The sequence below is a fragment of the Ambystoma mexicanum genome, chromosome 5q, assembly GCF_040938575.1.
Source record: "Ambystoma mexicanum isolate Mex_15411 chromosome 5q, UKY_AmexF1_1, whole genome shotgun sequence".
NCBI classification, from domain to species: Eukaryota; Metazoa; Chordata; class Amphibia; order Caudata; family Ambystomatidae; genus Ambystoma; species Ambystoma mexicanum.
The window spans coordinates 408,800,397-408,872,485 of record NC_090933.1 but is presented as its reverse complement, the minus strand read 5'-3'; the positions used below and the strand labels follow the sequence as shown (position 1 = coordinate 408,872,485).

The following is a 72,089-nucleotide window of genomic DNA, read 5'->3' as shown; positions in this document are numbered from 1 at the left end:
ATGCGCCACGGCGTGCTCCTAGTCCTCGCTCCTAAGGCAGCGTGCGCATATGCAGCCCAAAATCGCTCTCCTGCCCCCAAACCGGGACTGGATCCAATGGCGAGGCAGAATTTACAGCCGCTCCTCTCCGGCATCGCAGCCAGGTGCTGGCCCACTGCTATCTCCTGTGGGCACTTCCCCACTGCGGCAACGCCTTTGACAGCGTGACGGCCGCTCCTCTGCTTGGGGCAACTCCTTCTACGGTGTCACGGCAGCTCCTCAGCTTGCCGGCAGCTCAGCGTGGTGGGTCAGACAATGCTGCTGTGCTCCTGGGAACGATGAGATGATGATACGAAGCTTGGCACTGGAAGCCACTGCTAGGGTCAGGGATTTGCTGGGGGTTGCTGTTCAAAGGTTCTTGACCTCGTCGCCAGTGAAATGACGGGGACACCACTCTCCAAAAGCAGGTTGACAGCAATAGTTTATTAGAATAAGTCCTTACAGCAAACTGCAGCAAACCCCCAGCACTGTCAGCCACATACTTTCATCTCCACCATCTGACCTTTTTGCAACCATAACATTCCAGTCTGGATTATACTGCTGTGTTCCACTAAGGAGGTTCTATTGGAACACAGCAGCTTCACCCAGGAAGAAGCACATTATAACACATTCCAATATTAATCACACTCGATCATAATCTTGCCAAACACTTCTCCCTTATCAACGCACTGGTATAATATTTTCAATGACTTTTGGTTTGGTTTGGGTTTTGGGCTGGCAGGTTCAACATGGTGTAAATTAAAGTACAAGTCAACGTGTTCTTGCGTCTATCAACAATTGTCCACCTACGACCTGGTGTCTCCATACCCTTTAAAGACCCCGTTCCAGCAATCAACATATCTGTGTGTCCTTTGACACAGTGCCAAGCCTATTGTGCTGGCTATGTCCAGATTCATTCCCTTCCCCTATCAAAGGCAGTTCTCACTTGGGTCATACGCTTGCAATGGGACTGGGTTGATGGGCACGCCACGGTGCCGAATACCATGTACAACTCAAAGGGGTCTTGCCCCTAGGTACCAATGGCCACATGGCCACCCAATGCCCGGTGTCTCCACACTCCCCTTTGAAGACCCTGCCTCTGCAATCAAGATAGGTATGTGACCATTCAAAAGGCTCTGGGCTTTTCCACTTGCTTCATCCTTATCCACTGCCGCCCTTATCAAAAGGCAGTTCTCGCTTGAACCATGAGCTCTTAACAGTTGTTTGTATGACCAAATTCTTTTAATGAAATTTGTAGTCATCAATCCTTCACCTCCATCAGTCTTTACACATACACAAATATGACTATGTACCGTTACTATTGCACTCCCCTAAAGAAAAACTGACCAACAAAATGTAAGGGCAGTCCTTGTAAGAGACAAATTCACATACACACCCAAGTGTTTATAAACAAATTCAAATACTTAGCAAGAAAACATCTCTGCAGTCTACTACGGTTTTCATCGTCACACAGCTTGTTATCTTCATTGCTGAATCTTCTCATAGATTTTCTCAATTACAGGCAATTGAACTCTTGGTTATTACATTTTTCTTGTTTTCAACTTGATACATTTATAGTGCGTTTTACTCCATTTACATCGGCATTTTGTTTTCATATATCTCAATTACTTCTCCATTATCAACCTTTCAATGCATTATTATATCTTGAATTCCTTGTGACGATTCTGAACTATGCGCCCCTTCTCCCCAGAAGAGAGCCAACCCCTTTGAGGCTGGTGAGGTGAGCCTGCTCAGGAAGACCCTCCCTAAAGGTCTGGGTAAATGGGACCTATCTTGGAGCGACTCGACTCTTGTGGACAAGGGCTACCACTCCTACAAGTAATCCCCTGTTCAGAACACCTTATCTGCCTACATGAGAATCAAAAAGACTGTTGTTGCTTCTGTTTTGGACTCACCAAATAGTGACATTTCTTCAGTCTCTTTGGCTTCAGGTAATGCTGGATCTCACCGGAACTTCACAGTCAAAGACCAGTGACACACCCCTTTTTTGTTTCTGATGATGTACATGAAACCACGAGGAATGTTGAATCGGGAAGAAAGAATCCTACGCACATGAGGTGACGTCCGGGATGGACGGAGCCATGCTAGATCACGAAGCCAGCAGTGGCCTTGAGAGCGAGAAAATCGCTAGCAGCGACAAGCCAAGTTCGGGAAAGAGTTGGAGACAGAAAAGCAACTGGCACAACTACTCCGAAGCTGTTGTGGGCCTGGGGTCCAGTAACCGGCGCCAACACCAGACTGCAGAGGAGAGCCTGGATCCCCGAGCTCCGCACAAGAAGTGCATTAGCTGCAGAGCTGAGCAGCAGAAGGGAATTGAATGCTCCTGAGAAGGTAACGCTGTTGAGAGGCACAAGGAGTGACAATCGAGGTTACAGGAGCTGAGAAAACCCGACCGGGCGGATGCCCTACTGAGGCAAGCCTAGCAGAGGGCCAGAGAACTTTGCAGAGTCCTGAGAAATTGAGAGACATTTGAGGTTGGGAAAGCCACAAAGGTTTACAGAGCCTGGTAAACCCAAGCAGGCTGACGCCCTATCTAAGTCGAGTGGAAACAAGCCTATCAGAGGGCACGAGGGCATTGGGGTGCCCTGAGAAACAGAGAGACATTAATCATCGAGGCTGGCATAGCCTCAAGGGTTACGGGGGCCAAGAAAACCGGAACGGGCAGACGCCCCTCCGTGATCAAGATAATGTAAGCCTGCCAGAAGACTAGAGGGCCTTGGGGTGTCCAAGACACATGAAGTTTAATGAAGAAAACTGGAAAGAGAGAACCTGAAGGGTTCCAGTCCTAAAATATAAAACAGGAACATTGTCCAGAACCAAGTCGAAATTCGAGAAATTGTATTTAAAAAACCTTGTTTTTCTTAAGGAAAAGGAAACTGTATGGAAGAAATTAACATTTGACAAACAGAACCTGCAGAGAGGTTGTGAACACTGTCGGCTGTTTATTTAGGTTGGAGGGGCACCACCCCCCGGCTCAGAGATTGAGAAAAGGAAAACAGTGTGCATTTATTTAAGTCTTTCTTTAATTTACAACCCTGCAGCGTTGTTGTGCAAAGCTGATTAAAATAAATAATGTGTTCACTTGAATACTGCATGAAGCTTGTAGAACTCTGTGCAGTTAGCATAATAATGTCTAATCCTATTATGTTAAGAGGCTGGTGGGGTGTTGGAGCTGTCACCCTACCAGCCAGTAATGTATGCGCTAACAGCACAGTTTAAGCAAAGAGCAAACACAGGATCTGCTCTGCATAGTAACAGAACTCAAGTGAAATGGGTTTAACATTTCATTGGCCGTTTGTCAGCCAATTAAATTTGGTTAGACTGAGTGTGGGTGGGGTCAGATCACGTGGGCGCAGAAGAGGCAGAGCTGCGTCACCTTTTCACTTGTTGCGGAAGCAGCAGAGGCAGAGCCGCATGCGGGTGCGAGCGCGGGGGCCTTGACTGCCTTGCCGATTGCAAGTACTAAGTAGTAGTAGTTTATTTTTATTTATTTATTTGTATTTACTTTACATTTATAGTAGCGCACAAAGCCCATGGGTATCTAGGCACTGTTACAAAGTGAGTAGACAAGATAGGTCCATTATGCTTAGTTCTCAGTGTTCCAGTAATGCTGGTCAACAAATAAGTACAATGTGGTTAGTTAAACCGGTGTGTTTTGAGAATTTTCCTGAACAGGTGGAAGGAATGCTCCTCACACAGCAGAGGATGGACGTAGTATGAACTGGTGCCGCCTGCTCTTTTCCACTTAGATCTCAGTATGCTGAGGCAGTGGTTGTGTGTAGATTGGAGGGATATGGTGGGCATATGTCTATTAATCCTCAGGATCAGGTACTATGGTGCACTGTTTGATAGACAACAGTGGCTGATAGCAGGTTTAAAATTATTCTTTGTTTGTTTTATTCTATTGATTAATAGAGCGCACCATACCCTGAGGTATCTGGGCGCATTACACAAAGCTTAGTTAGTTTCAAATACATACAAAAATAGGTAGCAGGTGGTGCAACAATACAATAACATATTCGGCATAACTGGAGTGCTTACATTATGGAATTGAGGCAGAAAAGCATGTTTTACAGAATGTAAAATAAATACAATACATGGACATGAAACAGGTGTGGCAGCAGTAACATAAGAGATGAAAGAAAAACGAGTTACATATCATTCATGACTAACCACTTTTTTGTCTTTTTTCTGAAGCTTTGGAAAATCTGATTAATTCGCAGATGGCGGGGGAGGGCATTCCAGAATAGGGCGGCCTGCAGAGGGAAACTGTTGCCACCTGCCTTTTTCAGGTTGAATCTAGGAGCTATGATACAATAGGAATTGGCCAACCTGGTGGGCCGTAGTGACGCTTTTCTGATGCGGAGCAGCATTGTTACGGTATTTATGCGTAATGGAGACAATTTTGAAATTAATCCTGTCTTTAACGGATAGCCATTTGTATTTTCTTCTAGCCTCTGAGATATGTTCTCTCCTTGGAATGCTAAATGCTGTTCTGAGAGCATTGTTTTGTAATATTTGGAGTTTGCTTGTGATTTGTTTGCTGGCACCTGCATAAAGGGTGTTGCAATAATCGAGTTTAGAAAGGATCTATGCTCTCGATAGTATGAAGCAACTTTCTGTAGATAGGTACGGTTTGCCAGCATGAATCAGATTGCAAGTGTAAGCTGTTGCAGAGGCTGTCGCATTGACTTGGTTACGCATGTTTAATGTAGAGTCCAGGTAGAATCCCAGAGTTTTAGTTTCCTTGGCAACTTTAATGACAATACCATCTATGTTGAATGAAGAGTATTGCTCATCAAGTTGTCAAGGTTGGTCTGAGATCCTAAGATCATGATCTCCGTTTTATCATCTTTCAGGCAGAGGCTATGGGCTGCCATCCATGCCTGAATGATTAAGTGCATTTTGTTGACTAGGGCTAGATCGGTGTTGAAGTTGCCAGACAGAGGTATACGTATCTGAGTGTCATCTGCATAGTTAGTGTAGATGACACCCAGGTGATCCAAATAATCAAACAGAGGCTTTGTAAATATGTTATACATGGTTGGTGAGACGCAGGAGCCTTGCAGTACTCCACATGTAATAGGTGACGGGTTGGCCGCTGCCGATGGAGAGAAGACTCTCATTGATCTGTTGCTGAGAAAGGATTGGATCCAGGCTGAGGCTTCTTGGGAGAAGTTAGCCGCAGATGACAGGCGTTTGCAAAGGGTTTTTGTGGTCCACCAAGTCAAAAGCAGCTGACACGTCCAGAAGTAGAAGTAAGGCACATTGCCTATTATGTTTGAGTTAGTCAATTTGCAGTTTCAGATCTATCAAGGCAGTTTCTGTGCCATGAAGTGGTCTGAAACCAGATTGTCTTAAACCTAGAAGATTATTTGTCTCTAGGTATCGCTGGATATGGATGTATGCCACTTTATCTAATATTTTGAGTAAGAATGGGACTTTAGTGATAGGCCTATAGTTAGTTGAGATGGATGGGTCCAATGTCAATTTCTTTAGCAGAGGCAGAACCACACATCTTTTAGGTTTGTGGGTACCTTACATGTATTGAAGGAGGTATTTATTAGTTTAGTGATAAATGGGGCCAGGTCTCTGGCAGCTTCCTTAATTATTTGAGCAGGGCACATATCACCTTGGCATCTTGAGGGTTTAAGCAATGATATGATCTTTTCAACCTCTAGAGTGGTGACCTGGGCAAATTTGAATTCCTGGGGCAGGTTAAGTGAGAGTTTTTGAGGTCTCTGGTGAGTTTGTGTTTTAGAGAGGTTAAGCCTTTTTTCTGCTATTTTATTTTGGAGAGTGGCAATTTTTTTTTTGTTTTTTATTGTGTTCGGTTTATACAAACCTTTACAATCATAAAAAGAGTACAAAAATAAGCAAAGGAATGACCACATTTCAACATTTGAACAATTAAAAAGAACAAACAAATTATAAAAACTCACATTTCTATACAGCAGAATATTATTCCCAATTCTGTTTTTTTTCTTTTCTTCACAATAAACGAATGGAAAGTTCATTTAAGTTTGTTTCGATATTCGACAGTAATTCGATCAATTTCAGATTAAAGGAGAGGCTAGTACTACTCATGCAACGATTCCAGAGTGATTCCATACAATTTCCAGTTTGGTTCTGAGCATTAAGATCAAGGATTTTGTTCCGAAATGATGAAAAAAAGGGACAATAGATGACCATATGTTTGAGTGTTTCATCTATTTCGTCATCCTCGCAAAAACAACATGAAATTGAGCAGTTTATTTGTGGTGATCTGTTTCAATTTTTAGTTTTGGACAGAGTATGAAATTGGTTTAGACGGAATCGAATCAAAAGATTTCTACCAATTGCAGAAGGAAATTGAATTAAATAAAATGAGCGATCACCCCATTTCCTTCGAAATTTGTTATATTCCCAGTAAGTACCCATTTTGTCCGTCAAAATGCACCAAAAATAAAGCTCGTATTTTTTTTTTTGAGCAGGAAGCTGCATGGTCATACTGTTTGGCGTTTCATTGATAGCATTTAGAATTGTGTTAGGTTTGTTGGTAGCAGCTTTCAGAGATTGAATACTCGGGTTGTCTATCAGTTTATGTAGCTCAGAATATAAAGTGTTTGTCGGGGGATCCACCATCTTGATGTAATTGTTTATATTGCGCCAGTTTCTTTTTACGGAAAGAGGTAATAGATTCAATTCATGACAGATGAATACATTTGGGATGGAATAAGCAAGTCCCAAAGCAGATATCCACATTTTTCCCTGAAGTATATCAAGAAAGGAATCAATCTCATGCAAACATATGTCCAATGGATATAACAAGCAGGGTTCAACTTTAAGTAAATAAAAATGCATAAGAGGTAACAAAGAAAATAAACAATATTTGTGAAAAATGATTTTCATCTGCGATGCTAATGTTTTTGCTTTATTGTTAAGAAATGTTTGCCACATACTTAGGGAATAGGAGTCGGCCAGCGGATAACCTAAGTAACGAATAGATGAGGAATAAGGAAGTGCAACACCCTGTAGAAACCATGAGAATTTATTCACTTTGCATCGCCCTTCATAGAAGGTAAGAATAGAGGATTTGGTTGGGTTGACTGTAAAATTGCGTTTTTGAGCAAAATCTGCAAATAGGTCAAGTTTTTTCTGGAGGCCAAATGGGGTGCGATCAAATATTAGCAGATCGTCTGCAAAGCCAATCCAATTGAGCCTGATTGTCCCTAGTTTAGCTGGAAATACAATTTGCTCTTCCCAAAGTGAATCTATCCCATGTAAATACAGGTTAAAAAGGACTGCCGCCATATTGCAGCCTTGTTTAACCCCCGTTTCAGTAATGATAGAATTCATTAATGCACCATTTTGATTTAGTCTAATTCGATATGACGTCTTAAGGTGCAACATGGCAATCAAGGCGACCAAAGAATGAGGGATTCCTATCTCAATCATTTTGGCCCATAGAATTTCTCGGATAACACTGTCGAATGCAGCCGTCAAGTCCAAGCTAGCCATATACACGGGCCCCATATGTGCATTGGTGATTTGAGCCTGAAGATGTGCTAAGATGGTTGCATTCAATGGGCAGTCAATTTGCTTTCTGAAGCCCACCTAGGAAATTGAGAGTAAATTATTTTGTGCAATATAAGTTTGAAGCTCCTGCAAAAGTAGGAGAGAAAATATCTTAGATGAAGCATCAGTAAGAGCGATGGGACGATAATTACAAGGTAACTCAGGAGGGCCCTTTTTGTAAATGGGAATAATGTGTGCTGAAGGCCATGAAGATGGAATTATCCCGTTTGTAAAATCAGATCAAATCGGATCTTCAAAAGATGTGCCCAGAAAAGAGGATCGGATTTATATATACACGGGGGAAGCCCATCCGGGCCTGGCACCTTAGAATTGTTGAGTTTATTGATTGCATCTATGATGTCATTAATCGTCCATCTGGAATTTGTATAACATATAAATGTTGGGTGGTGATTTTTAATAGAAAAGAAACGATCGGGCAATTTAAATTTAAATTTTATGAAATGAGTCCACTCGTCAGCAGAAATTACACATTGAGGATCAACTTGTGTGCCTGATTTTATAGAGCGCAATAGCGACCAAGAATGCCTATTTTGATTATCAGCAATATACATAGAGATTTTAAGGAATTTCATTCTGTTTTTAAAGGTTTGCTTGATTCGATTTAGCATTATTGATCTAGATAAACAGTAAGGCATAGATCTTGTCATCTCCCTGATTAGTTGGTTCTTCTCTCTCTTTGCTTTAGCAACAGATGTATTGTATTTATGAACATGACTTACATTTGGTTGGAAAATGGGCGGTTTAATCAAAGCAATTTCTAATAAATGAAATTGGATACGCTTCATATTATTTACCTCAACTTCACATAGAGAGAGGGAAGAGCCACTGAGGTCAGTAATGACGAATGGGTCTGCCGCGATCATTTGCAACAACTTACGGCAAACATTCGGATTCCAGCGAACTGATAGTAAATGATGATCTGATTCAATTAAAGTTAGGCTCGGAACAGCTTCAAATCTGATAAAAGGTAGATTGATGGATAAACAAATTAACATATGATCACCAAGCCAGGGTCTGAAATAATAACCGGCTTAATGGAGGAGTACAAGCATGAAGAGACAAAAAAAAATCAATAAAAGATTTAGATTTTCCTCTGTGCCAAGAGTAGTTATATGGGTTTAGTGTTACAGGTGCTGGTTGAATTTCCCATTCCAAAAAGAATTTGAGCCAGAGTTGCCCGTTACGTGCAGACGAAATAGAATGGCTAGGGATCAGATTCTTTTTGCATTGTAATACATCATAGCATAATGCATTAAAGTCACCCCCCACAATTATGCGAAGAGATGGATTACGTGCAAAAGCTGCTACCAGAAGTGAGTTCAACTCATCAATGATAGTATCAAGAGTAGAGGACAATTTGTTCCAATAGATACAGATTAACAACAGAACAGTATTAGGCAAATTCCCTGGGGTTAACTCAACAGCCAATAATCCTTGCGTACTGCATATGTATTTGGCGACACCTTTGGTTAAGGTATTAATTAAAATAGCAATCCCTCCAGAGGGTTGCCCCAAAGAACCATGCGAAGCCACATGTGAGAAAACATGGAAACCCTCGATTGTGAATGGTAGTCGACACATGGTTTCCTGTAAAAAAACAACGTCCGGCTGAGGACGATTCTCTTTATTCGTCCAAGTCCGGAAGTTATTAAGGCCGCATGAGTTCCAGGACAGGACTAGTAAATTCCCAGAGCTAAGAATGTCCTAACAACCCATTGTTTGGGCTCGAGACAGCTGCAGTGGTACCTATTGATTGAATACTCTTAAGAGCAGATACAATTGCTAACAATTGCGTAAGGGTATTAGTATCAAGGTCCAGAGCTCCTCCTTGGTTTTTCAGTGCAGAAGGGCTTTGAACTACTGGGACCTGGGTATTAACAAAACTTTCTGCATCATCAATGGAGGAAAATAGTGTCGGTACTAAGCCTATGGAAAGTAAATCCACCTTTTGTTTCCAGATCAACTTCAAAATCAGAGGGGAATTTTATATGCAGATCATTTTGTTGTTATTCGTAAGTGCAGATTTAACCCAATCAATGTCATTAGATCTTATCATTCTTAAGGCTGGAAACGCTTGCAGGGTTGAAATAAAATATGAACGATTCAGCCTAGCTTTGCCATGGAGTTCAATGTCACTTTCCCAACCCATCACGACAGCTGATTTTAATTCATCAGCTATGTTGTTCGTAGCTCTAGATTCGGTACTGACTCGTACCGGAGAGAAATGAGCAGCTGTAAGAGTCAGAGTTGGGTTGGCATTTGATATAACCTGACTCAACTCCAAAGGCAATGTTTTGGGCACTTTTTTTTCTGGAATTGCAACATTATTGCACAAATTTGTAGTAGGAGTAGGAGCAGCCGCTTTTATTATTTGTGCTTGTAGAATTGGCTGGCTTTTTGTGGGCGCATCATTGCATAGACCACGAATAACTCTGTCGGTTTTTTTTGTGGCTAACAGTGGATCAAAGTTTAATAGCATCGCTTGTTTGGCAGCCAATTGTCCTACATTGAATGTGGGTAATGCAATTATGGATTCAGTTTCCACACACGAGTTCCTCTTTGCAGCTGTTGTTTTTTTTTTTTAAGAGGCTGGTTACACATTGATATGTCACCTCTTAAACGTTCATCTTTTGAGCACAGTTCTATTGAAGTAGCGATAGATGGAAGTGGAACAGAAAGGTTGAGCACTGCTTTGGATTCTGCATTTAGTTGATTCAAATCAATGGTACCCTCCCCACCGGACAGATTACAAATCTCTTTTATGTTAGAATTGTGACGATCAAGTTTGGGAGCACTCTGGTTCTTAGATTTTTTTTCCGCTTTTTGTTTCAATTTTTTATCTGCCCCTTTCCGCTTTTCAACCCTTAATTGTGCTCTTTTTTGTTTTCTCGTAAGCACAATAGGTGGAGCTTCACAAGGAAGGGTTGCAGCAATAGATTTGTCGCAAGCTGGGTTCAAATTAGAGACAATATCTGAGATTTCAAGCAGATTAATGAGAGCAGTAGGGCTGTCAGGGGTAGATAGCATTGGGCATTCCATTGAGGTAAGCTCCCGATCATGGTTTGGCATAGTCGCAAGCATTATTGTTGACTGAATTTCTTTAAATGCAGACAACAATTTCTCAATATTTGCGGCATTGGATGCTACTAGTTGTTCTATTTTGCCATTCGGGGAATCAGAAGAAGAAAGCAGTAGTGGCGGAGTATCAGAGACAATTTCTGCAAAAGTTTTCGTCTGAGTACCTTTGTCACTGACATTGACAAGAATAGTAGGTTTTGAACTAAGGACAGAAATTGCATTGCACGCGAATAGCAGGCCTTCAATCTTGTTAATTTTTGAGGATATTTCAGTATTTTGCAGATGAAGAAACCTAACTTCTTCATGCGTGCGTTCGTGTCCTTTATCAAGTAGATTCAGAATTCGCGTGATAATAGGAAATGCCTCTGGATTGAATGGTAAGTCCTTTTGAGGTTCTAAATTCTGAGTATGAGTGGAGTCATAAGCATGACCAACATCCCCTATTGGATGTAAGTGAAAATCCTCATGCAAGAAAGTAGCATGGGGTGTTTCCGATTGTGGTTTTGTCACCATAGGGGGCTTAGTCAGTTGTTCCGGACAGAACAAGTTCAAGGGACCAGATACAGAAGACATACCTCTATTTGCAACCCTCCCTTGTGATACAGATACTTGAGAGGGAGCAGACAGAGGATAGAATGGGTCCTGAGTGGGAAAGTGTAACGGGCCCCCCTTAAAGCTTCTTTGCGAGATTGGTGAGGGAGGTTCATGTGATAATCTGATTCGCCTACCCAAATCAGTTTCAATCATAGAGGGTAGAGTGGAAAAATCAGTCAGGTGATGGTGAAAACTCTCAATCCCCATTTTCTTTTTAATAGCAGCACGCACAATACTATCCTCCAAATTTGCACTATCGTCCATCCAGCAATTTGGTGAGCTGGAATTAATAGCATTGAGATCAGAGGTCACACCCGCCAGGGCTGTTGTGGATACCGCACTCAATTTTACTGAGCTCTCTGTCAGAGCCGGTAACGGAGCAAGCTCCTGTTTTTTGTTTTGGAGTACAGGCTCTCTTTGCTTCAGCTCAGAGTTAGTATCCTGATCGCCAGACTGGTTGCCCAAATCAGGTTGGGTGACTCCTAGTGTATTTAATTCAACAGTGTGCTTTGAGGTAGGAAGTGAAGCACTAGAATCGCCAGACACCATATTGTCAAGCATCTCCTTACAAATCTCCTGTGGGGTTAGGTTCACAGGAGGTTTAAACTCCATAACGTCAAGAGGAGTCAACTCAGTATCAGGCTTAATTTTAGACAAGATGTCTATAGCCTCCATGACAGAGGAATCAATCACAATACCCCTCTTAACGTTGGACAGCAAGGAGCGATTTCTTTTTGAGAGTTTTTGCTGGAGCAGGAGAATGTAATTTGGCTCCACTGCGTAGTCCACTAGACATTACCTTAATGGGAATAATCGTATGGACTCAAAGGTGCATGATGTTATATAAAAAAAGAAAAAGCAACTTAGACCTACCCACAGACCGCAGCACCGCGAACAGTGAACAGCAAACAGTACTTTTTCGGTACTTCTGCGGTGCGCGGTCAACTGGGTTGAAATAGGCAGTGGAGAGCACGTCAACCAGGAGGGGAGGAGCTCCAAAAAGAGGAAGTGCCCTGGAAGCAGAGAAAAAAATGCTTAAGGATGCCGTATGGTGAGGAAAAATAAAAATAAAATTAAAATTCCCCGCCCGCACAATGCTAATCAGTCTATATGACAAGATAGTGCTAGAGCAAGTGGGCACACCATACAGGTTTGGGCACACAGCGTAGGGCACACAGCGTTGGGCACACAGGATATAAGTTGTAAGAAAGGACACCAACGCTACGTGTGCGATTGAAAGTGGAGGGGAGGGAGGGCAAAGAGTAACAGTCACCTCAATGAGGGGGAAGTCAGGCAAAGGTCCGTGCAGCAGGCAAAGACGTCCTCCAGAAGTGCGGACGAAGTAAAGGCACAGTTCACAATTCCAATTCCAGGAAACGTTGTAGCAGCACAGCGCGGTCAGGATAACCAGCAAACAGTACTTTTTCGGTACTTCTGCGGTAGGTGGTCAATTGGGTTGAAATAGGCAGTGGAGAGCACGTCACAACCAGGAGGGGAGGAACTCCAAAAAGAGGAAGTGCCCTCAATGAAGGGGAAGTCAGGCAAATGTCCGTGCAGCAGGCAAGGACGTCCTCCACAAGTGCGGACGAAGTAAAGGCACAGTTCACAATTCCAATTCCAGGAAACGTTGTAGCAGCGCGGCACGGTCAGGATAACCAGCAAACAGTACTTTTTCGGTACTTCTGCGGTGGCAATTTTGTTAGATAGTTCATTTTGGATGTTTCTGCACCATGTTTTGTCTTTAGGGCAGGAGTCATCAGGGGGAATAGGAGATTCCTTTTCCCTCAGCATCACAAAAAGTTCCTTTGTACTAGAACTAGCTTTTTGAATCCTATCATTATAGGTTTCACATTTAGTTCGGAGTATTTCCGCTTTATATTTGGAGGATATTTCATTCACATTGTCTTTGTTTTCTTTGGTTGGTAGATATTTCCACGTGGCTTCCAGTTTTCTTTTCTCTGTTCTCAGAGCTTTTAACTGGGGGGTAAAACAGGTATTAAGGTGGGCTTTAGGTTTGCTTTTCCACAATTTAAGTGGTGCAATAGTGTCTAATGCTTGGGTAATGGTAGTGTTATATGGGTCTACTAGTTCCGTTGGGTCTAATGTCTTGGACGAGCAGCTCAGGACAGGGAGCAGGAGGGGCATAAGCTTGTCAGTGGTAATGTTCTGTTTGTCAGTGGTAATGTTCTGTTTGTTCCTGGTGAGTAAAGACGGAGCTATCAAATTATCTCAAAATCGTCTCGGAAAGGGACCCAGTAAGCGGATCTTCTGGCATCAGAGATGTGGTCATGCCTACTAAGGTCTAGCACAGCACGGAGTGTGTTATTTTGAATAGCTTGTTGTTTATTTACGCTTCTCTCAAAAGGTGTCTTGCAGTAGTCAAGGTTTGGAAGAAAGAGGTTGCCAGCATCCATGGCATCGTCAAGTCGGTTTTTAAGGTCTAAGAGGGATGTTTCGGTACTGTGTTTGGGGCATAAGTAGGATTGCTATGGGCTCAAGATGTGGTGAGATTCAAGGAAATCTTGAATTTGGAGGTAGGCAACTCTGTTGATCCTTTTCTAGAGGAAAGGGACAGTGTTTATGGGCTGGTAGTTGGTAGGGGAATCAGGGTCTAGTGAGGGTTTTTTGAGCAAAGAGGAGACCCAGGACTCTTTGAGGGAGTCGGTACTGCACAGGAGGCGAAGGAAGAGCTGATAATGGCAGTGATAAGAGGAAGTAGAGGCTCTGCACATTCCTTTACAAGGGAAGTTGGGCAGCTGGAGGGTTTGAGCCCTTTGATTATGGGGGCCAGGTCAGGGACCGAGGTTGGTTGGAACTTGAAAGTGGGGATGTGCACTACCGAGCCGGGCTGGGTGTTAGGTAGCTGGGTTTCAGATACGACGGTGCGTTTACTGCTGATTTGGGATTGTAGTTGTGTGATTTGGTTTATAGTGATATAATTGAAAAAAAAAGTCAATTTTTTTTATGACGTTTTTTTTTTAAATGGGGGTGTTCCCCCGCACCCCCCCTAATCCCCTTTTTAAAAAATGTTTTGTTTGTTTTACCCATTTATTTTATACCCGGACCCCAAAATAAATATATAATTAAAAAAGAGGAATTTGGTTTTTTTTCGACATTTATTTTTCGACATTTTTGTCTTTCGACCTTTTTTTTCGATATTTTGACTGCACACCGTGTGATTTTCCTAATGAGGGCAGCATGGACATTGGTGTACCAGAGGTTGTCTTTAACTGCAATGTATGGGGTGGCGGCAGGGGCTTCTAGCTCCCAGAGGATTACGAGCAGTTCTCGGGAACTCGAGGAAGAATGAGCTATTCTGTCATTGTAGGTAGAAGCTTTGGTGGAATTAATGGTGTGCTTGTACTGGAGGGCTATATCTAAGAAATTGGCTTTATTAGCTATTGTGGGATCTTTCTGCCAGGCGGCCTCGGAGGTTGGTGGTGAACCAGGTGTTGCAGTGACTGGTATTTTTAGCTTTACGAGCTTTGAGGTGGGCTAAGGATTCAACTGAGTTTTCTAGCAATGAGTTGTAGTGGTTCACCAGGGCAGTGGTATCGTGGAGAGGGGGAAGGGGATGGCTAAGTAGGGGAAGGAGGCAAGCACTGGTGAGGTTATGTGAGGGGTCAGAAATGAGAGGCAGACACAAAGTGGTAACTTTCTCAACATAATCCATTTTATCAACAGAATGGGGTTTGGATAAAGGCCTAACTTTCCTGATTTCTGTGATGAACATGACTTCTTCCCCCCGGAATCCTCCTCTCAGGGGGCCAGGGAAAGGCCATCGCTTTTGGATCCCGGCCCCGGCAGTGGATATGCGAGGGAGGATCACCTGGTTGGAGGGAACGTGGGGAGTGGGGAGAGGGCGTTCTTAGGTGAGACAGCGTATCCCTATTCTCTTTTCAAAATCAGCCATCTGTGCCAACAGCTTTTGTAGGTTATTGTCAGCCTGTCCCCTTTTCCACCCTTCAAAATGTCCCCAGGAAATACAATTTTTACACTGGGACGAGGAAGAGACCAACTAGGAGCACACATCCTCATTTTGGTGAGATAAACATATATCCACTTCATATTCCTAATGCTGACACGTATCGCCTCATCTTGTTAATGCAGACAAATATCAGCCAAATACTTAAGTCAGGAGGAGACAACACAGAGTTGTGAACACTTTGTTTAATGTAAACTTCCCAAAACACCACTCTGGTACTGAGACAAGGAAGAGGGCTATCGAGGAGTTCAGATGGAACAGCCAGTCATGTCCCGTTAACTATGGTCAGGCGATTGGGCCAAATTACCTCCACCTGTGGTCACTTAACAAGCCTAACGGATATAAAAATACAGGCTATCCACGAGAAGAGTTGAGAAACAGCAGGCTGGAGTGTGGAGCCGGCTGGAGCTGGAGAGAGGCAGACCGGAGAGACATGAGCAGGAGACACGGGTGCTGCAAGCATTGTCAAGCAGTGACAATAGACGCCGGGCCGAGGGAGGCACAGAGAAGGTCTGGAAGGCCTGGACATCCTCTGTGTCGGGCGCAAGCAGAAGGGCCTTTGGGGTTCCGGTGGCCATGGACCTCCAGCAGAGCGAGCAGTGCTATTTATGACCTCCGTGTGAGAACATCAGAGTCAGTGGAAGCTGAATGCAGAACGAATAAGGGAACAAAGCCAATGGGAGCTGTCGCATGAAGCCGGTGAGTGTAAACAGGGAACACTCATACCTGGGCGCTCCAGGAACCCGAAGCAAACATTTCTTGAATATCGAACAAACTGGAAATTGTTGTATGCACTTTTGAATGCTGAAACAAGTGCCTTTAAATCTCGAATGAACTGAAAGTAGTTTCAAGGCTTAAACAGATGATTTCTGAATCCTGAATCAACTGAAAGACATTATAAACATTTATGAATGCCGTACCAAACCAAATGAAGTTATGAATCTTTCTGAGTTTAATCAGGCATTTCTGAAAGGCGCACAGAGCTAAAGCAAGTAATGAGCATGATTGTATGGAATGAAAGCAAGGTGGCACAATTGGCAAATACCAGTGAGTGAACTGGTTGAAATACAAGGTTTGGAAAAGCAAATAGAATCCCAAGAAGGGGACAAGAAGAGAAACAAGTATTGACACCAGCAAAGTGTTGAAGGAACTGCAGGTTAAGAAGAGACCTGTATGGGCAAGAGCCAAAAGAGTACAGAAAATGTCACCATGTGAATGGTGGGCAAATTAGCCACAGCAATGTGTCGTGTGAGAATCCAAAGGGCGTCTCACCTACTAGTCCCCGGTTATCTCTCTCTCAGGTGACCAGGGCACGGCCATCACCTTTGGATACAAACCCTGGGGGTGGACCAGTGCGGGAGGATCCCCGGGGTGAGGGGTCTTCGTGGAGTGTGGGTGAGGCGACCGATGGTGAGACATGGTATTCACCCCTTTCCCCTTTCCCGATTCCCCCCTTTCCCGTACACATGGCCCATCCCATTTTAAGGTGGGATTTCCCTACCTGAATGAAACTAAGGACAGTCTGCGTCAAAGAGTTCAACTTAAATATCTGTCTGCATCCAAAACCTATCCTTGGCCTCAGATCTAAAGCTAAACAATGTATAGGGATGTCAATAATCAAACTAATGCTGATTAAAACACAGTTCCGAGCTTCTTCCAGCTCTTTGCTTCCTTATAAGCTCCCCTTCCCCAGGTCCAAGGCAATATAGTTCCACACAATTCTCGAGGTTCCCTTCCAAAAGTTAAATGCAACACAGTTGAAATGAAAGGGGGTCTTGAGGCTCCATCCTCAAGACAGTATTTGCAGTTCATCCAGTCTCAGGGTTCCCTTCCCAAGACTTCAAAATAGCAACTTGTCCTGGTTTCAATCTTTCAAAGTTCAACACAAATCTAGGACAACTTGAATCTCCTTCTGGATTGCATTACAAGTTTACTCGCAGTGCTCCTTCCTGGCTTATTTCACAATGTCTTTGGCTTTTACAATTCAGGGCTCCCTGATCTAGGCGCAGTTGTCAGACCACACGGTCCTCCCATCACAGGTTGCGCAACCAGGAACGCTAGGCTCTCCAGCCTACACAAGTTCTTCTGTACTTGCCCCTGTGTACAGATCCACATTCACCTAGCTTCTCCTTGTTGGCCTCTTGGCTTTATGTGCAGGTTGACACTCTTATGGCTTCTCCTGGTTAACCTCTTGGCTTTGCCATTATGTGTTACATGTCTTATGCCAGTCTTTGGCCTTGCCACATTGTATCCATTCATAAAGTTCACTACTTGCTCTCTTTTCCGTAAACTGCTTACAAACTGACCCTTTCCCTTTTGGCTTTCACCAGCTATTAGCTTGTGTCCATAAACTTTCATTCAGTTCGATATTCAATATAATTAATTTAGCTTTGTTTCAAGGTTGTATTCAGTTTGGCATTCGACGTGCACGATTTAGCTTTACTTCAAGTTTTCATTCAGTTCGAGATTCAATATGTGCATTTTAACTTTGTTTCAGGCTTTCATTCAGTTTGTGATTCAATACAATTCATGCGGAACTTCGGTGCTTATGAGTAGCCCCCTAGGAGCGCCCCGGCTCCAAGTGCCCTTCCCTCGCACTCAACGGTACTCAGCGTTCAGCTACTCTGCTTCCAGTCAGCTTCACAGGCTGGTGGTCTGATCTCTGAGAGCCTTGCTCGCTCTCTGGTTGCTCCAGACACACGCCAACAGCTCTGCTTCTGCTTCACGGACACAGACCGCGTCCTCTCCTTCCTCTCCCTTGCTCACAGCTCTAGCTGGGTATCTAGTCTATCCATCGAAATTAGTTTCCTCAAATTACTATCCAACACATTTTATTCAATGAAAACACTTTCCATCAAAATGCATTTTCATTGAATAAATTTCATTGGATTTCGATGGATATTTGTTTTTAACACTAGGGTTAGGGTTAGAGTTACCGTTAGGGTTAGGGTTGGGTTAGGGTGTGCCCTTGGGGTATGGGGGGTTGGGAGGGTACCCCCCCAATAAACAATAAACACTCAAACGTTACATGAAGCTGGCCAGTGCCGAAATACTTTAAATATTTTAGCACTGGACAGCTCCATGTAACGTTTTAACGTTAAGCATGTTTCATTGAATTTCATGGAAAAAATATAAAGTATTTATACAACGAAACCCTTAAAGGGTTTCGATGCATAAACACTTTGCATTGTATGTATGGTAATTCGATGGAACAGTTTTCATTGAATATGTTTCGATGCATTCCATTTTCGATGGAATGCATTCGATGCAATGACCATATACCCTTCCAGCTGCTTTCCTTTATCCACGAAGGCTCCCGGCTGTGTGGCAGCCTAACGGCCCGATTCGCTTCAGGCTCCACGGGATCTCTGGGACATCTGCCGGCATCCTGGATTCTCCTCCAGACCCACCATGGCTGTCTCCTCGCAAGAAGGGCCCCCTGCTGGTCTCTCCCACACAGGCCGCCCTGTTGCTGTTTCTTTGGTCTTCCTTTATGCACCTTCAGTCACTTGATAGGTTGCAGGTGGGGACTCTCAATTGGGCTTGCCTGACTATAGTTAAGGGGACATGCCTGACCTTTAAAGCACTCTGCAGGCATCTTCCTCATAGAGTGGTGAAATTAAGTTTTAGTGTGCATTACTCCTAGTCGCCTCTTCCACGTACTGTCAGAGGTAAAATGTGGGGAAATGAGGGAGAGGTTTTACAATAGCCTATAAAGGCAGGGGCAGGGTTAGGTTGGTCTTCCATAGGAAAAGGGGATACCATGTCTCGCCTGTGGGCACCCCTCTCCAATACCCAAGGATGCTCCACCCAGGTGATCCTCCCTCGCTTCTCCACGCCCAGGGTCAGAATCCAAAAGCAATGGCCTTTACATGGCCAAATGAGGAGAGGATCCTGGGGGAGTAGGAGTGAGAATACCCTCATGTTTCCCACACACTCACACTGCTGCGTTTACAACAGTACTATTAAGACAGACGGGAACACAATGAAAGAAAATGCAGCATTTAAATAACCATTGGTCATTGTCCCCCACAGCATGCAGCTTTAAGCAGCCTCGCCCTTCCATCACCCATCATTCCCACCTCTTAAGGGACACGCCTAGGGCTATAGCCACACACTCAAGCCCATTTTCTGTACAGACTCTGTGTCTGCAGCAATCCATGATTAATTGCAGAAGGCACATATCAGTGCGGAGAACAGGCCTTTGTAGCTGCTTGACAATGAGGGTTATGTCGCAGGCAGTCTGTACAAAGGAACAACAGCAACCCAGCACCTGCAAGACAGCTCAGCATGGTGTGCCACTTGAGTGTTACCCACATAACCCAGGCTTAAATCCCCAGTAGGGAAAATTACTAAATACATAAATAAAGGTGTCCATCACTGCCGTATTGGAACCGTGCTCGAGGTTAAATAAAGTAAGAGAGCGATCACTGATTTCCCAAAATGTAAAGGAACCTCATACCCTGTAGTTCCCACCCACTTTGACCCCTGCAATTATCCGTGTTTATTTTTCATCACCCTGTTTTGCAGAACTGCCAGTGCCACTGCACATTGTACAGTGAATGCCAAGTTAAACGCGACGCGAGTATCATTCCTTGCCTGAGGGTGACATCAGCCTGCTATCACCAGACCTGAACATGTGATGCTATGATACTCTGCTGTGTAATTTGGGACCCAGACAACCCCCTAATGTTTTGAACTTTGACTGTTCCGTTCGATCTGTATCAGAGCACATTGAAACGATCAGGCATTTTTAACTAAATCATGTCAGAGCACTTTTCGAGTTAGTGCGTTGGTTGATCTTTAGTAAGGATCAACACTGCGGGGTGTGCCCAGCTGGAACCACAAGTTTTGTGCTCCTCTTGTGCCGCGCACATGTTTCACGAAACGCAGAGGGCGACACAGGCTATAACTGGCACCTGTCATCGCAGCCAGTTGCTAAAGTAATTTCGATTTATCTTGAACTAATGACCCTAAGTTTGTGATTGTCTGTGATAGCCTGTGACTTTAAAAAAATATATTTGAATGCTTTAGGCAGCATTATATTTTAGCATTAATTATTTTAATTGTGTGTACGACTAAGTCTGTGTTGTGCCTTTTTAACTAAATTGTGTCAGAACACTTTTCGAGTTAGCGGAGTGGTTGATCTTTACTAAGAATCAAAAACTGCGGCGTGTGCCCAGCTGGAACCACAGGTTCTGTGATACTCTTGTGCCGTACACCCTTTTCACAAAACGCAGAGCGCGACACAGGCTATAACTGGCACGCGTCAGCGCGGCCAGTTGCTAAAGTAATTTCAATTTATCTTGAACTAATGACCCTAAGATTGTGATTGTCTGTGATAGCCTGTGACTTTAAAAAAATATATTTGTATGCTTTAGGCAGCATTATATTTTAGCATTAATTATTTTAATTGTGTGTAGGACTAAGTCTGTGTTGTACATTTTTAACTAAATTGTGTCAGAGCACTTTTTGAGTAAGCGCAGTGGTTGATCTTTACTGAGGATCAATACTGCTGCGTGTGCCCAGCTAGAACCACAAGATCCGTGATTCTCTTGTGCCACGCACCTGTTTCACGAAACGCGGAGCGCAACACATGCTTTAGAAGGAGTACCAAGAAAGTTTGGACTCTCTACTGCAGAGCCAGTTGGAATAACAAATAAATTTCAACAGGGCATGCGCAGAGCAGGTAGTCACCCTGCAAAGCCACCTAGACAGAGAGAAAGAAGAGAGTAATACGTTAATCCTGAAAGACCTGGATACCCAGGCAGAATTTGATGAAGAGCGCTAGAATGCTGGTGCGCTCCAAAAGCAGAGGGTAGACCTGGCTGCACAGAGGTATGCTCTTGCTCAGGAAAGGGACACCTTAGGCCAGGAAGTCTGTCATTTAAAAGAGAAAATAGAAGAAAATCACCTGGCCCTTCAGGGACTGGGTGACCTCCAAAAAGATCATAAAAATTTGTTAGAGCACACCAGGAGGGTGGAAGAGGCTCTAGCAAGGAAGGACCAGACCAGTATGGACAGGACTCGGGAGGTAACCCTCCTGCAGCAAAGACTGGCCCAGTACTCTAAAACAACACAGGAAGCACAGAGAGAAAATGAGGCTCTCTGTGAGAACAATGTCAGGCTCCACAGACAGGTAGCAATGCAAGAGAGATTGATAGAAACTAGCAAGGCCTTGATAGAGGAACAGAAAGCTCAGATTCTTGCATGGCAACAGGGAGCAGGGGCTGAGAGGGATGAGGTTCGCTGGGAAAGGGAAACACCTGAGCATAACCTCAGGAACCCTAGTACCAGAGGCCTCCGTCTCTTCCAATCCCTGGACTCTGCCACCCCCATGTCCACTGGCGCACATGAGCCAAGGTCCACAGGGATGGCAGATTTCAATCCAATCAGAAATATGGAATCTCATAGACCAGCACCTCCCAGGAATCGATGGGCGGGCATCTTGGTATGGGTTCCCAGTACTGTAAAACTTAGTGTGGAACTCCATGAGAATAGGCCCACTAAGGGCATCCTGAAAACCTCTGCCCAGCTAGGACAGTGGGGGAAGGAAGGGTACTCATCAAATCCTGGGAGCAAAGAGGAATCAGAAGATTCCTCTGAGCACCCCAGGACACAGGAGACTAGGTCCCCACATTCTGCCAGCCTTTCCCAGGCTTGCAGAATCTGGGAGAGCCTAGAAAACCTGATGGGCACCTCTGGGAGCAGTGCCTCTGAATCAGAGGAGGAGTGGACCAGGGTCACCCAAACCAAAAAGGCCAATAAGGTAAAAAGGGCCTTGCTCAAGGATCCTCTAAAACAAATCAAAGCGATAAGGAGCGTCATCACGCCATATCATAAGAACGCTAAATATTCTGTTTGGGAGCACTTAGAGCTCTTTGAACAGATGATGGAAACCTTCCATTTGAAGGACAGCCAAAGCTGTATTCAATATGTGAAATGGACCTTCTCACCAGAATACTCCAGCTTCTTTGCGGGGCCGGAGGACCAACATCATTCTAGATGGTCCACCTATAGGGCGGCCATCTTGAAACATTTTTCTGTGCACAGAAATCCCCAGGAGGCTCGCAAGGCAGCCTACAACTTGCAATGTGGGGAGGATCAGACCCCACAAGAATTTGTTCAGGAATTAAAGCTTGCCTTTGCGCAGATCACCAGAAGGGTGCGCACGGACAGCAAAGAATTTGTGAATACTTTTTTCCACGCTCTCCCTAAGTACATCATGTCCCAGCTAGTGAGAGATTTTCACGAGAAAAGATTATTAGAATGCGTCATTGAACAGGCCACACAAATTCATGAGGTGCAAAATCCCATAGAAAACAAAAATAATGCAAAAAGCCCCAAACTAACCAACACCCCTGCAGCTGCTAAGGTGGCAGAGGTGAAGGTTGCCCCCATTTTAGATTTGGAGATGGGGGGGCCTAAAAACCTGCCTGCACAGAATCAGAATAATCCCAAGCCCAGAAAGCCCTCGGGCCAGTATCAAACAGGGAGCCAAGGAGGTAGTCCCACAAACGGGACCTCTCACACCCCTGACTACATAAGCCCCCGCTACAAGGGGAATAGACCCATCCTGAGTTATTTGTGGACTCCTCCCGCCGAAGGGGGGGGATCCAACCAAACAGCAGCTAACCCAGGGAACTTCCCTCCTCACTTCCCCCAGGAGGGCAGAAATTCCCAAATCCTGGACAGAACTTCTTCACCAGGTACCCGCAAATCCTTCAACCCCAAAACCATCCATCCTTCTTTCCCCACTTTCCTGAGCCCAGACAACCCAATCTGGGAGAGGGGAGGCCAAGGGAGGAGGGGTACCCAAATTTTTCAAACCCGAGGTATTTTCAGAGAAGGGATAGCTACCCTTCCCGGGATCAGCCCAGGGGAGACAACAGAACCCTGTATCAGCCTGAGCGGGTGTCACAACTAGAGCGCCAGGTCCAAAATATGGCACAGGATCTGGGTCGCATGCTGAAGGCTCAACAGAACCCTCAGATGAGCATGCCGGCGCATAATGCCTCAAACTCCGGACGTGGTGCTCCAGAGCAATGACGGGGGAAGAACCCTGATAACCCACCGGTTCCCAGGGAGGAGGCACAAGGGGAAGGGGGGTGTAAAGCCTTGGAGGAAGCTTCCTTCCCCACTTGTAAACAACTCATGGAAACCCAGGAACCAGAACCAAAATCTCCTGCCCCTGAAAGTCTGCCACCCAAGGAGCAGGAGGGGTGGGGGGGTAGGAGAAACAAAGAACCCAAACAGAGCCATTTTGAGGAGGAGGTACACGTCTTCCAATTTGAAGGAGGGGGGTCCTCAGAGGATTCTGGGAAAAGGATCTTCTCCTTCAGAGATGGGGGAACTCCTCCCAAAGAAAAATGGGTCCCTAAGGATCCAAATCCAGACTGGGTAGAGGTGGGGACTGAGCTAGTGCCGCCCATCATTCAACCCCAGAATCATCAGCAGGAAAATCCCCTGGTTCAAACCCAGCCTGGTGACTGCCTCCAAAAAGGGGGGGGGGTAGCCCAGCACGGGAACCAGGGGAACCCAAAACCTCTCCCATATCTAGTTGCCACCTTTTCTTTCCAGATTCCCAAAACTCCACACAGAATTCTGCCCAAATCTCTTCTCTATCAGTGTCCAAAACTAGAAAACTAACCCACCAGTTGTCCAAAAATGTACATTATCTTTGCCCCCTTGAGGAGAAGGAGGGAAGATTCTATGCCCCGGTCCAAATACAGGGGCAGTGTACGATTTTGGCACTGGTGGACACTGGATCCCAAGCTACCCTTCTGTCAAAAAGGGCCTTTGATAAACTGAATTCGGGAAGGGGGGAGAAGTACCAAATTCCTCTCACCCTTCTTCCTGGACAACTTCAGAACTTCGACCGGAAGGAAATTCCCGTCGAGGGGTCTGCGAATTTGGATATTAAAATTGGGCGACACAAGGTGAAGCACCCGGTCATAGTTGTAACTCCAGAGGGCACCCCTTGTTTACTAGGGAATGACCTCCTGCGAAGGTTGTCACCCCTAATAGATTGTGTAAACAAGGTCCTCTGGACCCAGACTAACCGACCAATAAAATTAAAACAGAGTGTCAACCATGTTAGTTTAAACGGCACATGCCACATGGTTGAAATAAAATCTGACCAAGTAGAATTTCACTTCCAGAATAACCAAATCCCAGACGTGACAGTAATATCAATAGGACAACAAACTGGTGATGGGGGGGTCCTCTCTATCTCTGAAAATCATCCTTCCTTCCAGTTTAAGGTGGCATTCCACACTGGAAGGAAACACTCTGACATTCTTTACAAATTCACAAATCAGACATTCCCACTCCTATAGTCCAGAAAGATGAGAAATCAGCTCAGAGCCTGGCTGATATTCAGCAAATTGGAGAGCGGTTGTTCATCCCAATTCAGTTAAATGAAGTGAAGGACTCTGTTCTCGCCCGGGTGTGTGTGAACAATGGTAAGAGCTTCATCAGCGAAGCCATGTTCCGCAAACTTCCAAAAGATCCAGCCATTCCCACATTTAAACTGATAGACAAATGGGAAATGAATCTGGAAACACCCAATTCCAAACATCTCCTGCCAAGCAGGTGTATGCTCCAAATCTCCATAGGCAACAAGAGCATAGTCCATAATTGTTGGGTCGTGCGAGACGTCACTGCCGCCTTTTACTTAGGCAGTGACATTCTCAATCGCTTTGCCATTAGTTTGGACCTAATAAACCTCAAAGCTTGGTTCCCGATTAGCAGATAATCCCATGAGCTTTGATGACCCAGAGAAAGCATTTAGGTCAGCTCAACTGCTGCCTTATGCAGTTGAAATTCAGATTGGAGAGGAAGTCACCATCCCAGAAAGGACCCGACAATTCTCCCTGGAAGTGAAACTTAAAAGAGGACAGAAATTGAACAACCCTGACGCCTATATTCATCTAAATGCTTATTTCCAAAAGCAAGGGTTGGGGGTAAACCCAACACATGACTATTCAATATAGAACATGACACCATTCCAAAAGAGGTGGATAACAGCGACTTAAAGAGTATCACTCTAGCCACAGGCACCATTATTGGAATGGCGGTTGATGACCAACATTTTTCCCTAGATTTAGGTAATGAACTGTTAGGACCAATCCCCAACAACTGTTTTGACAGTGATAGTCATGACAACACAATATCAGACAGGCTCTTTACCCGGCATGGGGGGAACTTCCTGGTGTACACTTCCTGCCCTTATGGTAAGGAAGATGTGACCTGTGACTTCAGGAGGGATGCGGTGATTTTCCAGGTCCGTGAGGACTGCCTTCTGCACCTGAAGCCACCAGTCCAAATCAGCACTTTGACCAGGGACTTCTCCAGCCAGCTGGAGGAAGCCGCTGAGATAGCAAAACCGGAAGTCTTTCCAGGCTTCAGGCAGATGGTTGAAGAGAGAGTCAACCTAGCTGATGCCTGTGAGACTCTCGAGCAGAAGCAAAAGTTGAAACAAGTTTTCTTGGATTTTCAAGATCTCTTTGCGGTGGACTCATATGACTGTGGTCGCACCGACATCCACACAACCACAATTCCCATGGACCCTGCCATGACTCCAGTGTTTGTGAAGCAATATCGCTTTCCTCTCGCATCAATGGAATCCCTTACTGAAATAATTAAGAACCTTGAGTCCCATGGGATAATCCGTCCAGTCCACAGCAACTTCAACAATCCGGTGCTGGGGATTTTGAAGCCAAACGGCCAGTGGAGACTCTGCGCCGACCTTAGGGAGCTCAACAAACGGGTCCATACTTCCCGATGGCCTCTTCCCTACATTGACAAAGGGCTGGCCCAGATCCAGGGGTCACAGGTATTCACTGCAATAGACCAGACCAATGGATACTGGACTGTACCTGTCAGTAGGGAGGACCAATACAAGCTGGCCTTCACCTTTGGGTGGCAGCAGTACACATGGACCCGGACTCCCTTCAGATACCTCAACTCCGGCAATAAAGTGAACATTTTTCTACACAAGGCCATGCCCGACCTGGGTGAAAGGGGTAACCTGGCCTATGTAGATGATGTTCTAGTCAAAAGCTCGACTGTGGAGGATCACATAGCGGAGATCTGTTATGTCCTGACACAGTTGAGGGCCGCAGGAGCAAAACTCTCCTTTCAAAAGGCACAGTGGTGCAGAACCGATGTCAGTTTCTTGGGGCATGAGATTACTCCTCAGGGTCTCTGTCCCCAGGATAAGAAAGTGGAAGCACTCCAGAAATGGAAAGACCCCACAACTCTGCGGGAACTAAGGAGCCTCCTTGGACTGACTAATTACATTAGAAAGTTCATTGAGGACTACGCAGAGATCACAAGACCCCTAATTCATCTTTTGAAGGGGGGGTCAAGTGGGAGTGGGGTTCAGAACAAACCGAGGCAGTAAGCCAACTCAAAAGAAGCCCACACAAGCGCCTTGCTTAGCTTACCCTGTTAAAAACAAGGAGTTCTTCTTGGAGACCGGGTTCTCAAATACATGCTTGACTGCAGTATTATACCAAAAGCACGACAAGGTCAATAAAGTAATCTCCTATGCGAGTAAAACATTATCCTCGGTGGAGGAAAAATTCAACGATTGTGAGAAGGCACTCCTGGCAACGGTGTGGGCATTGAAGAATTACCGCCCGTTTATCCAGGGGGAACACATCATAGTGGAGACTCCACACCAGCCTGTGCAATATCTCCAAAGTGACAGAATCCGGGCCGGAAATGTGAGTAATTCCCGAATTACTTCCTGGATTCTGTCAATGCAAGGCTTTCCTGTGGAGCTCAGATATGGCCAAAACAAGAAGAGTCCCCTCGCGCAAGGTCTGGCTGACTTGCATGATTGTGCCAGAGAAAACTGTCTCGAGGACGAAAGTCTTAAAATCAAGGACAACATAGAGGCATACCTCAATTCCCCACACAAAGTCTTTGAAGAAGACAAGTGCCAGGGAATGCCCACTGTCTATGTGGATGGATGCTCCTACCATGTTGACAACAACGGGGAAAAGGAACTGGTGGCCAGCGTAGGGAATGCATGGGTGAATGACGCCCCAGAACCCTCCGCTGGGTACAAGATTGGTCCCCAAAGTAGTCAAGTGGCAGAGTTGATGGCTGTGCATCAAGCCATCCTCACTGCTGTCCAACACCAACTCCACAAACTGGTCATAATTACAGATTCGGATTATGTACGGAACGGGTTCGTGGAGCACCTGGTTAACTGGAAAACCAGAGGCATGCTATGTGCTAACAACAAACCATTGAAACATGGGAAATTAATTAGAAACATTGATGATCAGGTCACCTCGCATGGGATGACCATCTACTGGAAAAAGATCAAGGGTCATTCTAAAGTAGAGGGACCAGACAAAACTGGAAATGACCTACCTGATCAGCTGGCCAAAACCGGAGCCATCCAAGGGGATCTACTTGAGATTGAGTCCCTGTTGGGGGAAATCCAGGTCACTGCTATCACTAGGTCCCAGACAAATGCTCACAATGAACTCTCAACTGCACAATGGAGAAAGGAGACCCCAGATGCTGATTTGATTACGGCTCAAAAAGGGGATCCAATAATTGGTAAGTTTTATCAACACATTGAGGACCCTGAGAACTTTCCCCTGATGAATACCGATTACATTGGAAAAGAGGACCTCAGAGTGTTGATGAAATGTCCAAAAAATATTCTGAATCTAAGACGGTTTGTTGGTAAGGAGATCCCTAGCTGGCCATGATCAGTGGGTGGGCCCTACCTCATTCCGAAGCCTGATGTTAAGTCACGCCATGATGCAGCCACAGCCGGTCATAGGGGGTTTCATACGACACTTGAAATCTTAAGAGAGGTTGCATACTGGCCACACATGGGGCAGGACCTCGACCAATACTTGAAGGGGTGTCTTGTGTGTGCACAATTTCAGCCAACATCCCTCACACACTGTGCGCCTCTCCAAAAGAGGGGGATGACACTGCCTTGGTCAGATTTACAAGTCGATTATATCGGGCCCATTATTCGCTCCTCTAGGGGAAATAAGTACATGTTGACCGTGACATGCTTGTTTACTAAGTGGGTGGAATGTCTCACGGCCCCAAATTGCAAGGCAGAAACAGCAGCTGCCCTGATGATCAACCACATCTTCTCGTGTTTTGGACTACCCCAAAGGATCGAGTCAGACCGAGGTAGCCACTTTACTAGCAATGTAATGACAAAGATGTGGGAGATACCGGGGGTCAAAAGGAAATTACACATTGCCTACCGGCTAGCCTCTAGTGGTGCAATAGAGAGATACAACAAGACAATTGTGAACATATTAAAAAAGTTTGTGGCAGATTTTGGGCCAAGTTGGGATATTCGATTATCTCTTGTCCTGATGGCCATCAGATCTACCCCTTCATCTGCAACTAAAATATCACTGTTTGAGCTGATGACTGGATGCAGGATGGTGCTTCCCCAGCATCTGCTCTACGGAACCCAAGAGCAGACCTTAATCAATGCCTCCACAACTCATGTGTATGTTGAAAATCTAACAAAACACCTTCAACATGCTTTTGCCTATGCTCAGCGAAATCTAGAAAGATCTGCAGACAGCATGAAGACCCACTATGACTTAAAGAATACTAGAAAAGAATACCATGTAGGAGACTGGGTCTACTTATACAATTTCCGAAGGAACCAGGCCAAACAGCACACATTTTTGCCTAGCTGGAGGGGTCCTTTTGAAATTGTAGACAAAATCTCACCAGTCGCCTACAAAATCTGCATCCCCAAAGGCAGTTTGGCAGAGGGGGAAGATAAGGGGATCCAACTGAAGTGTTGCCATCCTAGGCACACTCTTCAGCAACTGAAGGAGTCTTCTGCAACCCCAGAGGGGGTCACTCCAGCTCCCTAGAATTCCCACTATAAAATATTCCATCTATATAGTCAATAAATTGCAAATACAAAAATGTGTCCTGATTTGTCAAAATGTATGTGTCTGCCCCACTACATCAATAATGGTGGGGAAATGTCTACAAATATGTTTTTGCTTTGTCATCCCAGAAATGGAAACAATGGAGAAGTGCGCAGGGAAACCGGAAAAATAGGCTGCCAATCTATTTTGCCTGTGTCAGTGGTAGAACAGGAGACCACACTGCTAAAACCTGTCATTGGGCTGCCCACAGAGTGAAATGGAAGTAACTGAAAAGGCAGTGCTTCATTGCCAGGAAAACCCAGACATGCTCTAAAATCCGTTTTTCCTTGGCTGTCGAAATTGCAAAATAATGGTTCCCAAACATCAGAAAAGATCCAACATCCTTATGGGGTGTTAACCATCACCTTATCTAAGGAATCCCCATAAGCACAATGTCAGGAGAAGCAGATTTCATCACAAGAATATCCACATTAAAAAAGGCTTGCCTGGAAAAATCGGTCAGAATATGGGCGCAGTGGCCTGCCTGTATCAAAGCTGTCATTTACCTACACTGTTAGTTTAAACTTGTACATTAAAACCAAATTGTTGAAAAATAAGAGACTTGCCATCAAAAGCAATATAGGATGCTACTATTCAATCTATATGTTTTAAAAAAGACAGGAATTAGAGATTTGTGTGTATACTTGTTGAAAATGTAAAGTATTTTAGCAAAGACAATTTTAAACAAAGTGTTTTAAAGTGAACTGATACCAGCCAGAGGACTTCAAAGCACATTCCACAGTTTGACCCAAACTAAGGTGCCTTCCTTTTGCTCTCTGCCCAGGAACTCTCAGTTAGATGCTAATGAAAGGAGGAGGAGATTTTGCTCTGCATCTCTGGGGAGAGACAATAGGCTTCCTGGACTGAAAGGGAATGCAAATTCAAGTGTCAACAGAAACTAACTGCCAGCAGGAAGAGAGGCCTGGATTACTCGTGGCCCATCAAGACCATGGGGGCGGGACCAGACAGATTTGTGTATCTTAGCCCACAAGAAAATATCTTTTTGAAAAGAAACTCACAGAGAACTGTGCAAAATTTGTAAAAATCTGTAAAATATAGGTTGTTAACCTGAAAATTCTGCTCACAGTTTGAAACTACTCTGAACTCTGCTGTGTTCAGAGACAGGACTATCAAAATTGGAATTTTATAGCAATTGTGATGATGCTAGAAATATGAAACTTCACAGGATTATGCCCAGATGTCATGCGCATATATGTAGAAAAATGTGGACAAATCTGACATTGGGTACCCAACCAAAAGCGTGAAAAACTGTCAACTCTGAACTAAAGCTCTCACTGAGCTGGGACTCGGACGGATACTTGCTCTACTAAATCTGTGATGTAAATATGTATTACTAGCAAGTTGGTTGTATTGTAAATATGATTTATATGGAAAATAGATGTACTATACAGAAACAAAGGGGAGGTACTCCCTGGATAGTAAAATACAGCATCATCATGGCACCAGAGTTCCTTCTCAAATCAGGAAAAAGGACAGACCCTAACCAATAGGATTCCTAGAGGGTGTGCCTAGTATAATTCAGCCTACCCACCCCTTAGGGAAATACATAAATAGAGATAGCTTAGGACCTAGGGACACACACAGATACATCCATCAACTGATTTACTGGCGAACCACTTTGCAGGAAAAACCCATATCCAAGACTCCAGAACTTTGAAAGCAGAGAGGTCCAATTCCAAAGCTGAATCCTTCTCAGCTTGGCCTTTAAAGTTTTGAAACCTCATTTTACCCCCAGACTTCCAAGGGGCACAACAAAAAGAACAGGCGGGCTGTGCTGTTTCTGCTTTCTCGCTAAGAACTCTTGATAGAATCCAGAGATCCAAACCAGTAGAGCAGAGCTGTAACCAGATAGCTGCAACCCTGAACCAACCCATCAGATCCAGTCTAGAGGCTGTGCAGTGTCCAGAGTGCCGTGCTGAGTGCAGAACCGAGCGCCCTGAATCCTATCCGGTGGGCAAGCAGAATTCCAGTCCAGAAATCCTTTGACCAGCTCCCTGATGGGCCTATTCCAAACAGTAGTTGTGAGTTTCTATAGCATAGAATTGTCCATAGCCAGTATCTTATCCTTAAGTAACCCTATCCAACCCATTCCATCATAGTCAGAACTGCATTGTAGAAAATCTCTTTTGTCTTTCCTGAATCTTTCCCTCATCCATATAGTCCTTTGATAATAGTAGTGATAATATCATCTTTGCGCTAATATAGTTGCTGAAGAAAGACAAACGTCTCGGCAGGTAGAAACTATCTGGAGACGTTGCTGGATTGGTGGCTGTGCTGTCGTGTAGCTTGTGGCTTCAAAGACTCCTTAGTTTAAAGAAAATCCTGTTTGTAATTCAAAAGCACATTTTTATTTGAAATCATGACTCTTTCTGAAAAAACCGACCTCTACTAAAACCTTCATAACGTCTGTACCGTGCGTGCTCGAAAGTGTCAAATTGAAGCTAACATCCTCAGCTTTCCAACAAATCCAAAACCGCATTCCAACTCCTTATAGTTATCCCGCAATCGCGTTTCTCGCGCGCAGAAAAGTTTGCCGCAAGTGTTTCGTTTGGCTCAATTTCATCATGTGTAAAACAGCTATTCTTTGCATCTGACCTCAGAATTCAGTTTTCAATCTGCTAGTTATTCAGTCATCATTGCTAGTGTTTATCTGATACTATACAAAGCGGCTCCCACTAGTTTTGACCCCAATTTAGAGAATTAAATCAATTTTTCTGTGTTTTTAACCATTAATTCCAAGCCACATTCAAAAGCATTTGACCTGTTTGCAATCATTACTGTTTCTCTCTCTATGCTTGCTGGGGGAAATTGGGATTGAACTGTATTTGTTGAGATTGTATTCCTTCCATCTATATATTGCATATTGTGGGATTGAGCAGTGTGCAGGGGGAAAGAGTGATATTGCAATTGACTGAACCCACACAAAGTTTTATTCTGTGCTGCATTATTTTTCGTATCCATACTCCTTCTGATTAAAGACATTGTTGATTGTTGTGACATCACCCATTGGCGATCATTGTATAAATATTAATAGTGTGATATATATATTGTTCAAATTCATGAAATCAATCTTGTAACTTTGCCAAACAGCCTGCTTTCTGGTTCAGTGAGACTGGGGGGGATTCAAAGAGAGGGGCGTGATATAAGGGTACATCATTCAGAAATAAAAGAACTTATAGACAAAAATATATAATTAAGGGTTCCAGCTGTGCATCACACGCTAGGCATTGACTTAGGTGGAGTGCCGGGTTGAAATCACTTACACCGTTGTTGTTTAACCTGTATATTCGGAATCGGTAGAAATTACCGATAAAAAAGGTTCGACCAATACAAAAAAGTTGAAAATGCATACCACCAAAGCTTCAAACACCAAAAGTTTGAATCTTTGGTTGCATGCATTTAAAAAAAAAAAAACACTGCGGGGATGCGGGGTGCCCCCCGCAGCACACCCGAAAAAAATAAAAATAAAATTGGGGGCTACAGGAGTGTCCCCTGCAACACCTCGCTCACTATGCTACAAAGTATAGTGAGCGGGGGTTGCAGGGGGAAACCCGTGCAGCTGCCAGAAAAGAAAAAAAAAGAGATGCCGCTGGTTCCCGGTCTCAAAAGTGAAAGGGAACTGGCTCAAGGTAAGTAGGGTGTGAGTGGGGGGGTGTTGGGGGTGTGGTGGGGGTGTGTTGTGGGTGGGGGTGTGGGTTTTGTAGGGTTATTAATATTATGTTTGCATGGGAAATGTACAAACATTTTGTGTTTGTGCATTTCACATGCAAACTTTTCAGTCTCGAACCAAGCAGCTGCGGTCGGATCACACAGATCAGTATATTCATTCTCTTTTGGAGATCTTTAGACATTATGGCCTATACTTCCATTCCTACACAGATGACACCGAGATTTTTATCAGGGTGGTCAACTTTGTTGAGGCATTTAATAGATTGGAACAGTGTCTGGAAGAAGTTAGCAGTTGGATGTCTAAAAACCAACTACAGCTGAATGCAGCTAAGACCAAACTTATTTTGTTCGGCCCAAGACATCTGCTGACTGCAGCCAAGAAATTGCCTATCCCAACTCTTCTGGGAAATACTTTATAATGTGTATCTAGGGTAAAGAATCTTTATCTGTATCTGGCAAGAGGATGTCGGCAGCGCAGGTCAAGTGGGAGCCAAGGTCCAGGCAGTGCATTTTGCTCTGAGACTCCTACGCCAGGCTCTTCCATACATTCCTACAGAATATCATGCAGCCGTGGTTGGTGCTTTGACTAGCGTGCATTTGGACTACTGCAATAATAATCAAATTTACAGACTCCAAAAAGCACAAAACACAGCGGTTAGGATGATCTTTAAGTTGGGCAGAACTGCCCATGTGTCATCTTTCCGTCGTGATCTGCACTGGTCGCTGATCGAGAATCGCATTAGATTCAAGGCTGCTTGCCTTATTTTTAAATGTGTTAATGGTACTGCCCCTCAATATTTGAGGGACCAGATTCATTAATATCATCCCGTTAGACTGTTGCGTTCCAGTGATGCTCTTCTTCTATCGATACCCCATTCAGTGTACAAATCCTGGGGAGATAGAAGATTCTTGGTGTTTGGTCCAAAACTGTGGAACTCCTTACAGTGAGACCAATTCCGCAGAGCATTAAAAACTTTCTTGTTTAGATAGGGTTTTCCTTATATCCTGGTGATTCTATAGTTGGGTCTAACTATGTTTTGCTTGAATTATGTTATCATCAGCACCATTATACGGTTTGGTCCGTTCTTTGCGCAATACACATTCCAAATACAAAATACAAAACATGTCAATAGATGGGCTTTCACACTGGCTTTTAAAAGATTTTTAAAAACAACTCCACATTCTTATAATGTTCTTTTTTTTATTCCTACCTGAGGCGAGTATGCATGCACACAGGTCCTTCTACAGGGATGCCAATTGGTTGTCACCGACCCATGACAACTCCTGTGTGACCCCATACTCTGTCTATGCGACCCCTGGGGTCTGCCGAGGAAGAGAGAAACTGAAAGTAAAGAGGGCTCTCAGGTGAAAGCGCTCTTTACATTAATTTCTTTTTGAAGTCAATTTGACTGCAAAAAGAAATTATTTCCATTACTATTTTAATTTCTTTTTGAAGTTAGACTGACTTAAAAAAAATCTCCCCCACCCCTCAGAGGACATGGAAGGTTCGGCCTACTCTGCTCTGCGCATGACAGGAACCAGAGCTGGTTCCTTGAGTGCATGGAGGATGGGAGATAGGCCTGCCTGCAGAGGAGTTCCTAGTCGGAGCAGCAATGGATTTGGAAAAGGTACGAAAGTGTTTTTTCTGTAAATGTGTGTGTGTGTGTGTGTGTGTATGAAAGGGTGTATTTGTATGTATATGTATATTATGTAGTGAGTGAGTGAGTGCATGATGGATGGGTGGCTGGGAGTGTGAGTTAATGGTGGATGGGCGCAGTATAAATGAGCATGTGAATGATGTGCTTGTGTTCAATACCTATATTTCTTACCTGTAATCTTCATTACTCCTAGCCCCACTCTTCCTTGTCCCAGTGCTTGCCTATGAAGCACCTTTCCTCATACGCAAATACTGAGACGAGGAAGAGGGATGTAGAGGTAATGCATGGCCAAGTGGCTGAGTTTGGGGTTGGAGGGATAGGGCATGTTCCAGGAGGGTAGGGGGCATTCTATCACGTAATGGGTATCCATGAAAAAAACAGGCATAATATGTGTTTTTAGTGTCTAGACTCGCATTTTGGTACAGCGAGTCTAGTCATTTCTTAATCTGGATGACATTTTTACAGAGCAGCTATGATAAAGTAAGCATGATAAGTGTTTATTACCTGTCTAGACGAGCATTTTGCTGCAGCTAGATTTGCCGTTTCTTACTGTGGCTTGGCATTTTGTACTGAGCATCTCTGATAAAGCAATCATGATAAGTGTAATTACCTGGCTCGACTGGCAATTTGGTGCAGCCAGTCCTTGCTGTGGTATTGTATATTTGTTTGGGCAACTATGATAAAGAAAGCATGACAAGTGTTATTACATGGTTAGATTGGCATTTTGGTGCTGCCAGTCTAGGTATGTCTTACTGTGGCATGGCATTTTTTTTTACTGTGCATCATCAAGGCTACAGTAAACATGATAAGTGTTATTACGTGTCTGGCCTACATTGTAAAGCCAGTTTTGGCATGCTTTCTTATGGTGGCATTGCATTGTTAATGGCAAAGCGGCAAGATTGCTCAGCGGGTTGAGTGCTCCTTGCTGTGATCTGTGTGTGATCTGCAGGTCGCAGGTTCAAATCCCGGCAAAGCCATCTCAACCTTTCATTCTTCCAAGGTTGATAAATGAGTACCAACCTTGGTTGGGATGATCATTGTATGTATGCATGAGCTATGTACAGCGATTTAGTTAAAGCACTATATAAATAACAAACAATTAAAGTATTAATGCACTTTAAGTGACTTGCATCCATTGGATTTTTGGATACTGTATTATCTCAGCATCTGGCAATGTAGGGAATCTACTTTTCATATAATGAAAATACCCGACATGCAGCTACAATTGGCATAACATGGAAGTAACAGGCCATACAATGCTGAACTGGCATATCTATAGCAGTGTCTCTGCCTGTTTCTGTTTTGTGTTTATAGTTTATTAAAAACTTGAACACATTTTTGATCATATATTTCACAAATCTTAGTTCATTACAATACATTACTTCAGACACACCATTCTCAAACAAACATTACAGACAATTCATTCAACATAATTCAATATAATATCATATTCTATATAAGTATCAGGGCCTGCCTTTCTTACTCTCAAGATTACATATTCCATCTATCTGACAGATTACTCCCTTCCCTACTTCATTATGGTGGACTAATCGAGAAAAACATTTTCCCCTAACCTTTTGTGTATCACTATTAAAATATTCACTAAAGCTATGGTCATTGAGATATCCATGCAAGAGCCTATCCCACTTGATGTCACTGTTAAAATCCTCTAAACTGCTTGTGAACTTTCCCATCCACATTTTTCTCGGCCCCCATGTTGCGCTACAGCCAATAAGCCAATGTTTTTGCGTTTCTGCTTCCTCTGGCTTTTTACAGAGCCAACAATGACTTTCTTTCCAAGGCATCAGTTTTATGGCACCCCACCTTTGTAAGGAACCTAGTAAGTTAAGATGAAAGCGTCTATAAATGTAACAATATTTCGGCACTGGGAAACTCATCACGGACTGCATCTCCTTATATGTCCTCAGGTGTGTGGTTAGCTCCCTTTGTAGTTTATACAATAACATTCTATGTATATCTTTCCCCATTTTACAATTTTCATTTTGTTGTACATCTTCATCAGGCTTTCCATCAATGTAAGCTTGTCTGAGTCCATTTCAGCAAGAAATGGGTCACAGCAATCCCCAAAATGCGCAATGCTTTGTCATAATTATTCAAATCTTCAAACAGCGAACCCGATGGTGGAACCAATATTGCCTCAGCCTGTGTTGTATTATTGGGTCTAACCCTATTATATCATGACCCCACCCATGGAATATGAAGGCAGCACCCTTGTTAAAATGTGTTTGGTATGTAAAATATTCTTGTCTGCGTTGGTAAGTATTTGGTATTTTAAAATGTTTATGTTTATGTATTTCTTTTACTCCCGTAAACCACTTTCGGTAATGTCGCCAGGGTTAGAGAGAAACTGATGCCATCCGGTTCAAAGGTCAAGTGACATCACTTCCTGTGATGTCATCTGGTCTGTGATTTTACTTTCGCTACCCCAGGCATTTTGGTGAATTGATGTCCCTGTCCTTCGACTGCCCCAGTCAGGCAGGCAGTAGGAGAAGGACTGAGCCTGTATTGTTTTGTGATGTGATGCAACTGTTTTTAAGTGCTCCGATACTTGCCAAAATTCCTGTGGATCAGAGTGAAATGATTTCTACTAAATTCAGCTGCTCCATGTGAGGTTTTTGGACGATATATCTCAAACAGAAAAATAATTGTGGGTCTCCTGGTTAAATATATCGACTGAAATGAACGGACACCATAAACCGGCTTCTAGGCGCATCGAATGAGCAGGTCAGCAGATATGACTGCAACTGGAGCCTGTAGCAATCATTTAGTGGACAGCTGGAATTACCACCAGTAGGTGCAGTGCCAGCCGCAGACAGGCATGTCTTGCACTCTAGTAATACCAAGACATAGCCTGCCAGTCGGCACCAAGAGATCACATTTGATCATTTGAACAATACTTATTTTGACATCAGGCATTAAAACGCTGTCAAGACATGGTCAAGACACACTGGGCCTCATTACACGGTATGCGGTAGCCATGGCGCTATTAGCGGCATGGCTACCCCCTTACCGCATTCCGGGACTGTGTTCCCGGAATAGGGACTTACCGGGTAATTCTGACCTTGGAGGACCCGGTAAGTCCCCATTCCGGGAACCATTCCCCATTCCCATGTGAGTCCCAATAGGGCTCAATGGGAATGGGGAAGTAGCTAAGAACGGTACCGCAAATTGCGGTACCGTTATTAGCTCTAAAGTCCCTTAACGGGTCCCATCCTTAACACCAGGTCAGACCTGGCGTTAAGGAAGGAACCCGCTAAGGGACCTCGTAGTAGGGCGGTAAGGGATTACTGGCACCGATGACCTTACCGGTGTCGGTAATCCCTTACCGCCTACCGTGTAATGCGGCCCACTGTCTTGCTTGCATGTCAAGTCAAGACAAGTCATGCCAATGCAATGCACATCGGCACCGGGAGATGCAGTCAGGCATGTCTTTCACTATAGTGATACCAACTTGACAATGCTTTCAAGCTGTTGAACATTCAATGAGGTTGAAATCAGATCCTTTTGCAGGGTGTTACTGTTTAAGTTGATGGAAAGAAACGGTTTTTCTAATGGGACAGACTCAATTTCTTTTAATTTTTGGGGAGAGCGAACATAATGAGTAGCGAAGGGCTGGACAATATATAGTGCAATGTAGAGTCTGGGTTTATATTCAATGGCATATCATATTTGTTGTCAAATCTACATAATAACTGCACCCATTACTTGTCTCCTCCCCCCAACAAAACACAAGAAAATGACAAGGAAGCTTAATAAACAAAATATACATGTAAGCACGCCTACAAGTAACACCACTGAACCCACTTTTATATTCTCAGTAGACGTTACTTCCCTTCCCTTCATGATGCCAGCACACCTTCAGCTCTCCTTCCCCACGTTTAGAGCATGAACCACTGCTAAGCCTGTGCTTGATTGACACATTCCTGCCAGTGGAGTAGACAGGCTGTGGCCTGAGGGACAGGCCCGCCCTCTTTTCCCCAGGCCCAACCTGTGTCTCGTCAAGCATTGGTGGGGATGAGTGTAGAGTGGGGAGATGTTGCTGTTAATGGGTAACATGAATTCTGCTCAGAGTGAGCTGATTTTGGCACACAGTGACTGAGTTTCTTCTTTTACAAATTATGATCCATTGGGCTTCCAAAACAAGGAACACATGCTGGAGTAAGAAGTGCAGCTATTGGTTTATTATTGGCATAAGCAATCTGCAATGTAAACAGAGTATCATCTAACATGACATCCTCCAAATTATTAATGTTTAGGGACATGTGTAAGTGTGCATTCTTTCATGTGTATTTCACATTTCCGTGTTTGCAGTTCGGTTAATTGGGACTTTTCAGATGTTATTTGTATCACTTCATTGCAAATTCTTCACATTTACTGTCGTACATTTCAGAAATAGCCTTTACATATGGTGCATGGAAGTGGATGGGCATGACTCAGTAAGCTAGATGTTTGCTGCTAGTAAATGTGTTCATCCTAGAGGCTGTTACAGTTTTGAGTCCCAGAAGTGCCAACTAAGCCTTTCACTGATCCTAGGTTATATATCAAGCAACATGAAACTGGAAAACAGTAAGGTCTGTTATTTACAATGTTACAAAACTAGAACATTATATTATCAAATGCTGTGTGGGGAAAACAAGACAATGGGCCTCATTATGACCCGGGCGGTAAGGGATTTCCAGTACCGGTAAGGGCACCGGTAATCCCTCACCGCCCTATTCCGAGGTCCCTTTGCGGGTCCTCCCTTAACGCCTGGTTTTACCAGGCGTTAAGGACGGGACCCGCAAAGGGACTTTGGAGCTAATAACGGTACCGCAATTTGCAGTACTGTTATTAGCTCCTTCCCCATTCCCATTGAGCACTATGGGGGCTCAAATAGGAATGGGGAAGGGCCCTGGTGAATGGGGAATTACCGCCTCTGCCAACCTTGGAATGGGGCGGTAATAGCTCCATTCACCAGGGCGGAGTCGGTATGGGTTTGGAGGCAGCCATGGGCTAATAGCGCCATGGTTACCTCCAAACACGTAATGACCCCCAATATTGGGCCTCATTACGAGGTTGGAGGTAAGGGGTTAACGGTGCCGGTAAAGGTCCCGGTGCCGTTAACCCCTTACCTCCGCATTATGAGGACCTTTAGCGGGTCCCGCTAAGGGCGGCTGGTTTTACCAGGCGCCCTTAGCGGGAGCCGCTAAAGGACCAGCATGCTAATAACGGGCCTGTTATTAACGTGCGCGTTATTAGCATGCTCCCCATTCCCATTGAGCCCTATGGGGGCTCGAATGGGAATGGGGATGGGTTCCCTGAATGGGGAAATACTGGGTCCTCCATGGTTGGAATGGCCCGGTAGTTCCCCATTCAGGGAACCCGGACCCAGTATGCGGTAAGGAGGTAGCCATGGTGGTAATAGCACCATGGCTACCGCCAACCTCGTAACGAGGCCCAATACATCCCACTTGTTATGCCAAATGCTTTGCAATGTACATAATTTTATACAATCATGTTGATATAGCATTTGATTTAGCACTTTGCAAACCAGTTTTATTAAACACAGAAAACAGGGAATTCCACTCTCATGGCTAATGATCTAGCTGAATACTTCACTGCAAATATTTCCAGGATTCCATACTCTCTTCTGGCCTTCCTCACACTCCCTCCTCCTACGATCTACAATCCGCCTTCTTTACCATCCTCCTCTGCCTCTATTTCCCACTTTAGTCACACTAATACTGAAGATGTCCCAACTCTACTGATGAAGGATAATCCCTCTTGGGCCCCATCACACCCTCTTGTGCCTCAGCTAGTCAAACCTATTGGCCCTTTAGTTGCCTCTCACCTCGCTGAACTCTTCAACCTGTCCTTTGACTCTGATTGCTTTCCCTCTAGTTTCAAAACAGCCATGGTCACTCCTCTTCCAAAAAATCAAGGGGCTGAACCAGACCTACCGGCTAACTTTCGCTCTGTGTCTCTCCTTCCATATTACACTAAAGTGCTTGAAAGAGTTGTGTTCCACCGTCTCACACATTTCATAGACAGCCACAACCTTTGAGACTCCCTACAAGCAGGTTTCCACTCCTCTCACTCCAAGGAAACTGCTCTCATGAATATCTCCAACTTCATTGCCTCTTCTAAGCAGTCCGACCTATCCTCTATCCTAATTTTCCTTGACCTTTCAGCTGCCTTTGACACTGTTGATCACTCTAATCTCCTTAATACTCTCTTTCTTCTTTGATTTGCAATCAAACCCTTGCCTGGATTGAATCCTACCTGGTACCTCACCAATTCTTTGTGTTCTGGAGAAACAACACCTCTCAACTCACTGCTCAACTCAAGGCTCTGTCTTGGGTCCTCTCCTTTTTCCACTCTACACTTCTGCTCTTGGGGCACTAATCTCTTCCTTTCGGTTCTCGTAGCATCTCTTTGTGGACAACACCTAACACCGCTGATCTCTCTACCAAAATTTCAAACTGTATCTCTACCAATAAATATTGGATGGCTTTACTTTCTCTGAGGTTAAACTCTACCAGAACAGAGGTGTTCTTCTTCCCCGCCAAATACTCTTTCCCATCACTTCCCCTGCCTATCTAGTTCCCACCTGACACATCCACCTACTCTTCTTCAGCTAGAAACCTCAGCATCATCTATGACCCTTCTCAGACCTTTCATCTACAAAACTGCAAAGCCGGCTTGCCTCAACCACCTAAGTATTAGGAAAATCAGATACCTCCTTCCTTTCAACACCGCCAAGCATTTCTTAACCACCCTTGTCTTCTCTAAACTGGACTAATGTGCCAGCATCCTCCTTGGTCTCCCCAACTGTGCTTTCTGTCCTCTCACCAAGATCATTAACTTTGCTACCAGGACGCCCTCTGAACCTCCTTACTTCACACATACGTCCTTGTACCATCAGCAAGCTGGATGGCTGATGCTGCAAAACAGAGCCAGATTTAAATTTCTTCTCCTAGTTCACAAATCTATCCACAGTAAGGCACCACTGTATCTATCCTCCTTTATCCAACTTTACAAGCCTTCTCGTAATCTCTGCTCTGCCTCCTCAACTACACTTATGGCACCTCACCCTCCGTGTGCTTCCCCCCTCTTCTGCTCGTTCTCTCTTCTTGCTCCACTTGCATGGAATTCTCTTCCCCCGGACATCTGAGAAACAGTCCACACCGATTTGTTCAAAACCCAACTAAAAGGCTACCTCCTCCCCTCCAAGTTACCCTCTTAACCTACCTCTCATCTGCTTTCTAGCTAACATTATCCCTCGCCTTTAACCTGCCTTTGTCCCCCCGTTTCTTGGTATTACCCAAATTGTTCATTTGACCTTTTCACAATTGACTATATATATATATATATATATATATATATATTCAAACGAAAAAAGAGGAAAGAATGAACTGCACTCTCCGCGGTCGATCAAGAGACCAAGGTCAAATAACAAACAAAAATAGCACAGCTCTCAAAAAGGATAAAGGTCTAAGATAGTTTTAATTTAACAAAAATGACCAAAATGGACACAAAAATACAAAGAAAATACACATTACGGCTGGGAGCAGGGACAAAAACAGAGGCAGGACGCCTGTACGCGCGACCCGCACACAACGCATTTCGCATTCAACTGAGTGCTTGTTCACGTGAAAAGAAGAAGGACTGGAGCAGTTTTAAACTTTGGCAAAAGAAGTCCTTTCACTATTTCCCTGGAACAGCATGGGTACCTACATAAACAGGGAAGGCGGCGGCCATAATGGAATGGAATGGCTAGAAATAAGCAAAATAGGGCCGTAGGTCGCTGCAGGTGAGGAAGCACAAAATGCAACAATAGTACGAAAGGCCAAAATGACCAAAAATTGTGGCTGAGTCGCGCCTTCCATGAAATGCATGGCCATGGTTCCAGGGTACCACTAAATAAAAGTACAACAATAGTACATGCATTAAATCAATGACACAAAAACAGTCAAAAAGGTAAAAACCACAACCCTAATGAATAAAACCATTATCTAAAGTGAACAATGGAAGTAAACATATAATCTGACAACCACACTGAAGGGATGATGGCATTAGTCTGAAGCATCATGAAACCTGGGCATACATATCCAATGCTGATGAATCAAGCATGATGTTAAAATCAATGTTAGCAGCCAATTTGTGTGCAAAAATGCAATGCAAAGTTGACAATAGCAACATGCGTATATATATATATATTCAGTGAAAAAACTTTGTTAAAGGGACATTATGGTTAAGTTGCGCTACTAAAACCTATGAAATTCAGTGAAAAAACGTTGTTAAAGGGACGTTATGGTTCCAAGTAAAACCGAAAAACCCTTGAAATTCGCCAGTTATGGTAAGCTAAGCAACCATAACTCGCGCCACCACCGCGTACTGGTAAGCCTAACACCCAGGACATCAAAGATGACATCACAAATGACATTGATGACATCAATGATGACATCACATGTCTGACACCCCCTTTTTTCCTTTCCTGACATATCTAGGCCACATGATTTTCTTCAGTAACAGTCAGGAACTAAAAATTGTAAAAGTACTATATTTGTAGACTTATCCTTCAAGTATGTTCTTACAATAATTCCCTTATGGTCCAGTCATATCATATGAAACATATACATAGGGGAAGACACAACCTTGAAAGACAGCAATCCTGTTTGTGCATTAAAATTATCAGTAGAGTTATCAGCACTTTCTGATAGTTTTGATGTTTTTTTATTACTGTACTTTCCCTCTATATGCTCATATTTTTATATGTTGTACTCACACTATTTTCCTTAGGGTCCAGACACATCATGTGATAAATATAGATAGGGTAAGTAACAGCTTTGAAACAGAGCAATCATTTCTCTGCATAAAGGTAATCAGTTATGTTATGAACACTTCCTGCCACTATTGCTGTTTTTTTTCTTACTTCAATTCCCTTGTATATATTCATATTTGTATGTGGTGTTGTCTCTTTGTGATTTGTCTATAATAATGCAATTATGTAGTAAGTGGGTTTTATTACCTACTTATCACAAGTTTCACTGTACGCAAAACTCTAATATGAAAACAGTTATCATTTCACTATTCAACATGGAAAGCTTATGAATATTGCACCTCCATCATGTATGCTGGACACAATGCATATGTTTCTACATGAATACCTTAGTATACTGGATTGAAGTTAATAATAGAATGCTATTTATATCAATGCATAGCTTAACGCACTGATTAGCACTTGATATTTATTCCAATAATCTTTGACACTTTTTTTTTTAATTAACATTACACTAAGAATCCCTTGTACAGACTTTTCATGAAAGGTAAATTCACATGTGATGTCATCAGTGATGTCATCAATGACATTTGTGATGTCATCTTTGATGTCCTGGGTGTTAGGCTTACCAGTGCACGGTGGTGGCGCGAGTTATGGTTGTTTAGCTTACCATAACTGGCGAATTTCAAGGGTTTCTCGGTTTTACTTGGAACCATAACGTCCCTTTACCAACGTTTTTTCACTGAATTTCATAGGTTTTTAATAGCGCAACTACCATAACGTCCCTTTAACAAAGTTTGTTCACAAAATTTCATTGGTTTCTATTAGTGCAACTTAACCATAACGTCCCTTTAACACATTTTTTTAATTGAATTTCATAGTTTTTTTTATTAGTGCAACGTAACCATAACGTCCTTTTAAATGGATGAAGACCACTAGCATCCTAGGTTCTCAAAGTGGGAACCCGTGGTGGTAAAAAAAAGATTTTTCTTCCCAAACCGGAACGCCTGCGGAGTCCCGGTGTAGGAAGGACAACCTTTTACCAGGATGGACACCATGGAAAGGGAAGGCGGGGTGTATAAAGAAAACAAAACAGGGTATGGGTAGGGGGGACCATGAGGGAGACACGGGGCATGAGATGGGGGTGGGGGGTAACAGGATAACAGGAGAGAGACACGGGGCATGAGCGGAGGGTGGGGGGTAACAGGAGGGAGACACAGGGCATGAGCGGTGGTGCGGGGCAACAGCAGGGAGACATGGGGCATGAGCAGGGGGTGGGGGGCAACAGCAGGGAGACACAGCGCATGAGGGGGGTAATAGGAGATAGACACAGGGCATGAGTGGGGGGTTGGGGGGCAACAGCAGGGAGACACGGGGCATGAGCGGGGGTGAGGGGCATCACGAGGGAGACACAGGGCATGAGAGGGCGGTGAGTGGTAACAGAAGAGAGACATGGGGCATGAGCAGGGTGTGGGGGGCAACAGGAGGGAGACACGGGGCATGACTGGGGGGTGGGGGGCAACAGGAGGGAAGCACGGGGCATGACCAGGGGTGGGGGGCAACAGGAGAGACACGTGGCATGAGAGGGGGATGGGGGTAACAGGAGAGAGACACGGGGCATGAGCAGGGGGTGGGGGTAACAGGAGGGAGACACGGGGCATGAGTGGGGGGTCAGGGGAAACAGCAGGGAGACACGGGGCATGAGCTCGGGGTAACAGGAGAGAGACACGGGGCATGAGCGGGGCGGGGGGGCAACAGCAGGGAGACACTGGGCATGAGCGGGGGTGGGGGCAACAGCAGGGAGACACGGGGCATGACCGGGGGGTGGGGGGCAACAGAAGGGAGACACGGGGCATGACTGGGGGGTGGGGGGCAACAGGAGAGAGACACGGGGCATGAGAGAGGGGTGGGGGGTAACAGAAGAGAGACACAGGGCATGAGAGGGGGTGGGGGTAACAGGAGAGAGACACGGGCATGAGCGGGGGGTGGGGGCAACAGCAGAGACACCTGGGCATGACTAGGGGGTGGGGGGCAACAGGAGAGAGACACACGGCATGAAAGGGGGGTGGGGGGTAACAGGAGAGAGACACAGGGCATGAGCGGGGGTGGGGGTAACAGGAGACAGACACGGGGCATGAGCGGGGGTGGGGGGCAACAGCATGGAGACACGGGGCATGACCGGGGGGTGGGGGGAAAACGAGGGAGACACGGGGCATGAAAGGGGGGGTGGGGGGTAACAGGAGAGAGACACGGCGCATGACCGGGGGGTGGGGCGCAACAGAAGGGAGACACGGGGCATGACCGGGGGGTGGGGGGCAACAGGAGAGAGACAAGGGGCATGAGAGGGGGTGGGGGGGTAACAGGAGAGAGACACGGGACATGAGAGGGGGTGGGGGGCAACAGGAGAGAGACACGGGGCATGAGGACGGGGTGGGGGGTAACAGGAGAGGGACATGGGGCATAACCGGGGGGTGGGGGGCAACAGAAGGGAGACAGGCGGCATGACCGGGGGGTGGGGGCAACAGGAGAGAGAAATGGGGCATGAGAGGGGGGTGTGGGGTAACAGGAGAGAGACACGGGGTATGAGCGGGGGTGGGGGGAAACAGAGGGAGACACGGGGCATGATTGGGGGTGGAGGACAACAGGAGAGAGACAGCGGGCATGAGAGGGGGTGGGGGTAACAGGAGAGAGACACGGGGCAAGAGAGGGGGGTAACAGGAGAGAGACACGGGGCATGAGAGGGGGGTGGGGGGTAACAGGAGAGAGACACGGGGCATGAGCGGGGGGTGGGGGCAACAGCAGGGAGACACGGGGCATGAGCGGAAGGTGCGGGGCAACAGCAGGGAGACACGGGGCATGAGCAGGGGGTGGGGGTAACAGGAGAGAGACACTGGGCATGAGCGGGGGGTGGAGGGCAACAGCAGGGAGACACAGGGCATGAGTGGGGGGTGGGGGGCAACAGCAGGGGGTCACGGGGCATGAGCAGGGGGTGGGGGACAACACAAGGGAGACACAGGGCATGAGCAGGGGGTGGGGGGTAACAGGATAGAGACACGGGGCATGTAACGCTCACCTGATTCCCACGGAGGCGCGGGTCTTGGCAGGAAGGTGTCTGTAACACAAAACGTGATGTGCAGGATTCGGTTGGCTTCTGGGGTCGACCCTCTCCGCACTGTGTGTCGAACTCGAAGGGTGAGGTTTCTGCAGGTGAAATAATATGGGGATTAAAGGTCTGGGTTGCTGAATGTCCCTATCTCTCTCCTCCCAGCTTGACCGTTGAACCCCCCTCCCAGGTCAACGTGCTCACCTTAGATAGGTGAATGCTGGGCTCTCCATCTGCGTCTAGTGCAGGGTGCCGTTGCCAGTTCCTTCACTGGTGAAATGTGGGCCTCTTGACTTCAGAGGATGGGTACCGTCGTTGACTGCACGACCGGTAAGTTTTCTGGACACCTTTAGTCTTTATAGTCTTTTATGCGTGGCACTGAAGCGCCTGGAGTTGCGTAAGTATGGCAGCGCTCTTACTGTCTCTTTCTTTGTCTTTGCAGGAGACGATGCAGAATAAAGAAATCCGGAATTTGCCACGTGCTGGTAAGTGTGACACTGCTGTTGTCTTTGCAGGTGAAGATGCGGCGTGAAGAATCCGGAATGCACTGCGTGCCAGTAAGTAGAATAATGCTGTTTATCTTTGCAGGTGCAGATGCAGCGTGAAGAATCTGGAGTGCACAGCGTGCCAGTAAGTATAATAATACTGTTTATCTTTGCAGGTGCAGAGGCAGCGTGAAGAATCTGGAGTGCACAGCGTGCCAGTAAGTATAATAATACTGTTTATCTCTGCCGGCGGAGGTGCAGCGTTAGACACGGCCGCTGCCGAAGGATCAGGTAAGCAAGCACTGCGTGTGAAAGTTCGTTCTGCTAACCTGTTGTTTCTGGTCTTTTGCAGGTGCTGATGTTGCTCGGGTACAGGAATGGTAAGTATAATTCTTGCAGGTTCAGGATCCCAAGAAGAAATGCTGGAACAGACTCGGTGAGCGTTCTGCTGCAGATGCAGAATAACGCGAAGCACGTTTCATCAATCGGGTGTGGTTTAAATAGCCTTGGAGTGATGAGGCATCTCCTTCCACGGCCCCGCCTAAGTAAGAAAAGAGTTCCTGCTTCCAGAAGAGTTCCAGTGCTGTATCCAGGGAGTGGAGCTGCCCCACCCAGGTAAGAAAGTAGTCCCAGTACACCGAGGACTTCTAAGAGTTTGGCAAGTAAGCAGCATGGTCTGCCGCAGGTAAGTCCACCCAAGCACCTTCACACCAATGATGAGCCCGGCGCTTCCAGTGCCGGGACCGATGCTTCTGATGAGCCTGGTGCCACCGGCGCCAGGACAAGGTCCAAAAGGTCCCTGTGGGGACCGGCTGGTGCCTAGGATCAGGGTTAGGGGCCTGCTTCCAAGGACGTTGGGCTGGTCCTGGCTCCTTGGAAGCAGTGATCATGACAGTATCCCCCCTCAAGGCCCCTCCTAAGTGTGTCTTCTCCGGGGGCTTTGGCTTGTCGGGGTGATTCAGATGGAATCTCTTGACCAGACGAGGTGCGTGGACGTGTTCTGAGGGTTCCCACGACCTTTCCTGGGGACCGTATCCTTTCCAATCAACCAGATAGTATAATTTAGACCTGGAAATCTTGGAGTCTAGGATGTTCTTCACTTCAAACTCGAGTTCTCCGTCTACCAAAACGGGTTCTGGGAGTTCAGTCAATCGGGTTTCTGGTTGTACTGGTTTTAATAAGGAGACATGGAATACTGGATGTATTTTCATATGCGTAGGTAATTCCAATTTGGCAGCCACCGGATTGATTATGGCAGATATGAGGTAGGGCCCAAGGTATCTCGGAATGAAAGTGCGGGGTCCTTTTAAAGGCAGGTGCTTCGTGGATAACCAGACTTGATCTCCTACAGCGTAGTGAGGGGCCTCTTTGATCGGCTGCCTTTTTGAATTGAGCTTTAGCTCTTTGCAGATGGGCAGTGGCTTCCTTAAAAGCACAGGTAATCTCCGAATGCAAGTGATCCACAGCAGGTGCTTCAATTTCTTGGGGAGGATCCAGGTTGGAGGTTCTAGGATGGTGTCCATATAATAGAAAAAAAGAGTCTTCCCGGTTCCAGAATGAGTCGAATTGTTGTACGCGTATTCAGCGATCCAAAGAATGTCCTTCCAGGGGTTTTCTGTTTGTTGGAGCATGCAGCGTAGATATTGTTCTAGTGTCTGGTTTGTCCTTTCGGTTTGTCCGTCCGTTTGGGGATGGTGACTGGTTGAAAGTCTTACATCAACTTGGGCTAGACGACAGCAACTGCGCCAGAAGTGGGAGATGAATTGACTTCCTCTATCGGAGACTAAAACCGAAGGAAAACCGTGTAAGCGAACGATGTTCGCCAAGAATTCCCGGGCCAATACTGAGGCTGAAGGCAGACCCTTCAAGGGTATGAAGTGCGCCATTTTCGAGAATAGATCCACGACTACTAAGATGGTAGTATATCCCAAGCATGGAGGTAAGTCCGTGATAAAATCCATGGACAGGGTATGCCATGGACAGGGAGGGATGTCAAGTGGCTGTAATAGGCCGGCTGGTTTTTGCTTTTGACTTTTATTCTGGGCACACACACCACAGGAGATTACAAAGTCTCTAATATCCCTTTTCCACGATGGCCACCAGAAATTTCTTTTAATCTTTTCCATGGTTTTGGTAATGCCAGGGTGCCCTTCCATTAGAGAATCATGATAACCGGAGATTACTTGTTTTTGTAGTCTCTCACAGGGCAAGTGCAAACGTCCTCGGAAATATGGTAGGTCTTGATCTACTGAAAACTCTTTTCCCTTTAATTGCCAGTCCTGCAAATCGGTCGGAGTTAGGAGCGATTTCACCGTGTTCTTGATGTCTTCAAAAGATTGAGTGCTGACCAAACCCAAAATCCTTTGTTCTGGGATTATGGGTATTGGATCTGGATTGATCAACTGTTCATCTACTCCCATCCGGGATAGGGCATCCGCCTTTCCGTTCTTACTACCTGGTCGATAAGTAATTATAAAGTCAAATTCTGCCAGGAACAGAGCCCAGCGCAGTTGTCCGGAAGACTGAGCTTTGGCTGTCTTGAGGTATTGTAGATTGCGGTGGTCAGTCATTACGGTGACTGTGTGTCTGGCTCCTAGAAGATAATGCTGCCAGGCTTTAAAGGCCGATCTGATGGCCAAAAGTTCCTTGTCCGTAATTGAATAGTTGATCTCAGGAGGCGAAAACTTGCGGGACCAAAAGGCAACCGGATGTAGTTGGTTTGTGACCGAATCTCTTTGTGATAACACTGCTCCCATAGCAAGACTAGAAGCATCCGTTTCCATGATGTAAGGAAGTTCTGGGCGAGGATGTTTTAAAACAGGTGCAGAAATGAATTTAGCTTTTAAGTCTTGAAAAGCTTGTTCCGCTTCAGAAGACCACTCAAAACGTTTGTTCTTTTTCAACAGAGCGGTGATGGGCTGGACTATCCGGGAAAATTCAGGAATGAATCTGCGGTAAAAGTTAGCGAATCCTAACATGCTTTGAACTCCTTTTACAGAGGTTGGTGATGGCCACTTGATAATTTCATCAACCTTCTTTGAATCCATATGGACTCCGTTAGGTGACAATATGAATCCCAGGAACTCGACTTCTGTTGCGTTGAAGACGCATTTCTCAAGTTTAGCAAAAAGATTATGTTGACGCAATCTCTCGAGAACTTCTTTAACATGTCTCTGATGTTCTTCTTCTGATGATGAATAGACGAGGATGTCGTCAATGTAGACAACTACACACACGTCAATGAGTTCCCTAAGGACATCGTTCATAAAATATTGGAAAGCAGCAGGAGCATTACACAGTCCAAAGGGCATCACTTGATATTCGAATAGCCCGTACTTGGTGCGGAAGGCCGTTTTCCATTCATCGCCCTCTTTGATCCTTACCAAGTGGTAGGCTCCTCTGAGATCCAGCTTTGTGTATATACGGGCGTCTTTGACTTGGTCCAGGAGTTCAGGGATCAAAGGTAACGGGTATCTGTTTTTAACAGTGATCTGATTCAGGGCGCGGTAATCTATGCAAGTTCTAAGGTCTCCTTCCTTTTTCGGAACGAAGAACAAAGCCGATGAAGCTGGAGATTTGGAAGGACGGATAAACCCGTTAGCTAGGTATTGGTCCAGGTACTGTCTGAGGTGAAGATTCTCTGGCTCGGTGAGGGCATAAATCCTGCTGCAAGGAGGAGTTGTTCCAGGTATCAGATCTATTTGACAGTCGTAAGACCTATGAGGGGGTAGGGTGTTAGCTTGATCCTTCTGGAAGACGTCTTGGAACTCCTGGTATTCGGGAGGTAATTTGAGAATCTCCTCAGAAGAGATCGCTGCCAGTGAAACATCAGGTCGAGGATAACACGTGGTAGAACACTCTGGAAACTGAACCGTCTTTGCTCGCCAATCAATCTGAGGATTGTGCTTCTCCAACCAAGGGATTCCCAGAATGATCTGGAACTGAGGGGCCTTGATTACATCGAACACTATTCTCTCCCGGTGTCCATTATGACTCAACAGCGTCACTTCTTGGGTGGCATGCGTTACTGGTCCGGAGGCTATCTCCGTGCCATCCACAGTAGTGATGACGACTTTTACTTCCTTAGGGACAAGGGGTAGATTCATCCTTGACACCATTTCACGGTCCACATAGTTACCGATTGCTCCGCTGTCAATGTAAGCTTCAATTGCGTGCAAACGATCCGGACGTTCAGGACTAATGAGGACCATGGGTATCACGAAATGCGAGGTCACGGGACAGATCTTAACGCTCGGCAAGAGGACCTCTACTCTTGTCGGGCGAGGTCGTTTCCCTGCTCAGAATTTGTGGTACAGGTATCCGCGGCTCCTACAGTCTTCTTAGCTGGTTTCACGGGACAGTCCCGAAGAAAGTGTCCTGAATTACCGCAATAGAGGCATAATTGCAGCTGCCTTCTTCTTTCCCGCTCTTTCTGGGTTAAAGGTCCTCTCATGCCCCCTATTTGCATGGGTTCCGCAGTGTCAGCTCCCTTATTCGAGGTCTGTGGTTTGGAAAACACTCGGGTATCAAATCTGGAGCGATCTGCCTTCCTGTTCTGTAGTCTATGGTCTAGTTGGACAACTAAGTCAATATAGTCTGAACATTCTTGTGGAGGATTCACAACCTGCGCTAGCACATCCTTGAGCTCTCCACGCAGACCTCTGTAGAAAAGCGTTATTCTCTTGTCCTCGGGCCATTGTGTTTCCACTATGAGTCTATTGAAAGAGGCTATATAAGTCAAGAGGTCTTGGTTACCCTGTCTTAATGAGAGAAGTTCATTGTCCAAGGCCTGCCCTTGTGCATGTCTTGCGAACAGTTTCTCCATGCTGGCCTGGAAGGCTTGAAAATCGTGTAAAACCGGATCATCCTGGGTGACTAAAGGGATCGACCAATCTGCAGCGCTGCCACTGAGATAAGAAAGCACGAAAGCCACCTTGGCCTGGTCAGTTGGGAATGCAGCTGGTCGACATAAGAAGTGCAGGCGGCACTGGTTGATGAACACTGCGAATTTCTTTGGATCACCAGCAAAGCGTTCGGGCGGAGCCAAGGGCACATTACCGGGCAGATTGATTTGCACTGGATTTGAAGCTGAGGCAGAAGGGTAACTTCCTCCTGGAACGGGCAAAGGTGTCTGTCCTGCCTGCGTTTGTAACAACTGCCTAGCAAGGTCCTCTGTTCGCTCCTTAGAAATTATCAGTTCTCTTCTTAGAGAGCTCCTTTCCTGGCGAGCTGCATGTACTTCTGCTCTTAATTCCCCAAGCAACTGGGCTAGTTGATCAGTATCTGAAGTTTCCATTGCGCCTGGGTAGGAGATTAGTGGTTGGCTTCGCGTTCTGTAACGCTCACCTGATTCCCACAGAGGCGCGGGTCTTGGCAGGAAGGTGTCTGTAACACGAAACGTGATGTGCAGGATTCGGTTGGCTTCTGGGGTCGACCCTCTCCGCACTGTGTGTCGAACTCGAAGGGTGAGGTTTCTGCAGGTGAAATAATATGGGGATTAAAGGTCTGGGTTGCTGAATGTCCCTATCTCTCTCCTCCCAGCTTGACCGTTGAACCCCCCTCCCAGGTCAACGTGCTCACCTTAGATAGGTGAATGCTGGGCTCTCCATCTGCGTCTAGTGCAGGGTGCCGTTGCCAGTTCCTTCACTGGTGAAACGTGGGCCTCTTGACTTCAGAGGATGGGTACCGTCGTTGACTGCACGACCGGTAGGTTTTCTGGACACCTTTAGTCTTTATAGTCTTTTATGCGTGGCACTGAAGCGCCTGGAGTTGCGTAAGTATGGCAGCGCTCTTACTGTCTCTTTCTTTGTCTTTGCAGGAGACGATGCAGAATAAAGAAATCCGGAATTTGCCACGTGCTGGTAAGTGTGACACTGCTGTTGTCTTTGCAGGTGAAGATGCGGCGTGAAGAATCCGGAATGCACTGCGTGCCAGTAAGTAGAATAATGCTGTTTATCTTTGCAGGTGCAGATGCAGCGTGAAGAATCTGGAGTGCACAGCGTGCCAGTAAGTATAATAATACTGTTTATCTTTGCAGGTGCAGAGGCAGCGTGAAGAATCTGGAGTGCACAGCGTGCCAGTAAGTATAATAATACTGTTTATCTCTGCCGGCGGAGGTGCAGCGTTAGACACGGCCGCTGCCGAAGGATCAGGTAAGCAAGCACTGCGTGTGAAAGTTCGTTCTGCTAACCTGTTGTTTCTGGTCTTTTGCAGGTGCTGATGTTGCTCGGGTACAGGAATGGTAAGTATAATTCTTGCAGGTTCAGGATCCCAAGAAGAAATGCTGGAACAGACTCGGTGAGCGTTCTGCTGCAGATGCAGAATAACGCGAAGCACGTTTCATCAATCGGGTGTGGTTTAAATAGCCTTGGAGTGATGAGGCGTCTCCTTCCACGGCCCCGCCTAAGTAAGAAAAGAGTTCCTGCTTCCAGAAGAGTTCCAGTGCTGTATCCAGGGAGTGGAGCTGCCCCACCCAGGTAAGAAAGTAGTCCCAGTACACCGAGGACTTCTAAGAGTTTGGCAAGTAAGCAGCATGGTCTGCCGCAGGTAAGTCCACCCAAGCACCTTCACACCAATGATGAGCCCGGCGCTTCCAGTGCCGGGACTGATGCTTCTGATGAGCCTGGTGCCACCGGCGCCAGGACAAGGTCCAAAAGGTCCCTGTGGGGACCGGCTGGTGCCTAGGATCAGGGTTAGGGGCCTGCTTCCAAGGACGTTGGGCTGGTCCTGGCTCCTTGGAAGCAGTGATCATGACAGGCATGAGCGGGGGGTGGGGGGCAACAGCAGGGAGACACAGGGCATGAGAGGGGGGTGGGGGTAACACGAGGGAGACACGGGACATGAGCGGGGGGTGGAGGCTAACAGGAGAGAGACACAGGGCATGAGCGGGGGATGGGGGCAACAGCAGGGAGACACGGGGCATGAGCGGAAGGTGGGTGGCAACAGCAGGGAGACACGAGGCATGACGGGGGGGTGGGGGGAACAGGAGAGAGACACGGGGCATCAGTGGGGGGTGGGGGCAACAGGAGAGAGACACAGGGCATGAGCGGGGCGTGGGGGGCAACAGGAGAGAGACACAGGGCATGGGCAGGGGGTGGGGGTAACAGGAGAGAGACATGGGGCATGAGCGGGGGTGGGGGGCAACAGCAGGGAGACACGGGGCATGACTGGGGGCGGGGGGAAAACGAGTGAGACACGGGGGCATGAGAGGGGGTGGGGGATAACAGCAGGGAGACACGAAGCATTATCGGGGCTGAAGGGCAACAGAAGGGAGACACGGGGCATGAGCGGAGGGTGGGGGGCAACAGCAAGGAGACACGGGGCATGAGGAGGGGGTGGGGGGTAAGAGGAGAGACACGGGGCATGAGAGGGGGGAGGGGGGTAACAGGAGAGAGACACGGGGCATGAGAGGGGGGTGGGGGGTTACAGGAGAGAGACACGGGGCATGAGCGGGAGCTGGAGGGCAACAGCAGGGAGACACGGGGCATGAGCGGAGGGTGGGGGGCAACAGCAAGGAGACACGGGGCATGAGGAGGGGGTGGGGGAAACAGGAGAGAGACACAGTCATGAGCGGGGGGTGGGGGGTAACAGCAGGGAGAGAAGGGGCATGACCGGGGGTTGGGGGGTAACAGGAGAGAGACTGGGGGCATGAGCGGGGGGTGGAGGGCAACAGTAGGGAGACACGGGGCATGAGCAGGGGGTGGGGGGCAACAGCAGGGAGACACGGGGCATGACCGGGGGGTGGAGGGCAACAGGAGAGAGACACGGGGCATGAGAGGGGGGTGGGGGCAACAGGAGAGAGACACGGGGCATGAGCGGGGGGTAGGGGGGCAACAGCAGGGAGACACGGGGCATGAGCGGAAGGTGGGTGGCAACAGCAGGGAGACAGAGGGCATGAGTGGGGGTGGGGGGAACACAAGGGAGACACGGGGCATGAGCGGGGGGTGGGGGGTAATAGCAGGGAGACACGGGCATGAGTGGGGGTGAGGGGGGAACAGGAGAGAGACACGGGGCATCAGTGGGGGGTGGGGGCCACAGGAGAGAGACACGGGGCATGAGCGGGGGGTGGGGGGCAACAGGAGAGAGACACAGGGCATGGGCAGGGGGTGGGGGGTAACAGGAGAGAGACATGGGGCATGAGCGGAGGTGGGGGGCAACAGCAGGGAGACACGGGGCATGACCGGGGGCAGGGGGAAAACGAGTGAGACACGGGGCATGAGAGGGGGGTGGGGGTAACAGCAGGGAGACACGAAGCATGATCGGGGGTGAAGGGCAACAGAAGGGAGACACGGGGCATGAGAGGGGGTGGGGGGTAACAGGAGAGAGACACGGGGCATGAGAGGGGGTGGGGGGTAAGAGGAGAGACACGGGGCATGAGAGGGGGAGGGGGATAACAGGAGAGAGACACGGGGCATGAGAGGGGGGTGGGGGGTAACAGGAGAGAGACACGGGGCATGAGTGGGGGGTGGGGGGCAACAGCAGGGAGACACGGGGCATGAGCGGAGGGTGGGGGGCAACAGCAGGGAGACACGGGGAATATGGAGGGGGTGGGGGAAACAGGAGAGAGACACAGTCATGAGCGGGGATGGGGGTAACAGCAGGAAGACAAGGGGCATGACCGGGGGGTGGGGGGGTAACAGGAGAGAGACAGGGGGCATGAGCGGGGGGTGGGGGGCAACAGTAGGGAGACACGGGGCATGAGCAGGGGGTGGGGGGCAACAGCAGGGAGACTCGGGGCATGACCGGGGGGTGGAGGGCAACAGGAGAGAGACAAGGGGCATGAGAGGTGGGTGGGGGGCAACAGTAGGGAGACACGGGGCATGAGCGGGGGTGGGGAGAAACAGAGGGAGACACAGGGCATGATTGGGGGGTGGAGGGCAACAGGAGAGAGACAGCGGGCATGAGAGGGGGGTGGGGGTAACAGGAGAGAGACACGGGGAAAGAGAGGGGGGTAACAGGAGAGAGACACGGGGCATGAGAGGTGGGTGGGGGGTAACAGGAGAGAGACATGGGGCATGAGCGGGGGGTGGGGGACAACAGCAGGGAGACACGGGGCATGAGCGGAGGGTGCGGGGCAACAGCAGGGAGACACGGGGCATGAGCAGGGGGTGGGGGTAACAGGAGAGAGACACTGGGCATGAGTGGGGGGCAACAGCAGGGAGACACGGGGCATGAGTGGGGGGTGGGGGGCAACAGCAGGGGGTCACGGGGCATGAGCAGGGGGTGGGGGGCAACACAAGGGAGACACAGGGCATGAGCAGGGGGTGGGAGGTAACAGGATAGAGACACGGGGCATGAGCGGAGGGTGGGGGGCAACAGCAGGGAGACACAGGGCATGAGAGGGGGTGGGGGTAACAGGAGAGAGACACAGGGCATGAGCGGGGGTGGGGGGGCAACAGCAGGGAGACACGGGGCATGAGCGGAAGGTGGGTGGCAACAGCAGGGAGACACAGGGCATGAGCGGGGGTGGGGGAACACAAGGGAGACACGGGGCATGAGCGGGGGGTGGGGGGTAATAGCAGGGAGACACGGGGCATGAGCGGGGGTGAGGGGCAACAGCAGGGAGACACGAGACATGACCGGGGTGGGGGGAACAGGAGAGAGACACGGGGCATCAGTGGGGGTGGGGGCAACAGGAGAGAGACACGGGGCATGAGCGGGGGGTGGGGGGCAACAGGAGAGAGACACAGGGCATGGGCAGGGGGTGGGGGGTAACAGGAGAGAGACATGGGGCATGAGCGGGGGTGGGGGGCAACAGCAGGGAGACACGGGGCATGACCGGGGGCGGGGGGAAAACAAGTGAGACACGGGGCATGAGAGGGGGGTGGGGGATAACAGCAGGGAGACACCAAGCATGATCGGGGGTGAAGGGCAACAGAAGGGAGACACGGGGCATGAGAGGGGGTGGGGGGTAACAGGAGAGAGACACGGGGCATGAGAGGGGGTGGGGGGTAACAGGAGAGAGACACGGGGCATGAGGGGGGGTGGGGGGCAACAGCAGGGAGACACGGGGCATGAGCGGAGGGTGGGGGGCAACAGCAGGGAGACATGGGGCATGAGGAGGGGGTGGGGGAAACAGGAGAGAGACACAGTCATGAGCGGGGGGTGGGGGGTAACAGCAGGGAGACAAGGGGCATGACCGGGGGTGGGGGGGTAACAGGAGAGAGACAGGAGGCATGAGCGGGGGGTGGGGGGCAACAGTAGGGAGACACGGGGCATGAGCAGGGGGTGGGGGGCAACAGCAGGGAGACACGGGGCATGACCGGGGGGTGGAGGGCAACAGGAGAGAGACATGGGGCATGAGAGGGGGTGAGGGGTAACAGGAGAGAGACAAGGGGCATGAGAGGGGGGTGGGGGGTAACAGGAGAGACACGGGGCATGAGCGGGGGTGGGGGGCAACAGCAGGGAGACACGGGGCATGACCGGAGGGTGCGGGGTAACAGGAGAGAGACACAGGGCATGAGCGGGGGTGGGGGTCAACAGTAGGGAGACACGGGGCATGAGCGGTGGGTGGGGGCAACAGCAGGGAGACACGGGGCATGAGAAGGGGAGAGGGGCAACAGAAGGGAGACACGGGGCATGACCGGGGAGTGGAGGGCAACAGGAGAGAGACACGGGGCATGAGAGGGGGGAGAGGGGTAACAGGAGAGAGACAAGGGGCATGAGAGTGGGGTGGGGGGTAACAGGAGAGACATGGGGCATGAGCGGGGGTGGGGGCAACAGCAGGGAGACACAGGGCATGACCGGGCGTGCGGGGTAACAGGAGAGAGACACGGGGCATGAGCGGGGGTTGGGGGCCAACAGCAGGGAGACATGGGGCATGACCGGGGGGTAGGGGGCAACAGGAGAGAGACATGGGGCATGAGAAGGAGGTGGGGGTAACAGGAGAGAGACACGGGGCATGAGCAGGGGGTGGGAGGTAACAGCAGGGAGACAAGGGCCATGACCGGGAGTGGGGGGGTAACAGGAGAGAGACACGGGGCATGAGCGGGGGGTGTGGGGGCAACAGTATGGAGACACGGGGCATGAGCAGGGGGTGGGGGCAACAGCAGGGAGACACGGGGCATGACCGGAGGGTGGAGGGCAACAGGAGAGAGACACGGGGCATGAGAGGGGGGTGAGGGGTAACAGGAGAGAGACAAGGGGCATGAGAGGGGCGTGGGGGGTAACAGGAGAGACACGGGGCATGAGCGGGGGGCGGGGGGCAACAGCAGGGAGACACGGGGCATGACCGGGGGGTGCGGGGTAACAGGAGAGAGACACGGGGCATGAGCGGGGGTGGGGGGCAACAGTAGGGAGACACGGGGCATGAGCGGTGGGTGGGGGGCAACAGCAGGGAGACATGGGGCATGAGCGGGGGTGAGGGGCAACAGAAGGGAGACACGGGGCATGACCGGGGAGTGGAGGGCATCAGGAGAGAGACACAGGGCATGAGAGGGGGGAGAGGGGTAACAGGAGAGAGACAAGGGGCATGAGAGGGGGGTGGGGGGTAACAGGAGAGACATGGGGCATGACCGGGGGTGCGGGGTAACAGGAGAGAGACACGGGGCATGAGCGGGGGTTGGGGGGCAACAGCAGGGAGACATGGGGCATGACCGGGGGTAGGGGGCAACAGGAGAGAGACATGGGGCATGAGAAGGAGGTGAGGGTAACAGGAGAGAGACACGGGGCATGAGCAGGGGGTGGGGGATAACAGCAGGGAGACACCAAGCATGATCGGGGGTGAAGGGCAACAGAAGGGAGACACGGGGCATGAGAGGGGGTGGGGGGTAACAGGAGAGAGACACGGGGCATGAGAGGGGGTGGGGGGTAAGAGGAGAGACACGGGGCATGAGAGGGGGAGGGTGATAACAGGAGAGAGACACGGGGCATGAGAGGGGGGTGGGGGGTAACAGGAGAGAGACACGGGGCATGAGGGGGGGTGGGGGGCAACAGCAGGGAGACACGGGGCATGAGCGGAGGGTGGGGGGCAACAGCAGGGAGACATGGGGCATGAGGAGGGGGTGGGGGAAACAGGAGAGAGACACAGTCATGAGCGGGGGGTGGGGGTAACAGCAGGGAGACAAGGGGCATGACCGGGGGTGGGGGGGTAACAGGAGAGAGACAGGGGGCATGAGCGGGTGGTGGGGGGCAACAGTAGGGAGACACGGGGCATGAGCAGGGGGTGGGGGGCAACAGCAGGGAGACACGGGGCATGACCAGGGGGTGGAGGGCAACAGGAGAGAGACATGGGGCATGAGAGGGGGTGAGGGGTAACAGGAGAGAGACAAGGGGCATGAGAGGGGGGTGGGGGGTAACAGGAGAGACACGGGGCATGAGCAGGGGGTGGGGGGCAACAGCAGGGAGACACGGGGCATGACCGGAGGGTGCGGGGTAACAGGAGAGAGACACAGGGCATGAGCGGGGGTGGGGGGCAACAGTAGGGAGACACGGGGCATGAGCGGTGGGTGGGGGCAACAGCAGGGAGACACGGGGCATGAGCAGGGGAGAGGGGCAACAGAAGGGAGACACGGGGCATGACCGGGGAGTGGAGGGCAACAGGAGAGAGACACGGGGCATGAGAGGGGGGAGAGGGGTAACAGGAGAGAGACAAGGGGCATGAGAGTGGGGTGGGGGGTAACAGGAGAGACATGGGGCATGAGCGGGGTGGGGGGCAACAGCAGGGAGACACAGGGCATGACCGGGCGTGCGGGGTAACAGGAGAGAGACACGGGGCATGAGCGGGGGTTGGGGGCCAACAGCAGGGAGACATGGGGCATGACCGGGGGGTAGGGGGCAACAGGAGAGAGACATGGGGCATGAGAAGGAGGTGGGGGTAACAGGAGAGAGACACGGGGCATGAGCAGGGGGTGGGGGGTAACAGCAGGGAGACAAGGGCCATGACCGGGAGTGGGGGGGTAACAGGAGAGAGACACGGGGCATGAGCGGGGGGTGGGGGGGCAACAGTATGGAGACACGGGGCATGAGCAGGGGGTGGGGGCAACAGCAGGGAGACACGGGGCATGACCGGAGGGTGGAGGGCAACAGGAGAGAGACACGGGGCATGAGAGGGGGGTGAGGGGTAACAGGAGAGAGACAAGGGGCATGAGAGGGGCGTGGGGGGTAACAGGAGAGACACGGGGCATGAGCGGGGGGTGGGGGGCAACAGCAGGGAGACACGGGGCATGACCGGGGGGTGCGGGGTAACAGGAGAGAGACACGGGGCATGAGCGGGGGTGGGGGGCAACAGTAGGGAGACACGGGGCATGAGCGGTGGGTGGGGGGCAACAGCAGGGAGACATGGGGCATGAGCGGGGGTGAGGGGCAACAGAAGGGAGACACGGGGCATGACCGGGGAGTGGAGGGCATCAGGAGAGAGACACGGGGCATGAGAGGGGGAGAGGGGTAACAGGAGAGAGACAAGGGGCATGAGAGGGGGGTGGGGGGTAACAGGAGAGACATGGGGCATGACCGGGGGTGCGGGGTAACAGGAGAGAGACACGGGGCATGAGCGGGGGTTGGGGGGCAACAGCAGGGAGACATGGGGCATGACCGGGGGTAGGGGGCAACAGGAGAGAGACATGGGGCATGAGAAGGAGGTGAGGGTAACAGGAGAGAGACACGGGGCATGAGCAGGGGGTGGGGGGTAACAGCAGGGAGACAAGGGCCATGACCGGGGTGGGGGGTAACAGGAGAGAGACACGGGGCATGAGCGGGGGGTGGGGGGCAACAGTAGGGAGACACGGGGCATGAGCAGGGGGTGGGGGGCAACAGCAGGGAGACACGGGGCATGAGCGGGGGGTGGGGGGAACACGAGGGAGACCCGGGGCATGAGCGGGGGTTGGGGGGTAACAGGAGAGAGACACGGGGCATGAGCAGGGGTGGGGGCTACAGCAGGGAGACACGGGGCATGAGCGGGGTGGGGGGCAACAGGAGAGAGACACGGGTCATGAGCGAGGTGTGGGGGGCAACAACAGGAAGACAAGGGCATGACCGGGGTGTGGGGGGCAACAGCAGGGAGGCACGGGGCATGACCGGGGGTGGGGGCAAGAGGAGAGAGACACAGGGCATGAGCGGGGGTGGGAGGCAACAGGTTAGAGACATGAGGCATGAGAGGGGGGTGGGGGTAACAGGAGAGAGACACGGGGCATGAGTGGGGGGTAACAGCAGGGAGACAAGGGGCATGACCGGGGGTGGGGGGGTAACAGGAGAGAGACACGGGGCATGAGCGGGGGGTGCGGGGTACACGAGGGAGACACGGGGCATGAGCGCGGGTTGGGGGTAACAGGAGAGAGACACGGGGCATGAGCGGGGGTGGGGGCTACAGCTGGGAGACATGGGGCATGAGCGGGGGTGGGGGGCCACAGGAGAGAGACACGGGTCATGAGCGGGGGTGGGGGCAACAGCAGGGAGACAGGGGCATGACCGGGGCATGGGGGGCAACAGCAGGGAGACACGGGGCATGACCAGGGGGTGGGGGGCAACAGCAGGGAATCACGGGGCATGACCGGGGGTGGGGGGCAACAGGATAGAGACACGGGGCATGAGAGGGGGGTGGGGTAACAGGAGAGAGACACGGGCATGATGGGGGCTGGGGGCACCAGCAGGGAGACACGGGGCATGACTGGGGGGTGGGGGGGCAAATGGAGAGAGACACGGGGCATGAGAGGAGGGTAGGGGCAACAGGAGAGAGATACAGGGCATGAGCGGGGGGTGTGGGGCAACAGCAGGGAGACACGGGGCATGAGCGGGGGTGGGGGTAAGAAGAGGGAGACACGGGCATGAGCGGGGGATGTGGGGAACATGAGGGAGACACGGGGCATGACCGGGGGTGGAGGGCAACAGGAGAGAGACACGGGGCATGAGCAGGGGGTGGGGGCAACAGCAGGGAGACACGGGGCATGAGGAGGGGGTGGGGGCAACATGAGGGAGACACAGGGCATGAGCAGGGGTTGGGGAGTAACAGGAGAGAGACACGGGGCATAAGCGTGGGGTGGGGGGAACACGAGGGAGACACGGGGCATGAGCGGGGGGTGGGGGGTAACAGCAGAGAGGCACGGGGCATGAGCGGGGGCAACAGCAGGGAGGCACAGGGCATGAGCAGAAGGTGGGCAGCAACAGCATGGAGACACAGGGCATGAGCAGGGGGTGGGGGGCAACAGCAGGGAGACACAGGGAATGACCGGGGGGTGGGGGAACACGAGGGAGACACGGGCATGAGAGAGGGGTGGGGGGTAACAGGAGAGAGACATGGGGCATGAGCAGGGGGTGGGGGGCAACAGCAGGGAGACACGGGGCATGACCGGGGGTGGGGGGCAACAGGAGAGAGACACTGGGCATGAGAGGGGGGTGGTGGGTAACAGGAGAGAGACACGGGGCATGAGAGGGGGTGGAGTAACAGGAGAGAGACACGGGGCATGATCGGGGGCTGGGGGCAACAGCAGGGAGACCCGGGGCATGACCGGGGGGTGGGGGGCAAATGGAGAGAGACACGGGGCATGAGAGGAGGGTAGGGGGCAACATGAGAGAGATACAGGGCATGAGCAGGGGGTGTGGGGCAACAGCAGGGAGACACGATGCATGAGAGGGGGTGGGGGGTAACAGGAGAGAGACATGGGGCATGAGCAGAGGGTGGGGGGCAACGGCAGGGAGACACCGGGCATGACCGGGGGTGGGGGGCAACAGGAGAGAGACACTGGGCATGAGAGGGGGGTGGTGGGTAACAGGAGAGAGACACAGGGCATGAGAGGGGGGTGGGGTAACAGGAGAGAGACACGGGGCATGACCGGGGGTGGAGGGCAACAGCAGGGAGATACGGGGCATGACGGGGGGGTGGGGGGCAACAGGAGAGAGACACGGGGCATGAGCGGGGGGTGGGGGAACACGAGGGAGACACGGGGCATGAGCGAGGGGTGGTGGGAACACGAGGGAGACATGGGGCATGAGGGGCAACAAGAGGGAGAAACGGGGCATGAGCGGGGGGTGAGGGAACAGGAGAGAGACACAGGGCATAAGAGAGAGGGGGGTGGGGGTAACAGGAGAGAGACACAGGGCATGAGCGGGGGTTGGGCGGCAACAGCAGGGAGACACGGGGCATGACCGGGGGTTGGGGGCAACAGGAAAGAGACACCGGGCATGAGAGGGTGGTGAGGGTAACAGGAGAGAGACACGGGGCATGAGATGGGGGTGGGGGGCAACAGCAGGGAGACACAGGCGGCAACAAGAGGGAGACACGGGGCATGAGCGGGGGGTGGGGGGGCAACAGCAGGGAGACCCGGGGCATGACCAGGGGTGGGGGGTAACAGGAGAGAGACACAGGGCATGAGAGGGGGGTGGGGGGCAACAGCAGGGAGACATGGGGCAACAGGAGAGAGACACGGGGCATGAGCAGGGGGTGGGGGCAACAGCAGGGAGACATGGGGCATGAGCGAGGGGTGGGGGGAACACGAGGGAGACACGGGGCATGAGCGAGGGGTGGGGGGAACACGAGGGAGACATGGGGCATGAGGGGCAACAAGAGGGAGACACACATGGGGCATGAGAAGGGGGTGGGGGGAACAGGAGAGAGACACAGGGCATGAGGGAGAGGGGGGTGGGGGGAAACAGGAGAGAGACACGGGGCATGAGAGGGGGGTGGGGGGTTAACAGGAGAGAGACACGGGGCATGAACGGGGGTGGGGGGGCAACAGCAGGGAGACACGGGGCATGACCGGGGGGTGGGGGCAACAGGAAAGAGACACCAGGCATGAGAAGGGGGTGGGGGGTAACAGGAGAGAGACACGGGGCATAAGAGGGTTTGGGGGGCAACAACAGGGAGACACGGGGGCAACAAGAGGGAGACACGGGGCATGAGCGGGGGGTGGGGGCGGCAAAAGAAGGGAGACATGGGGCATGACGGGGGGTGGGGGGTAAAAGGAGAGAGACACGGGGCATGAGAGGGGGGTGGGGGCAACAGCAGGGAGACACGGGGGGCAGCAAGAGGGAGACACGGGGGATGAGCGGGGGTGGGGGGGGCAACAGCAGGGAGACACGGGGCATGACCGAAGGTGGGGGGAAACAGCAGGGAGACACGGGGCATGAGTGGGGTGTGGAGGGAACACGAGGGAGACACGGGGCATGAGAGGGGGGTGGGGGGCAACAGCAGGGAGACACGGGGCATGACCGGGGGGTAGGGGGCAACAGGAGAGAGACACGGGGCATGAGATAGGGGTGGGGGGTAACAGGAGAGAGACACGGGGCATGAGCAGGGAGTGGGGGGCAAAAGTGGGGAGACACGGGCATGAGCGGGGGGTGGGGGGCAACAATAGGGAGACACAGGGCATGAGCGAGGGGTGGGGGGAACACGAGGGAGACACGGGGCATGGGGGTGCAACAAGAGGGAGACATGGGGCATAAGCGGGGGGTGGGGATAACAGGAGAGAGACACAGGGCATAAGTGGGGGGTGGGGGCAACAGGAGGGAGACACGGGGCATGAGCGGGGGATGGGGGGCAACAGGAGGGAGACACGGGGCATGAGCGAGGGGTGGGGGGAACACAAGGGAGACACGGGGCATGGGGGTGGGGGGCAACAAGAGAGAGACACGGGGCATGAGCGGGAGGTGGGGGTAACAGGAGAGAGACACGGGGCATGAGCAGGGGTTGGGGGGCAACAGGAGGGAGACACAGGGCATGAACGGGGGTGGGGGGAACAGGAGGGCGACACGGGGCATGAGCGTGGGGTGGGGGGAACAGGGGAGACACGGTGCATGAGAGGGGGTGGGGGGAACACGAGGGAGACACGGGGCATGAGCGGGGGTTGGGGGGAACAGGGGTGACACGGGGCAGGAGTGGGGGGTGGGGGGAAACAAGAGAGAGACACGGGCATGAGCGGGGGTGGGGGGTACAGGAGGGAGACACGGGGCATGAGCAGGGGGTGGGGGGAATCAAGAGAGCGACACGGTGCATGAGCGGGGGGTGGGGGGTACAGGAGAGAGACACGGGGCATGAGCGGGGGTGGGGGGTAACAGGAGAGAGACATGGGGCATGAGCGGGGGTGGGGGGTACAGGAGGGAGACACGGGGCATGAGCGAGGGGTGGGGGATACAGGAGGGAGACACGGGGCATTAGAAGGGGGTGGGGGGAACAGGGGAGACACAAGGCATGAGCGAGGGGTGGAGGGAAACAAGAGAGAGACACGGGCATGAGCAGGGGCTGAGGGGTACAGGAGGGATACACAGGGGATGAGCGGGGAGTTGGGGGGAACACGAGGGAGACATGGGACATGAGCGGGGGGTGGGGGGTAACAGGAGAGAGACACAGGGCATGAGCAGGGGGTGGGGGGCAACAGCAGGGAGACACAGGGCATGACCGGGGGGTGGAGGGCAACAGCAGGGAGATACGGGGCATGACCGGGGGGTGGGGGGCAACAGGAGAGAGACACGGGGCATGAGGGCAACAGCAGGGAGACATGGGGCATGAGCGGGGGGTGGGGGCACACGAGGGAGACACGGGGCATGAGCGAGGGGTGGGGGGGCAACAGCAGGGAGACACGGGGCATGACCGGGAGTGGGGGGCAACAGCAGGGAGACACGGGGCATGAGTGGGGGGTGGAGGGAACACGAGGGAGACACGGGGCATGAGAGGGGGATGGGGGGGCAACAGGAGAGAGACACGGGGCATGAGTGGGGGTGGGGGGCAACAGCAGGGAGACACGGGGCATGACCGGGGGGTAGGGGGCAACAGGAGAGAGACACGGGGCATGAGCAGGGAGTGGGGGGCAAAAGTGGGGAGACACGGGGCATGAGCGGGGGGTGGGGGGCAACAATAGGGAGACACAGGGCATGAGCGAGGGGTGGGGGGAACACGAGGGAGACACGGGGCATGGGGGTGCAACAAGAGGGAGACATGGGGCATGAGCGGGTGGTGGTGGGAACAGGAGGGAGACACCGGGCATGAGCGGGGGGTGGTGGGAACAGGAGGGAGACACGGGGCATGAACGGGGGTGGGGGGGAACAGGGGAGACATGGGGCATGATCGGGGGTGGGTGGCAACAGGAGGGAGACACGGGGCATGAGCGAGGGGTAGGGGGGAACACGGGGGAGACACGTGGTGTGGGGGGCAACAAGCGAGAGACATGGGGCGGGAGGTGGGGGGTAACAGGAGAGAGACACGGGGCATGAGCGGGGGTTGGGGGCAACAGGAGGGAGACACAGGGCATGAACGGGGGGTGGGGGGAACAGGAGGGAGACACGGGGCATGAGCGTGGGGTGGGGGGAACAGGGGAGACACTGTGCATGAGAGCGGGTGGGGGGAACACGAGGGAGACACGGGGCATGAGCGGGGGTTGGGAACAAGGGAGACACGGGGCATGAGCGGGGAGTGGGAGGAAACAAGAGAGAGACACAGGCATGAGCGGGGGGGGGGTACAGGAGGGAGACACGGGGCATGAGCGGGGGGTGGGGGGAAACAGCAGGGAGATACGGGGCATGACGGGGGGGTGGGGGGCAACAGGAGAGAGACACGGGGCATGAGCGGGGGGTGGGGGAACACGAGGGAGACACGGGGCATGAGCGAGGGGTGGTGGGAACACGAGGGAGACATGGGGCATGAGGGGCAACAAGAGGGAGAAACGGGGCATGAGCGGGGGGTGAGGGAACAGGAGAGAGACACAGGGCATAAGAGAGAGGGGGGTGGGGGTAACAGGAGAGAGACACAGGGCATGAGCGGGGGTTGGGCGGCAACAGCAGGGAGACACGGGGCATGACCGGGGGTTGGGGGCAACAGGAAAGAGACACCGGGCATGAGAGGGTGGTGAGGGTAACAGGAGAGAGACACGGGGCATGAGATGGGGGTGGGGGGCAACAGCAGGGAGACACAGGCGGCAACAAGAGGGAGACACGGGGCATGAGCGGGGGGTGGGGGGGCAACAGCAGGGAGACCCGGGGCATGACCAGGGGTGGGGGGTAACAGGAGAGAGACACAGGGCATGAGAGGGGGGTGGGGGGCAACAGCAGGGAGACATGGGGCAACAGGAGAGAGACACGGGGCATGAGCAGGGGGTGGGGGCAACAGCAGGGAGACATGGGGCATGAGCGAGGGGTGGGGGGAACACGAGGGAGACACGGGGCATGAGCGAGGGGTGGGGGGAACACGAGGGAGACATGGGGCATGAGGGGCAACAAGAGGGAGACACACATGGGGCATGAGAAGGGGGTGGGGGGAACAGGAGAGAGACACAGGGCATGAGGGAGAGGGGGGTGGGGGGAAACAGGAGAGAGACACGGGGCATGAGAGGGGGGTGGGGGGTTAACAGGAGAGAGACACGGGGCATGAACGGGGGTGGGGGGGCAACAGCAGGGAGACACGGGGCATGACCGGGGGGTGGGGGCAACAGGAAAGAGACACCAGGCATGAGAAGGGGGTGGGGGGTAACAGGAGAGAGACACGGGGCATAAGAGGGTTTGGGGGGCAACAACAGGGAGACACGGGGGCAACAAGAGGGAGACACGGGGCATGAGCGGGGGGTGGGGGCGGCAAAAGAAGGGAGACATGGGGCATGACGGGGGGTGGGGGGTAAAAGGAGAGAGACACGGGGCATGAGAGGGGGGTGGGGGCAACAGCAGGGAGACACGGGGGGCAGCAAGAGGGAGACACGGGGGATGAGCGGGGGTGGGGGGGGCAACAGCAGGGAGACACGGGGCATGACCGGGGGTGGGGGGAAACAGCAGGGAGACACGGGGCATGAGTGGGGTGTGGAGGGAACACGAGGGAGACACGGGGCATGACGGGGGGTGGGGGGTAAAAGGAGAGAGACACGGGGCATGAGAGGGGGGTGGGGGCAACAGCAGGGAGACACGGGGGGCAGCAAGAGGGAGACACGGGGGATGAGCGGGGGTGGGGGGGGCAACAGCAGGGAGACACGGGGCATGACCGGGGGTGGGGGGCAACAGCAGGGAGACACGGGGCATGACCGGGGGGTAGGGGGCAACAGGAGAGAGACACGGGGCATGAGATAGGGGTGGGGGGTAACAGGAGAGAGACACGGGGCATGAGCAGGGAGTGGGGGGCAAAAGTGGGGAGACACGGGCATGAGCGGGGGGTGGGGGGAAACAATAGGGAGACACAGGGCATGAGCGAGGGGTGGGGGGAACACGAGGGAGACACGGGGCATGGGGGTGCAACAAGAGGGAGACATGGGGCATAAGCGGGGGGTGGGGATAACAGGAGAGAGACACAGGGCATAAGTGGGGGGTGGGGGCAACAGGAGGGAGACACGGGGCATGAGCGGGGGATGGGGGGCAACAGGAGGGAGACACGGGGCATGAGCGAGGGGTGGGGGGAACACAAGGGAGACACGGGGCATGGGGGTGGGGGGCAACAAGAGAGAGACACGGGGCATGAGCGGGAGGTGGGGGTAACAGGAGAGAGACACGGGGCATGAGCAGGGGTTGGGGGGCAACAGGAGGGAGACACAGGGCATGAACGGGGGTGGGGGGAACAGGAGGGCGACACGGGGCATGAGCGTGGGGTGGGGGGAACAGGGGAGACACGGTGCATGAGAGGGGGTGGGGGGAACACGAGGGAGACACGGGGCATGAGCGGGGGTTGGGGGGAACAGGGGTGACACGGGGCAGGAGTGGGGGGTGGGGGGAAACAAGAGAGAGACACGGGCATGAGCGGGGGTGGGGGGTACAGGAGGGAGACACGGGGCATGAGCGGGGGGTGGGGGGAATCAAGAGAGCGACACGGTGCATGAGCGGGGGGTGGGGGGTACAGGAGAGAGACACGGGGCATGAGCGGGGGTGGGGGGTAACAGGAGAGAGACATGGGGCATGAGCGGGGGTGGGGGGTACAGGAGGGAGACACGGGGCATGAGCGAGGGGTGGGGGATACAGGAGGGAGACACGGGGCATTAGAAGGGGGTGGGGGGAACAGGGGAGACACAAGGCATGAGCGAGGGGTGGAGGGAAACAAGAGAGAGACACGGGCATGAGCAGGGGCTGAGGGGTACAGGAGGGATACACAGGGGATGAGCGGGGAGTTGGGGGGAACACGAGGGAGACATGGGACATGAGCGGGGGGTGGGGGGTAACAGGAGAGAGACACAGGGCATGAGCAGGGGGTGGGGGGCAACAGCAGGGAGACACAGGGCATGACCGGGGGGTGGAGGGCAACAGCAGGGAGATACGGGGCATGACCGGGGGGTGGGGGGCAACAGGAGAGAGACACGGGGCATGAGGGCAACAGCAGGGAGACATGGGGCATGAGCGGGGGGTGGGGGCACACGAGGGAGACACGGGGCATGAGCGAGGGGTGGGGGGGCAACAGCAGGGAGACACGGGGCATGACCGGGAGTGGGGGGCAACAGCAGGGAGACACGGGGCATGAGTGGGGGGTGGAGGGAACACGAGGGAGACACGGGGCATGAGAGGGGGATGGGGGCAACAGGAGAGAGACACGGGGCATGAGTGGGGGTGGGGGGCAACAGCAGGGAGACACGGGGCATGACCGGGGGGTAGGGGGCAACAGGAGAGAGACACGGGGCATGAGCAGGGAGTGGGGGGCAAAAGTGGGGAGACACGGGGCATGAGCGGGGGGTGGGGGGCAACAATAGGGAGACACAGGGCATGAGCGAGGGGTGGGGGGAACACGAGGGAGACACGGGGCATGGGGGTGCAACAAGAGGGAGACATGGGGCATGAGCGGGTGGTGGTGGGAACAGGAGGGAGACACCGGGCATGAGCGGGGGGTGGTGGGAACAGGAGGGAGACACGGGGCATGAACGGGGGTGGGGGGGAACAGGGGAGACATGGGGCATGATCGGGGGTGGGTGGCAACAGGAGGGAGACACGGGGCATGAGCGAGGGGTAGGGGGGAACACGGGGGAGACACGTGGTGTGGGGGGCAACAAGCGAGAGACATGGGGCGGGAGGTGGGGGGTAACAGGAGAGAGACACGGGGCATGAGCGGGGGTTGGGGGCAACAGGAGGGAGACACAGGGCATGAACTGGGGGTGGGGGGAACAGGAGGGAGACACGGGGCATGAGCGTGGGGTGGGGGGAACAGGGGAGACACTGTGCATGAGAGCGGGTGGGGGGAACACGAGGGAGACACGGGGCATGAGCGGGGGTTGGGAACAAGGGAGACACGGGGCATGAGCGGGGAGTGGGAGGAAACAAGAGAGAGACACAGGCATGAGCGGGGGAAGGGGGGTACAGGAGGGAGACACGGGGCATGAGCGGGGGGTGGGGGGAAACAAGAGAGAGACACGGTGCATGAGCGGGGGTGGGGGGTACAGGAGAGAGACACAGGGCTTGAGCGGAGCTGGGGGGTAACAGGAGAGAGACACGGGGCATGAGTGGGGGGTGGGGGGTACAGGAGGGAGACACGGGGCATGAGCGAGGGGTGGGGGATACAGGAGGGAGACACGGGGCATGAGCAGGGTGTGGGGGGAACAGGGGAGACACAGGGCATGAGCGAGGGGTGAATGGAAACAAGAGAGACACAGGCATGAGCGGGGGCTGAGGGGTACAGGAGAGAGACACAGGGCATGAGCAGGGGGTGGGGGGCAACAGCAGGGAGACACAGGGCATGACCGGGGGGTGGAGGGCAACAGCAGGGAGATACGGGGCATGACCGGGGGGTGGGGGGCAACAGGAGAGAGACACGGGGCATGAGGGCAACAGCAGGGAGACATGGGGCATGAGCGGGGGGTGGGGGCACACGAGGGAGACACGGGGCATGAGCGAGGGGTGGGGGGGCAACAGCAGGGAGACACGGGGCATGACCGGGAGTGGGGGGCAACAGCAGGGAGACACGGGGCATGAGTGGGGGGTGGAGGGAACACGAGGGAGACACGGGGCATGAGAGGGGGATGGGGGGGCAACAGGAGAGAGACACGGGGCATGAGTGGGGGTGGGGGGCAACAGCAGGGAGACACGGGGCATGACCGGGGGGTAGGGGGCAACAGGAGAGAGACACGGGGCATGAGCAGGGAGTGGGGGGCAAAAGTGGGGAGACACGGGGCATGAGCGGGGGGTGGGGGGCAACAATAGGGAGACACAGGGCATGAGCGAGGGGTGGGGGGAACACGAGGGAGACACGGGGCATGGGGGTGCAACAAGAGGGAGACATGGGGCATGAGCGGGTGGTGGTGGGAACAGGAGGGGGACACCGGGCATGAGCGGGGGGTGGTGGGAACAGGAGGGAGACACGGGGCATGAACGGGGTGGGGGGGAACAGGGGAGACATGGGGCATGATCGGGGGTGGGTGGCAACAGGAGGGAGACACGGGGCATGAGCGAGGGGTAGGGGGGAACACGGGGGAGACACGTGGTGTGGGGGGCAACAAGCGAGAGACATGGGGCGGGAGGTGGGGGGTAACAGGAGAGAGACACGGGGCATGAGCGGGGGTTGGGGGCAACAGGAGGGAGACACAGGGCATGAACGGGGGGTGGGGGGAACAGGAGGGAGACACGGGGCATGAGCGTGGGGTGGGGGGAACAGGGGAGACACTGTGCATGAGAGCGGGTGGGGGGAACACGAGGGAGACACGGGGCATGAGCGGGGGTTGGGAACAAGGGAGACACGGGGCATGAGCGGGGAGTGGGAGGAAACAAGAGAGAGACACAGGCATGAGCGGGGGAGGGGGGGTACAGGAGGGAGACACGGGGCATGAGCGGGGGGTGGGGGGAAACAAGAGAGAGACACGGTGCATGAGCGGGGGTGGGGGGTACAGGAGAGAGACACAGGGCTTTAGCGGAGCTGGGGGGTAACAGGAGAGAGACACGGGGCATGAGTGGGGGGTGGGGGGTACAGGAGGGAGACACGGGGCATGAGCGAGGGGTGGGGCATACAGGAGGGAGACACGGGGCATGAGCAGGGTGTGGGGGGAACAGGGGAGACACAGGGCATGAGCGAGGGGTGAATGGAAACAAGAGAGACACAGGCATGAGCGGGGGCTGAGGGGTACAGGAGGGAGACACAGGGCATGAGCGGGGGTGGGGGGATACAGGAGGGAGACACGGGGCATGAGCGGGGGTTTGGGGGGCACAGGGGAGACACGGGGCATGAGCGGGGAGTTGGGAAGAACACGAGGGAGACACGGGGCATGAGCGGGGGTGGGGGGTAACAGGAGAGAGACACGGGCATGAGAGGGGGTGGGGGGAACAGGGGAGACACGGGGCATGAG

General features: G+C 50.8%; 1 protein-coding gene across 1 annotated transcript; it reads right to left on the bottom strand.

Moving 5' to 3' along the window:
• Window positions 1-12,687: 12,687 nt before the first annotated feature.
• Window positions 12,688-50,531, bottom strand: LOC138498267 (uncharacterized; the record flags this gene model as incomplete). Its single annotated transcript, XM_069622107.1, has 3 exons — window positions 12,688-13,486; window positions 35,182-35,245; window positions 49,649-50,531. Coding segments are annotated over 3 exons (1,746 nt in total), but the record flags the coding sequence as incomplete, so codon positions are not given.
• Between the last annotated feature and the right edge of the window lie 21,558 nt (window positions 50,532-72,089).